The sequence below is a fragment of the Cyanistes caeruleus genome, chromosome 16, assembly GCF_971803275.1.
Source record: "Cyanistes caeruleus chromosome 16, bCyaCae1.hap1.1, whole genome shotgun sequence".
Lineage (NCBI taxonomy): Eukaryota > Metazoa > Chordata > Aves > Passeriformes > Paridae > Cyanistes > Cyanistes caeruleus.
The window spans coordinates 12,954,725-13,005,749 of record NC_141716.1 but is presented as its reverse complement, the minus strand read 5'-3'; the positions used below and the strand labels follow the sequence as shown (position 1 = coordinate 13,005,749).

The 51,025-nt window shown below is 45.4% G+C and overlaps 1 protein-coding gene and 1 long non-coding RNA gene across 3 annotated transcripts; one reads left to right on the top strand and one right to left on the bottom strand.

Annotated features, from left to right (window-relative positions):
• Positions 1 to 26,915: 26,915 nt before the first annotated feature.
• Positions 26,916 to 31,066, bottom strand: LOC111938388 (uncharacterized). 2 transcript variants are annotated; one of them, XR_002868966.2, is made up of 4 exons: positions 30,323 to 31,066; positions 30,134 to 30,242; positions 29,268 to 29,410; positions 26,916 to 27,299 (listed from the first exon to the last, which is right to left on the bottom strand). It is a non-coding gene; the product is annotated as an uncharacterized LOC111938388 (long non-coding RNA). The 2 variants fall into 2 exon arrangements; XR_002868965.2 differs by having other exon boundaries at positions 30,134 to 30,591.
• Positions 31,067 to 36,472: 5,406 nt separating this feature from the next.
• Positions 36,473 to 47,577, top strand: EIF2S2 (eukaryotic translation initiation factor 2 subunit beta). Its single transcript, XM_086853583.1, has 9 exons — positions 36,473 to 36,621; positions 40,751 to 40,934; positions 41,837 to 41,940; positions 42,921 to 43,056; positions 43,361 to 43,461; positions 43,819 to 43,967; positions 44,781 to 44,837; positions 45,249 to 45,334; positions 45,973 to 47,577. The coding sequence occupies exons 1-9, from the start codon at positions 36,607 to 36,609 to the stop codon at positions 46,146 to 46,148; spliced, it is 1,008 nt and encodes a 335-aa protein (XP_086709709.1). The 5' UTR covers positions 36,473 to 36,606; the 3' UTR covers positions 46,149 to 47,577.
• The last annotated feature ends 3,448 nt before the right edge of the window (positions 47,578 to 51,025 follow it).

Genomic DNA, 51,025 nt, shown 5'->3' with positions numbered 1-51,025 from the left:
GTACAAAAGAATCTCTATTTTCTCTATTTTGTGTGATTCCAGCAGTTATAAAAAACACAATACAGCTTAAACACAACAATAATAGGGGAAGCATGCCATGGACAAGGCATGTGGAAATGGAACTGTTAAATGTCATCTTGGGAGGTTTTCCAGGATCAGTGGGAATATCTGGCTTTATTAACTGCCATACAGAAAAAGAATTAGCTTGCTTAGACCCATAAGGATGCAGTTATCCGCTTTTTCCCTCTTCCTTCATCACTGCTTCCTCCAAGTTTGTAAAGCACACTGTGGGTTTCCCTTTATCCATGTAACCTGCTTGCTGTGGTCGATGAGCAATGACAGTTGATGCAAAGCATATTTCCAGATAATTTGTACATTTGCAAGGAACTAATTTTGTCTCAAAACAATTTATTCCAGGGATGTCAACAGCAAGAAGTAGAGTTGTTCCAGTCTTTGTTGGGAATGATGGGGAGCTCAGGATGAGGAGCCGTGGTGGGAAGGCTGTGACTGGAGGAGCTCTGGGTTATGCTGGTGCCACCCCCAGCACCCTCACTCAGAAATTACAGGCAGTTAAAAAAAAAAGGAGAATGTAGAATGTTAAAGAGTGCTGAACATGAGCTAAGCAGAGCACTTAGAATCATGGAATCAGGGAATATCCTGAGCTGGAAGGGATGATCCACAGGGATTATCCAGTCCAAATCCCAGCCCTGCCCAGACCCCCCAACAACCCCACCCTGGGCATCCCTGGCAGCGCTGTCCAAATGCTCCTGGAGCTCTGGCAGCCTTGGGGCCATGCCCGTTCCCTGGGGAGCCTGGGCAGTGCCAGCACCTCTGGGGGAAGCAGAACCTTTCCCTGATATCCAAGCTAAACCCCCTGGAACAGCTCCAGCTGCTGCCTGGGTCCTGTCCCAGAGCAGAGATCAGAGCTGCCCCTTGGGAGGAGCTGCAGCCCCCAAGTGGGATCTGACCTCAGGTTCCTCCAGCTGAACAGACCAAGTGCCATCAGCTGCTCCTCGTGGGTTGCCTCTCAAGGCTCTTCATCCTCCTCCTGTCCCTCCTTTGGACACTCTTTAACAGCTTTAGGTCTTGTTTATATTGTGATGTCCCTAGGACTCGAGGTGGGGCCACCCCAGTGCAGAGCAGAGCGGCACAGTCACCTCCCTCAACCAGGACACTAGAGCAGAGCGGCACAGTCACCTCCCTCAACCAGGACACTCGGAACCAAAGCAAGGATTGTGCTCCTCAAGGTCATGCCCAAGCTTTGTTTTTCACCCTAAATAGTGTTAAGAATAATATGTTACAGTTACTGTTTGTAAACCCCTTATTTACCTTGTACCCCTGTCCCAGGTTTACTTACCTTGTACCCCTGTCGCAAATTGCGGTACCCCATATTTCTTGTTCCTTGTTCAGCCAGGCCCTGCCCCCTCTCCCAAGTTGCTGTACCTGTGTTTCTTGTTCGTGTTCAGCCAGGGCCTGCCCCCACTGCTCCTAGACTCCCACATGGCAAGACTGTACCCCTGCCCCAAGTTGCTGTACCGTGTTCAGTTGGGCCCTGAGGAGGAGGATGACATAAGGACTTTTATGCAAACAAGAGAGACCAGAGACTCATAGGGCGCACCCAGACTGAAAAAAACCCCGAAACAACGAGCCACACAAAAGGGAAGGAATAAAACCAGCACCATCGAACGAGGAAGACCCAGAGGAGTCCCCTGACTTCCCTCCAGAGGCCGACATAACCACGAGGGGACTCAACTAGGATGACACCCTATACTACAAGGCCAAGAGAATGAGTCTTCCTGGGGATTTCTGTGAGGAAGGAAGGCCCAGCTCTGCCCTAGTGACAAAGCTCCATGGATCCTCCTCTTCTGTGGTGTCCAGTGGGAGAAGTGGTGGTGTGTGCAACCCCTCGGGCCCCCACCCCAGAGCTGTCTTGTTTAGTAAAGGCCTTTTTAAAAGGAGAAAAAAAAACAAAACAAAAAAACAAAAAACGAAAAAACAACTTCTTCACCCAATTCCCCAACCTTTTCCCCTTCTACATCCGATTCAAACCCTTTCCGCCCAAACCAATCCCCCTCTACATCTTCAGCCTCCTCTACCATCCCGATACCCTTTTCCTCAACCCCACCACCGTTGGTGCCCCCAGTCCCTTCTAATCTACTTGATACCTCTCCCTTACCTCCAGAGAATCTTAAGGGGAGAGGAAGGTTGTGATTAGGGGTGTCAGGGGCTATATGTAATAGGGGACCCGATGAAACACCAAGAAGAGCCCCTGGTAAACCTTGAGGTAGGTCCCCAGAGTGAGGAATTTGAATTTTTAGCAGACACGGGAGCAGACTGTTCAAGTTTGAACAAGCTCCCAACTGGAATGTTTTTAAGCAACAAAGTTTGTGAAGTGTCAGGAGCTGAGGGAAAACCCTTCATGGCTCCTATGATAAAAAATGTTGAAGTGAAAGGAAATTCTCAGCAGTGCTATGCAGACTTTGTGTACCTACCAGACTTAGAGACTAACTTGCTGGGAAGAGACTTGCAGGTACAACTGGGAGTGGGAGTAATACCAGTGAATGGAAAAATGGTGGTCCATATGATGAAGCTAACAACAGAAGATATAGAAGAGATGAACTCTGAGGTTTGAGCAGAAGAAGGAAAGTTTGGATATTTAGATATTTCCCCAATAAAGATTGAAATCCAGAAGGGAACCCCTCCTATCAGGATCAGGCAGTACCCAATGTCCCTAGAGGGCAAAAAAGGACTGGCCCCAGTTATTGATCACCTGCTGGCAGAAGGCATTTTAGAGCCATGCATGTCCCCCCATAGCACCCTGATTTTAGCTGTTAAAAAGGCAGAAGGGAGATACCGGTTAGTCCAGGACCTGAGGGAAGTAATCTATCCAAACTGCTGGACCCAGTAGCTCGTGGGTGGCCCACCTGCATGCAATCAACAGCTGCTGCTGCCTTTCTAATAGAAGAGGCCCAAAAGCTAACCCTACAGGGTAAGATCAGAGTCCACACGCCACATGATTTAAAAACAATCTTGAGCCGAAAGGCACAGCAGTGGCTGACAAATGCCAGGATATTAAAATATGAGGTCATCCTAATGGATACTAGCAATTTGGAGCTAGTAACCTCCAAGGGCCTGAACCCGGCACAATTTTTGTCAGGGGAGCCTCTGCCCGAATTAGAACATGACTGCTTAGAATTGGTAAATCTCCAAACCAAAGTGAGGGAGGATCTGGGAGATGTACCCCTGCCCTATGGGAAGGTACTATTTACTGATGGCTCCTCCAGGGTGGTGGAGGGGAAAAGATATTCAGGGTATGCAGTGGTCATAGAGGTAGGGGAAGGAAAACTAGAGGTCCTAGAAAAAGAGAGACTACCCCCAGTTGGTCAGCTCAGTGCTGTGAGGTTCATGCTCTAAAGAGGGGTCTGGACTTGCTAGAGAAAGAGAAAGGAACCATCTATACAGATTCAAAGTATGCCTTTGGGATAGTCCATACCTTTGGTAAGATCTGGGAGGAGAGAGGCTACCTGAACTCCAAAGGGAAGAACCTGGCACATGAAGGGCTGATTAAATCAGTATTAGAGTCCTTGACCAAACCCACAGAGATTGCAGTGGTCCACACAAAGGGGCATCAGAAGGGAGACTCCTTAGAAAGCAGAGGGAACCGACTTGCTGACCAAGCAGCTAAAGGAGTGGCCTGAGATCCAAAGGAATCAGTAAAAGTTTTTAAACTGGATGAGGTAGTAACTGAAGAGGACGGAAAGAAGGAAGGAACCAATATTTACCAAGAAAGAGTGGGAACTAATAAAGAAATTAGAACTGTCTCAAGGAGAACAAGGAGAATAGTTAACCTCAGATGGGCGAAAGTTTCTGAACAAGGCCTTAGCCCGGAAAATGTTAAATGAGATACATGAACTGACTCATAGGGGAACCCAAGGGTTGTGTGATCATTTTCTGAGAGAAAATCTATACTTGGGAGCAACATCTAGCAAAGGCCACCTGGTTAGTTAACACCAGAGGTTCCACCAACCGAGCAGGTCCTGCCCAGTCTGAGTCTTTACATGTAGTAGACGGAGACAAAGTCCCAGTGGTACATGTCAGAGGTCTGCTAGGGAAGACAGTTTGGGTCAATTCTACCTCGGGCACAGACGAACCCATTCATGGTGTTGTCTTTGCTCAAGGACCAGGTTGTACATGGTGGATAATGCAGAGAGAGGAACAACACGATGTGTACCTCAGGGAGACCTGATCCTTGGGTAAAAGGTTACTGCCATTGTCTGTACATTAAACCACGCAGACATGAAACAGAAGGAAATGTGTAAGTGTTGAAGGTATGAGCAAGTGAAAGATGGTGTTTTGAGTGAGTAAAATGAGAGAGTGGAGAATCCTGCAGCTCTCCAGCGTTGGGGGGGGTCTGGATTCAGTAGCTTGTTGTGGGGCTTGACAGGGGCATGATGGATATACTGCTTCTATTTTTTGGGTGGAATGGAGGGGAAGTTTCTATGTATGTAAATGTGTGCAGAGTTGGAATGTTAGTTTTGGCAGTGAGTCGACGATACGGGGATAAGGGGTGGAATGTCCTGGGTTGATTATGATGTTAAATTGTATCCCCATTCGTCCACCTAACCCAGACACAGGTTCTGTATTCTTAAAATTCCATCTAAGAGTAAAAGTGAGTGGAAAAGAAGCACCGAGTCTGTTATCAGAGACTGCACTTGCTCCCCCCGCATCGGGAGTTTTGACTACAGCACAGACAGACAACAAGACACAGATCGCCTTGGCTTTCCAACTAGCCGGAGCAGAGAGGTCTTCCTGGACTGTTTTCTTTCCCTTTTTCTGAAACGAATCGAACCTGCTCTGGACTGGGGACTCAGGGGAGCACCGAGAGCTTGCACCCGTGGACTACCGGGAGCCCAGCCCGGGTAGCGGCATTTTCCAGTGCCAGAGGGACTGATAACAGAGTGAACACCCACAGGAAAGAGACCCTCTGAAGTTCGTCATCTCTTCTGAAGGGCGAGAGGTTTTGTAATTTGATATCATTCATTTTTGTGCTGGGTAGTGCTGTGCCTGTGAAATAAACAGGTTTGTTTTTTTTTCCACTTCTCTCAGAGAAATCTCTTCCCGAACCGGTTGGGGGGTGGGGGGGGAAAGGGCCACGTGGATTTGCTTCCCAGGGGGAGCCCCCCTGGAGGTTTTCTCCCAAATTTGCCCTAAACCAGGAGAAAGAGGCAGCCAGAAATAGACTGAGAAAGAATATAAACAAAGACTGCAGAACTCTGCTGAGTTAGTTTAAGTGGGAGTGTTCTTGAAGTTCTTGTGGTTGTTGCTGTTAAATATTTAAATGTTAGCAAAGTTGGTTGAATGAAACCCCCCCCATTAACTTCTCCCACAGAACATTCTCCAAAAAGGCAACTAAATTAAAGAAGAAGGTGGGAGGAGAAGGACCATACCATCTCTCCTGATCCCCATCTCTCCTGATACCCCAAAAAAAACCTAAGAGGCAAGACCGGGTGAGGCTAACAGGGAAGGTGAGCCATGAAGCTCCCTAAAACAAAACTAGCTCATACCGGACTCTTAGGTGGACTGATGTTGGTCCAGCTGGTGAGCCTTGGGATAAGGGGCAGTGGAGAAGCATGTACAAAGTGCTACTATCCCCTATATGATGGAGAGGATCTAGGATCACTGATGAGGGTCCACACAAACATCAATTCCACCTGTTTTGATCATACCCAATTGGAAACCTGCCAGGAGGAGGGAAAGAAAGACATATTGGATTGCTAGAAATACTGCCTCATTTAGGCAATGCCTGCTTGGAGAATGCCCTGTAGGAGAATCCTGGCTCTGCTTTGAACAGGAGGGACTGAATGATGTAATAAAGGAAAAACAATTGAGGATAAAGAAAGGTGATCTGGATGAAACACTGGGTAAGAACCTGTTCATTGACCTGATGGAGAGAATCAGCAGAGAGTTAAACTTAACCAATTGTTGGGTATGTGGGAACACCCAGATGTCAGATATTTGGCCCTGGGAAGGGATCAGCCTGGCACCTTTAGACATTCTAAGGTGGAAATTAACTGAGCAGAAACCCCAGACTGGGAACAGGCGATGAGAACAATGGGATCTGAAAACAAGAATGATTGGGGAAGAATGCATTAAAAGGACAGGAAAAAGATACAAAACCCCTGTGGGAAAAATGGCCTACAAAAGATACCTAACTGTGAAAGACTCGAGTAGTAGGTGGAACCCCCAAGAACCAAACAGGCCACTGGGAGAAAGGAAAGGGGGTGTATTTATCATGAGGGGTACAAACTGCATGAGTGCGCAGAAAAAGGAATAAACCCTTTTTGGGGGTTAAGAGAACTCTCAAAATACTGGGAACATCCTACAGACACACAGGACACTTTCTGGAAGGCCCCTGAGTATGTATTTTGGATTTGTGGGAGCACTGCCTATACCCACCTCCCAGGGGATTGGGCAGGAAGCTGCACGATTGGGATAATAAAGCCTGCTTTTTTTCTCCTACCTAAGAAATCAGGGTCATACTTGGGAGTCCCCTTGTATGATGACTTAAAAAAAGGCAGTCGAAAGAGGAGGCATGTAATGGACCTAGGAAGCAATCAGAAATGGAAGGGGAAGATCTGGACCCCTGAAGAAATAATTAAGACATGGACCGGCCATGTGGGCCCAGGATGGAACCGGGGGGTATCGTACCCCAGTCTATATGTTAAATCGAATCATCCGTCTCCAGGCAGTATTAGAAGTGGTGTCAAACAGAACTGCCCTTGCTTTAGACCACATTAGCACGCAATTGGCACAAACCAGGGCTGTAGTCTATCAGATTCAGCTGGTGGTGGACTACCTATTGGCAGATGAAGGAGGCATTTGTGGAAAGTTTAATTCCTCTGAATGTTGCCTGGAGATAGATGATAAGAGTGAAGTAATCAAAAACATCTCAAAAGAAATACGAAAGGTAGCTTATGTGGGCACCCAGGAATGGACTCCTCTGGTGAACTCAGACTGGTGGAATGACCTTTGGTCCTTCAAGGGAGGGTGGTGGAAAAAGGTAGTCATTATTGCTGTCTGTGCATTTGCAAGTTTCTTGTTCCTACCCTATTTACTCCCCTGTATAATCAAGACAGTGACTACCACAGTACAAGCAAGCATCCAGATCCCTGAAATAAAAGATAAGAAGCAGGCCAGGATCATGTTAATGGAAACTCAAAGTCAGGATCGAGAGCACAAAACTGCCAGGGAAATATATGAGCAATATCGAGAATTAAGAGATAGATATTCCCAAGAGCCAGAAGTTAATGGTTGATGCAGGCTAGAGCCCGATCAAAATATAAGAGGGGGGATATTGTTAAGAATAATATGTTACAGTTGCTGTTTGTAAACCCCTTACTTACCTTGTACCCCTGTCCCAGGTTTACTTACCTTGTACCCCTGTCGCAAATTGCTATACCCCATATTTCTTGTTCCTTGTTCAGCCAGGCCCTGCCCCCTCTCCCAAGTTGCTGTACCTGTGTTTCTTGTTCTGTGTTCAGCCAGGGCCTGCCCCCACTGCTCCTAGACTCCCACATGGCAAGACTGTACCCCTGCCCCAAGTTGCTGTACCGTGTTCAGTTGGGCCCTGAGGAGGAGGATGACATAAGGACTTTTATGCAAACAAGAGAGACCAGAGACTCATGGGGCGCACCCAGACTGAAAAAAACCCCCGAAACAACGAGCCACACAAAAGGGAAGGAATAAAAACAGCACCATCGAACAAGGAAGACCCAGAGGAGTCCCCTGACTTCCCTCCAGAGGCCGACATAACCTCGAGGAGACTCGACTGGGTTGACACCCTAGACTACGAGGCCAAGAGAACGAGTCTTCCTGGGGATTTCTGTGAGGAAGGAAGGCCCAGCTCTGCCCTAGTGACAAAGCTGCATGGATCCTTCTCTTCTGTGGTGTCCAGTGGGAGCGGTGGCGGTGTGCGCAACCCCTCGGGCCCCCACCTCAGAGCTGTCCTGTTTAATAAAGGCCTTTTTAAAAGGAGCTGGTCTCCTGGCCCATTTATCACAATAGCATTTAAATCCTTGTTATTGTGCCCCCATCTTTTCCTCCCTGTGTGTCGCTGGGTTTCAACTTTTCCTCCTGCAGTGGCATTGTCAGGACTCTTTTTTTGCACTTCTTTCCCTCTTCTGCTTGTTTTATTTTATAATAAAATTTTCTGTGGACAAACCCATGCTCTCTTCTTCCTTGCCTCCCCAAGATATTACCAGCCCCTCCCCAAACTCTAGTCCTGGCTATGCTTGCAGAGTCTGCCTGAGATCTGGGACTCATCCCAGCTGGGCTGTCCTGTCACACAGCCGTGTATTCCCATGGGACATGGAATGGACAAATGGAACAGAGGGGATCTGCAGATCTAGCTCTAATAATGAAAATTTGACCATGATGTACCAACACTGGCTCACCATTATTTTAACAGCTCTGGGGCATTCCTGGATGGATCCTGGAGCTGGTTCCTTGTCCAGGACTGCTGATGGATCCTCTTTGCACCCCATGGGAATGCAGCTTGCTAGCGAGGGCATGGCTTGCACTGGGGCCACCCTTGGCTTTTGGCTTGTCCCCCTCCTGAAGAAGCCCCATTCTTGTTGCTTTCTGACACCTCTTGTTGAAAAATCCTCATTTTGGAGTTCCAGTAAATAATTGCTGGCTCCCTGTGGTGTTACAAGCTGCCTTCTGGCTTGCATTTGCATGGAGCATGAGCTCAGAGCAGCTGCTTTGGGATGGAAAACAGAAGAGCAAAGATAAAACAGGTGTTTTGTGACCAGTTCCTCTCTCTGGCCTTGCAGCCAGCAGGGTGGCAGCTGTAGCAGAAGACAGCTGAGATGTTCCATGGTTCAGCTGCTCTGAAGCTCATTCTCTCTGAAGTGTGCTTGGCTCACCCTCAGGCCGCTGTAAGGGGAGCAAGGACTCAAACTGAGCATCTCCTCGGGGGTGATGGAATGATCACAAGTGTCACTTGGTCACACTGACACTGCAAAAGGGCTTTGAGGCCCCTGTCAAAGAGCCTGTGCTGGGTGAGGATGTGCTCCCAGAGCTGAGCGTGCAAGAAGTGTCACAGCCACTGAGGAGATGCTGAGTTAGTCCAAACCATCCCCACAGAGGTTTCCAGCATTGTCTGCCTGCTGGGAGAGCTGGAGAGGCACAGGAACCCCCTGCCTGCACAGGGAGGAACAGGAGGAGGCTTGGGATGAACAGACCTCAAGCTTCAAGCTCTCCATGTCTGAACTGATGTGTAGATGAAGCATTTGCCTGATGCTGATGAAGTAAAACTTACAAAGGATGTTTTTCTAAATGATGAAAGAGCACTTGATTACTGCGAAAGGTGAGAGAAAGAAAGAAATGATACTAAAGAAATATAGAGGTAACTATGATACAGTCTGAGAATGGAAAGGGTGCTTTCAATTTTCAGTGTTATTAAAGGTATTTATGATAAAGGGACTGAAGTATGGAAAAAGCTTAAAAAAGCCATGAGAAAAAAAAGTAAAATATCCAAACCCAACAAAAACCAAACAAGATGAAAACAAATCTGACTGCCAAGAGAAGAATACTCAACCCTAGACCATAAAGTAAAATTGCAGTCCAGACAGAAAGCACCCTAAATACAGAGACAGTCTTACTTGGAAATCATAAATGGAAACAACTGTCAAAATTAAAGTTCAGTAGGATAAAGGACAGTCTAAATCTTAGAAAAATAAAGCTTTCATTCTTAACAGTGCAATCATTGATTAAGCTCAGCTGTACCCATCAGCATTTATAGTTCCAAGGCAATTTTTTACTGTGGTATTTTGAAACTGTTTACCATGCAATTAGGAATGCACACATTTTTCTGCTCAGCTTTTGGAATGGGTATTTTATAGCACATTCTCTCTACTTTCATCAGTCACTGCTTCCTGATGAGCTCCCTCTGAGCTCCCTGGTGCTCAGCCCTGCTGGTGTGCCCCTCACATAACATTAGGAAATCACTGAGCTCACATGCCAGTAACTCAAAACCAGATCAGGACTGCTGTCCACATGAAACCTCGGGTTCCTACAGCAGTGCAAGGGAGGAAAATAACAAGTCTCTTTGCTAGGCTTCTTATTTCCATAATTTTTCCAAATTGTAAAGGCCATGGGGGTTTTCTGTGAGAAAGCCAATGAGAAATCAATACAAATGTTATTTTAAATGCCCTCATTGCACACAAACAACTCCTTTGTGTGCAATGCAAATCCCAGAATTGTGGGTCCTCAACTTTGGTCTCTCAGTGGTGTAGTCAAAAAGAAGCAGCAAATTTAGAGGAATGGAAGACCCTGAAACTCCTTTATAGCAAGCCCTGTGAAAGCAAGAGACTCTTCCGGAATGTTATTTTAATTTTTTTGCTCTCTGTTGACTATGAACATGCCAAAACTAATTTTCAAAGCTGCTTTGAAAAAGCTGCCCCCAGGTCATCTGGGGCTATTTTATTTTGCTTCTATCATAGGGGTGCACAAGAAGAATTTAGAAATTTGGTTAAGGAAAAGACTTACATGACCTGCAGTTGCCTTTGGATGCTTGTACCTGATGCAGGAGAGAGGACTTGAGAGACATCTGGGCAAGCTGCAGCAGATTAACACAGAAATATAATTCTGTCCAGAATACAAGGGTTAAGGCAACTTTAAGAAAATCCAGATTTTTCAAGATTACAGGCCCAAATCCCAATCTAAAATTATTAATCAAAAAAGAGATAATGGGTACTGAAAAAGAGATACTTTGATTTTGTAAAATGAGCTAAACATCTGAGCACTGAGGAAGAATAGTACAAGAAGTATAAAAGCATTTAATAAAAGAAAGCTTTGGTTTGGCTCTTATTTAGTCACTGTTCCTCCTGATTTGTTTTTTGGAGTCAGAGTATTGATGGAGGGAAAAGTACTCATCAGAAAAAGTTACCTAAGGGATTTTATTGAACTGTTAACAGCATTAACCATTAATAGCAATTGCTAATAGCAAAAATTACAAGGGCAATCTATAGAGCTGATGGGAATCTGGTTTTACCCTTTCATAGGTAATGATAAACCCTAATCCTGCAGTAAAGGTTTGCAATATGTCATCCAAGCTGTTGATCAGTCCTCCATAAAGACACCTGGACCTACTCCTGCAGCCTGGAGGGCTCAGGGGGTGTAACTTCCCACCAGGGTTTACTCCCTCATCTCCAAAGAACTGCTGTGTTTCCATCTTCTGCCTCTGTGTGGATTGACTGCAGTCCTGACAGAAGAAAACACCAAATCCTTGGGTTTTAGCATAGGTGTTTCCCCATGTTCAAGAGAATTTTCAGGTTCTTGTGCCCATATCCTTTCTGGGATGAAGGATATACTGCCTGGGGAAATATTCCTGAATAAACAAGATTGATGACTTTTTTTATATCTATCACAGAGAAGCAGAGAAGTAGGATGTAAAAGCAGCTGTGTTCAAACCAGGCCTCCCTGCAGCACCCAAGTTTTCACTGAAGAGGCTCCTAATTGTGTGCAACTTCTGTCAACAGCTCCCTGTCGAAAGGAAGGATGCATGGAGAGTGTTTAATTTGCAGCAGGGATAATCAATTCCCTAAACATGGATCAGGGTGATGCCAAGATGGTTTTTTTTGCCTTTTCTATACCTTTTATATAACTTTTATGTAGCCTTAGTAATCTTAGCATACTTGTAATTCCTTAAGTCTGATTATTTAGCATAGTCCTAGGATTCTCTTAGGCCAGGAGACCAAACATCCTAAAGGCTTAGAGGCTGGAAAATGCTGCACTATCTTGGGAAACCAAAGTCCTGTGCAGAACATATCCTGTAAACCAGAGATTTGGCTCATCCAGGGGGGAATTCCAGGCATGGGGGAATATCACACCATCCATCCAGGCCTCCCTTTGGGGTATCCTTGTTAGATATGCCAATCTGTAAGGTCTGGAAGTTGTGTAGGTGATCTGTCGTGTGTGAGGATTGCAGCGTGTTCCACCTTGGCCAAGGGGTGCATGAAAAAGGATCCTTATTAACTACAGAGGTAAAAACCCCTTATCCCTTAATGTGTCTGGCTCTCAATTTTGTAAGACCAGGAAAATGCATCAAGGGGACCAATGGCTTTTGAGCCATCAGAGTTCCTGTGCCCACGGCATCACAGCACAGTGGAAAGGCAGGAATTGCACTGGGAAGAGGGAGCAAGGCTTGAGCAACAGGTAAAAATGTGAAAACACCACATTATTTTCAACATTTTCAAGGTATTCTAAATCTATAAAATGTCAGTTCTTCAGACTTTCAGGAAGGAGGCAAGTTCCTGCTGATTTAATCCCAAAACGATTTAAAAACTTCAGTTCAGCAGTTAAGTCCTTTAGGCAGAAGCAGATGTGTCATGTGCTGTTAGGTGAGGAGGGAGGTCAAGGCATGACCCAGTGAATCCTGCCAAAGCAGTGCTACTGTTTCCAACCCAGAAGTTGTAAAAACTCAATCAAATGCAGCTCCTGCTGTAGCAAATGGTCAAAATTCCAGGCGAGCTTCAAAAGCAAGAGCAAAAATAGAAAATAAAGGGGACAAAATTATCTAAAGGAGTCCAATGGAAGCAGAGAAATATATTTGTGATTGAAAGCTTCTGTTTGTGGTCTTTTAAATAAGAGCTGGACTGGCTCCAAATTATAACCAGGTGGCATCTAAATCAACTTTAGTATATGGCCTGACCCCAGCAATGTGTCCATGTGTCTTCCCTTAGGGTGTGTAGATGTGGGAACAGCATGGGATGTATTAGAAGATTTGGGGCTGCCAGATCAAAATTGTAAATACAGCTGAAAAAAAAAAGAAAAAAAGTGAGGAAAAAGAATAGCCTTTGTGGCTATCACTCCCCTTGTTCCCTTGGAGGAGGACAAAAAAAGGAGGGTGACTGGATAAAAAGAAAAATGTAAGACTTTGAGGAGCTTTAGATAAATAATGCAGGAAAGGATCTGAAACAGGAGAAACATCACCCCAGTATGGAAATAGCCTTGAGGGATAGAATATAAAACAGGACTTCAGGATGTGTCCTACTTGATCCCTGGGCAGAGATCAGGATGGAAAAAGGGAAGGTGAGCATAGGGCCTCCACCTCGTCAGGTGTGGGTGACACAGGTGCTGGAAAAGCAGGTGAGGGACTGGATCCTGCTGGTGCAGGGACTTCCCAAGGTGTCAGGGCAATAAAGGGATGCTGCTGGGTACTGGTGTGCCCACCAGTGGGGAATGCAGGGCACCTGGATCCCCACCTCCAGCACGTGGGGTCACCACAACCACCATGAATCTGCAACTGCATGCACAGCAAAATCCAAAGGAATTTGACCTACTGAACTACACTGGCTTCAGAAGAGGAATTAAAACAACTTGTGCATAGCCTAACTCCTCTAGCTACTGCCAGAAGAGTAGAAGCAAAGCCTTCAGCCTTTTTGTGGTAAACTGAATTAACACTGGGTTTAGCAAATCAATCCTCATCCTCTCTGGCAGAGAAAGCTGCCATATCCTTGGCCAAAGCAGGGAGCCCACTGAGAGGGGTTCATTAAAGCAGGGACTGGTGGCACAGTGTCACATCCCTGTAGGGAATCAGTTTAGCATATCCTGAAAGCAGATGCCAGGGCTCCTCAGAAAACCTCTTTCTATTTATTAGAGTTTAATTTTAATTTAATAATTTTTATTTAATTTTTATTTATTAACAGTTTAATTTTTCATGTGGGAATTTGCATCAACAAGATTTTTATTAATTATTTTTAGGATTTGGTGCTGTTATGTACCAAATACCTGTTGTAGCTCACCCCTGTGCTGGCAGCCCTGACTGTCACAGGGGCTGGGACAAAGTGGAGTAAACCTAGCAGATGCTTTACTCACACTGCTACTCATGGGTGTTGCTACAAGCTTGTCCTGGCAAACGACAGCAGCAGAGCTTGGGTTCAGCAAGGATTTCACAGTGCCCAGCTCTGGATGCAGGAAAAGTTACCCAGCACTGACAAAGCCTGTGTTTTGTATATGGTTGTGGTATTTCATAGTCACTCAAACACATGATAAAAAATATCAAATAATGATAAAATAAATCAAATCTATATATATATATAATCAATATATAAAATAATATATGAACAAATATATATATAGGTCAAATAAAAATTATCAAATACAAGATAAAAAAATAAATTACCCAAGTGTGAGTTATAGTTATGAAAAAAGAATTCAAAATAAATTGGGAAGAGAGCTGCCTGGTACAGAACAAAATTAAATGCCTGGAAGTAGATTTGGTTGGGAAGGCTGATTTTGCAGGAGCTCTTCTGGAAACACACTCATTTCAGACCAGCCATGGTGTGTGAGCCACATTGGTGAGACCTGAAAAAACCTCTGAACCCCCAGACTGGAATTCTCTGCAGGGAACTGTGGCAGCCTGGTGTGGCTGTGGCTCCTTGTGCCAGCGTGGAAGCTGTGAATGAGGGCAGGATTTGGGGTGCTGTTAGCCAGATCTCCAGCCACACCCATGGGCAAAAGCAGCAATACAGATTAATTAATCTGGATGTACTTTGCATTGACAAATAACCCAATCCCTTCAGAGAAGAATGAAATTCAAGACTATTGCCCTGACCTGTGCAACTCAAATAAAAATCATGGGGGAGTATCTCCTTGAAGGTTATGGCATACCTTAGGGTTATGATATTTTTTTCTCCTTCCACTGGTTCTCAGTTTCTCCTTTTTTGTTGTCTTTTTACCCCCTCAAAAGAAGAAATTTCAAGTACAAACAGAGCGAAAGTCCTGTGCTGGCAAGTAGTAAAGTCCTACCTGTTTGTGGTCACAGTCCAGGTCATTGTCATCTGTCCCTGTCTCAGAATCCCACTTGGGTAACTGATCATTGGAGTTTTTTCTGCTGGCTGCAAAATTAGGAGTTGGGAATATGAAATGAGAGCCTTCACATTTCAAACTGCACAATAAGGTCCCCAAAAGAGCAAATAATCCTGTCAGTCTCAGGAGTCAGCTGAGTAAAAATTAAGGTCATAATTTGAAAGAGGCTGGCTAAACTATTGGAGCCTGTGTAGGTCTTAACTTCAATGCCTTAAATTCAGTTTTCCTTTATGAATTCTCACAGTATGAACTAGAAAGCTATGTTTCCTTATTTCCCCATTCTTCTCAATTTCAAATATGTCTAATTATAGGCACATTTGCTAGATTTAATTTTTTGTTTGTTTGTTTCTGTCCTGTACCTCAGGCAAGAAATTCTCAGCTAAAATCTCAATGAAAGCTGGCAAAAATGTACCCAGTTTATGTATTGTTTCTTACCTAAATGGAACTGTTAAAGATAAACCACAAAAGCCATATGGGGCAGAACCACCACCAGCAGAGCCTCAATGCCTAAAGAGCCCCAGCCCTGCTGAGCCCTTGAGCACCCATGGATGGTTCCTACCCTGCCCATGGTGCCCCTGTGGCATCCTGACACTGCCTAGGAAAGCCGGTGCCTGCCCTGGATCTGTGCTAAAGTGGAATGTGGAAGGGGATTATTTCTACTCCAGGGATTTGAGCCTGCCCTGGCTCTATCCTGAATAAGCCTGTGGGAAGCAGGACCAGAACTGCAGAGCCACAGTGCCAGGACACTCTGGCTAAACCTTAATGAGCAAAGAGCTCCTTAGTCCACTTTTGGATGTTAACTTTTTAGGCTTGTAAAAGGACCACAAATCAGGCAGGGAGCACTGGAAACTTGGAACAGAAATGTCACTTCCATTCACATCCCTTGCATGCCAAGGGGCTGAGGCACTGGAGGTACCAGGCTTGGGAAATGAGGAGTGGAGGTGTGGAGAGCAGCAGGGTTTAGGGGGAGAGAGAAGCCTTTGCAGTTGGGTTTCTTTTTCCCATCTTCGTTTCTAAGGACCCAGAAATTTTCTTTCTTCTCCTTCCGAGGAATTCATTAGATTCTCTAATCTGCTGAGATTTACATTCATTACAGAAAAATGTGTCTGGTCTTTCCTTTTTTCTGTTTCTTCCTTTCTTCCTTTTTTCACCATCCATTTTTTGCTCTCTCATTTTTTTTTCTTTCCTGTAAAGACTTGGATTTCAAAAATCTGCACTTTCCTGTGGCAGTAGAGCTGTGCAGAGGTAATATATCAGTGCATCTAGTTCTAGGCTCTTTGTCTTCTCATGAGGGAGACAGTGGTCTAATGACTGGGGGCATTTCCACTGGGTGATTTACCAGGGTTCAATATTTTTCATCTGCTATTGTTCTGATTCCATAAGGTTTTGCTCTTGATTAATCTGTCCTACAGATAAAGGTGTAAGAAATTGTTCCCTGTGAGGGAAGTGGGGCCCTGGCACAGGGTGCCCAGAGCAGCTGTGGCTCCCCCTGGATCCCTGGAAGTGCCCAAGGCCAGGCTGGACAGGGCTGGGATAATGGAAAGTGTCCCTGCTCATGGCAGGGGTGGCACTGGATGATCTTTAATATCTCTTCCAACCATTCCATGTGCTTCCAGGTGCTATATCCCAGTGAATAAGGATGAACTCTACTGCAGATTTACTCAGTTAATGTTGATGTTTTCATCCCCTCTTGTGTATTTCCTTCACACATTGCAAGAATCAAAATGTGTTTTCCTGCAGCCATACTCATGCCATGCCAACTGCATTAAAACCAAAAAGTCAACTAAGAGTGATATTACATCCTAAAATTTTTAATAAACATGGAGGGAAGGCTGATACATCCTTTGTAGGTAATATCTAATGTATATAATATGTTGATTTTGTTCTTTGTTAAGCTATAAAGGCCACTTTTTTCATTCTTTTGAAATATAAGATTAATAAGTCTTGGTGTGGGCAAACATGTACTTTTAAGAATGAGTGGGCACTGAAGAGGAAACCATTTCCATATAATGTTTGGGGTAATCTCAGGTGGTGCACAGGTCTTAACTTCTTTTATCCCAGTGTGTGCCATTTTTACTACACGCCTCTGTTCTCAATCCTCTGACTTCTGCATCAGAAACAGAAAATAAATTTTTCTCTCCAAATTGCACAGAACTAATTTAGAGGAGTTTCTTTTATGTCTCCCATTTTGCTCTGAATAACCTGACCAAACCTAAGTGCATCCAACAAAGCACAGAACACCCACCTGCTTTTATAGGATTTCTTCTAAAAAAGAAATCCAGACTATACCTTAGTACTACTGCTACTGCAAAATCAGTGAGCCAGGAAATGATACAGATAGTGAGGAGATGCTTTTTCCTTATCTGAAGAAATGGAAAAGTGCATAAGGGTCAGCTGGCACATAACTTGTAAACACATGAAGTGGGCTCTGTGCCCTGGGCCAGGGACTCAGGTGTTATCACCAGGTCTGAGGAGCTTCATGCTGACACCTGGAGAGGGTCAGAATTTCTTTGTCAGCTTCTCAATGTCTGTCCTCTTCTTGGTAAACACAAATATTCCTGTTAGTCTTATGACTCTCTAGCCCTTTTCTGGATGCTCTTCAGTTCTTAACTACAGTTTTATTCTACGTCTATGACTTTCAATCTGTATCACTGAGGTAAGAAAACATCTGTTTGCAGCCTGCTGCCTTTCACTTTGTTGTGTCTTCCCTTATCTTCCTTAAACAAACTAGAACCTGAACCACTGGGGCTGGAAAAGACATCCAAGATCATCAACCCAGCTGTTAACCCAGTACCACTGTTCACCAAGTGCCACATCCATGTGTTCTGAACACCTCCACTGTTTCCCTGGGCAGCTGTTCCAATGCCTTACCACCCTTCCCATTGTCTTCAGCTCGGTGTAAGATGTAACCACAAGTCTGTATTCTATCACCATCCTCCTGAGCTGTTAAAAACAGGTGGGGCAGTGTTCTTTACCTCCTCCATGACTCATCCCTGACAGGTCCCTCTAGGGATATTTTCTGCTAATGAGCCATCAGGCCTCACTGCAGGACTGATAAAATGACATCTTCCCATTGTCAGATGCTCTGCCCAGGGGAAGGAGCCAAGCATTCCTACCTGGATATAATCTGAGGTTTGGAACACCACAGGCAGCCTTGCCTGCTGGATTCCCAGGGGACAAGACCTCCATAACCACCACGGGACCTTCAGAGAAAGATCTGACCCTCCTACAGGATCACTGCTTCAACAGAACCACTTCCATCACTCCAGCAGGACTGCAGCCACTGTTTAATGGGACTGATACCCTGACCAACAGGGTGCTAGGTTGTGTCCTGACTCTGTCAGTTTAAGCCAGTGTTTTCTGCCTTTATTTCAATTTTCCTATTAAATTGTAGTTCTGACTTGGAATCTCCTGCTGGTTTGTTTCCAAACTAGTACACCCATGAAGAAATTTCCCCTAATATCCAATTCAAACTTTCCCTGGCACAACTTAAGGCTGTCACTTTTCCCTGGGAGCACAGCCCGACCCCCCCGGCTGTCCCCTCCTGGCAGGGATTGTGCAGAGCCAGAAGGGCCCCCTGAGCCTCCTTTGCTCCAGGCTGAGCCCCTTTCCAGCTCCCTCAGCCCCTCCTGGGGCTCCAGAACCTTCCCCAGCTCCATTCCCTTCACACATGCTCCAGATATCCAACTTGATTTTCCCCCAGGAACAGGCACAGTCTTGTGTAAATCTGTCATATTTTCACCTGTTCTTTCCTTTAATTTCTTAGTGGAATGAAGGAACAAATTAGCATAGCTGTACCTTTGCAATTTATGTAACATGTGAAAGATATTTCATTGCAAAGAACTACTGGAAACTTGGCTGTTTTCATCTATTTGTCATTTGTTGGTCCAAACATTAACATTTCTTTGAACACAAAGAACATTTTATAGTCAGAAATACTGTTTTTGCAAATGGTTCTGTTTCATCTCAATAAATAAAGCTTTGTTTGGGATTGCACTGAAGTAAACAATGTGGTTGAAATTTCAGAGAAGAAAATGCAATTAAAGGAAGAATGAAAATTGAAGCTATTTAGCTTTGCCTAAACTTGAAAATCAAGTTTCATGTTTGGGACCTTTTTGTCAAATCAGAATTTTTCAAATAGAAACCTTACAGAGACTATTTCATTCTCTTAAAGTATTTCTGGTAGAGGAAGAGATGTCACTGTCTGGAGAACCATTTGATTTTGCAGTCTTTCAGTTACAAAGACATTGAATCTTTTCTCAAACCCAAAAGAGTGATTTGAGCCTACTTTTGATCATAAGGGAATAATTGTCCAGAAACTCAGTAATTTTCTGTAATTTCTTCAGAGAAGACACATAAATTTATAGAGCCTAATGACATATGAGACTGAGGGATGGGTGGATGTTTTTTTGTTGCAGTATTTGTGATCAATTATCCATTCCATTTGCAGACATAAATATTGGGAGGGGATATGTTGCTTCACATTTCTTTCTTTCTTGACAGAGAATTGGAAACATTTAGAGTTTCCTGGGTGTAGCCATCTCAAGGTGTGATTATGAGCTTGTTTTCAGCCTGGAGTGTCAGTGGTTTCATAGTCCTTTGCTTCTCAGAGCCATTGGCAAGGATTTGAGTCAAAATTGATTGGTAAGACAAAACCTCATGAGGGGTAAAGTGATAATCCCCAGAACAGACTTTTGCATTAGTGCACAAATTGCTTGCAGATGGGGTAAACTACATCAAGTATCTACAGGCAGAAGGACAATCTGCCTGTAGATACTTCTGCTCCCCAGACATGCCACCCCTGCTTCTGGTTTCCTCTCACTATATTTAGAGTTTACATAACAGTATTCTTTTTCCATATCCAAGATCTCTCTCCTGAAGTCTTCCTTTTGAAGGTTGCATTTTTGGCAAAGAAAACCAGCACTGTCTGTCCAGGACAGATGTGTCTTCTTATTCCATCTTCTGCCCTCATTTCTGTCCTTTAAAACAATGCCAGGATATTACTGCAACCTGGGATCCTTTTCAGTGTTCTAGATTATCCTAAACACCATTTATATAATTTTAAATTATGTAAAAGCTAAAGGAGGATCAGCAAGATCAGAAGAAAAACTCTGAAGCAAAAAGATAAAAATAAAGGAATAGAAGTCAAAAATAATCAGGAATGTGGGAAATGGCTGAGGAAGATGGCACCTAGCTGCTTGTTGAGGAAGGGATATTTCTCCTAAACTCTGTCTCCTTTTGGGATTGCTGGGTCTGCACAGGCAATCTTCTCCCAGCATTCCCAAGAGATCCCCACAACTGGTCTGAAATGGAAAGGGCTTTCAAAGCCTTTGGGGGTCCCACCAGTCCCCTGCTTGTTTTATGCACATTTTGTCTGCTGATCTTGAAGATAAGCACCTCAAATTTCTCTGGAGGTGCAGTGGGGCTCTGTGAAGTACAAACTATGACTCACTGGAATATTTGAGCAGAATGATACTGCAATTGTTAAGACATTTGGGCTTTCCTCCTAATCAAGCAAAGTACTTGAGATGCAGCAGCCTTGTATTAAAACATATTTATGGCTCAACCAAGCATCAGATGGTAGGAGAGATTGGAAAAGCACTTTTTTGTTTCCCCAATCACTCTGTTGCTCCTTCAGAACATGCTGTTCCCAAAATCCTTGTCCAGACCCTGAAGCTCTGGCCCATCTGACTGCAATGATCCATTGCACTGGACACCTCAGGCACACGACTCAGGAGTTTGATTCCAGCCCGGCTTTTCCTCAAGGCTGCTGTGAATCCAATCCTCACCAACTTGGAAAGCCTCCCAGAGAGAATCAAGAGCAAAGTGTAATTCAGGAATCCCAACCCAACACCTGATCAGTGACCTTTGCAGAACGCAGCTGTTCTTTAATGGATAAATCATTCTGGCAAGGTGACAGACAGGAGACTGTGCCTGCCATGTGGGAATGCAGCTCCTAGGGCAGGAGTCACATTGCTGCTGCTGGCATTTGTTGCACTGCTTTCAGTGCAATCTTGTCACCTCCCTCTGAGGACTGGCTCTCCCTGGAGTATAAATTTAAGCATCCAACTCTGACCAGCAGGATGTCCTGGATATCCCACAGCATGAATCACACAGTCATGGGGATTATCACGTGCATGTTCTCTACCATGATTGTAAGAGTGTCCAGTTCTTTCCCCAGGATTGGGATTAACGAGCAGAGAGACAGCTTTCATGTTCAGATTTAGGATGTTTATTTTTCTTATCTTTATTCCATTCTCACAGACAGTGAGCACTTCTAAACACTAATCTAACAAACTACAAATGGCGACCTAGAGCTCTGTCCACAAGGCCTTTTAAGCATAAACTATCCAATTATCAAATGCCAACTAATTTATTTTTACTTTTAACCCAATAACTAGACACCTGTGTTCCACACTGTGTACTTTTCTATCCAATCCCCCAGTACCACCCAAAACCACGAAGAAGAAGGAAGAAAGGCAGAGACAAGCCAACACCCTAGAACCTCCATCTTGTCTCTCATTCACTACTATAAATTCACTCTAAATTTTTCATCCAGTGGCTTAATAAAATTTTATCTAACTCACACATTCACATTCCCAGTGTCTCTACTTAGTTTTAGAAGCCTTCTCCATGGTCTTAAATTAAGCCCAGTGTTCTCTCAAGTGTCTGATCCTGTCAGCACACATAAAGGGACATTTTCTGTGCCTGGAGCTCCAACACATGATGGTGCTGCCTTTCTTCATCCCTCATTGAAGAGTCTTCAGCTAATCTGCATCACTCCGCACTTACCATTGCCTAAACTTTTGAACACACAATTTATGGATTTTACTGAGTGTGGTCTATCTAGTGAACAGTAGCTCAGCAGATGTAGCAACTTGCACCCATACCCTTAAATTCCACATGTTTGGTTTCTTGGTTAAAGTGTCTTTGTTACACACAAAAAGCACCTTCTGACTCTTCTATATATTGCAATGCGTAAATGATAAAGCAGACAGAAAAAGAAAATGCTGAGGCAGAAGTGGAGAATGCTGTGTTACAGAATCCCAGAACGGGTCAGGCTGAAAGGGATCACAGTGGCTCATCTGGTCCCACCTCCCAGCTCCAGCAGGGCCATCCCAGGGCGCAGGAGTGAGTCCAGACGGTTCTGGAATATCTCCACTGAGGGAGATTCCACAGCCTCTCTGGACAATCTGTTCAGGCCTCGGGCTCTGCACAGCAAAGAATTTCTTCCTCCTGTCTCCAGGTGGAACTTCCTGGGCATCAGGTCCTGCCCGTTGCTCTGGTGCCATTGCTGGGCCCCAGGGAGCAGAGCCTGGGCCCTGCTTGGAGCCCTCCCTGCAGAAAGGGACACCCAGGGCTGAGGGCCCCTCTCAGCTGGGGCTCCAGGCTGAACAGCCCCAGCTCCCTCAGCCTTTCCTCATCAGCAAGGTGCTCCAGGCCCTTTCTTATCTCTGCAGCCTCTGCTGGGCCCTGCTCCCAGAGCTCCCTGGCCCCCTGTCCAGAGGAGCTCAGAACTGGACACAGCACTCCAGATGTGCCTCACAGGGCTGGGCAGAGGGGCTGGATCCTCTCCCTGACCTGCTGGCAGTGCTTTTCCTGGTGCTTTCCAGGATCCTAGTGTCCTTCTTGGGCCTCAGGGCACAATTCCGAGCACTGCTGCCTCATGGTTAGTGGTCAAGGACCGGGAGGATTGTTATTTGCTGGTGTGATCCTTGGCACAGACCATCAGAAGCTGTTACTGCTGTTTGGACTGACCCATTCACAACCAAACCTGCACCAGGCAGAGTTGTGCTGATATGCTCCTGCTGCTGCCAGAAATGCTGCTCTGGAGATAGGCCAGATGCCTGCCTTCTAAACAGCAGCAGTGGCTTCTGAATACAGCCAGTGTACTGGCAGAGAGTAAAGCACCTCCAATTTTCCTCCAACAGCTATATTTTATTTTTTTTTTACTTTTTTTTTTCCCTAAGGACTCAGAGTTGCACATAAGCCTCATTAAAACCACATAACAGAAGTACTAAAGCTGTAGCAAAAAACTGAAAAAGTTGTTTGGTGAGGCCAGAATGACAACAAAGAGTGAAAAATGTAAAAAAAATTACCTCATTACCAGATGATGGATACCAGTTGCTGGGAATTTTCAGATCTTCTGTAAAACAACACTGACCTGCAATTTTTCATAGTGAGGTTTAAAAATAGTTCTTGGTGGCAAGCATGTGGAAACGAGTTACATTTTTCAGGAAACCTGCTATTGGTTTGATTTGTAGAAAGTGTTTGCTTCCTGTCTGTAAGCTGAAATTCCCCAAGGAAGTATATGGCTAGGATTTCTGTTTTCATTTCAGGTTCAAGTTTCTTGCAACAAATGGCTTCAATTATCACTGTAAAAGAGGATTTTTAGTTTCTGATATTAAGAGACTTTGTTTTAGATTTTCTAGGGAGAATCCTTCTGCTGTTACCTGTTCAGAAAGAATATGACTCTTGATCTGGATTTTCTAAATTTCACTGTGTATTACAAGTTACAGCAATTGTCAGAACTTTTTTAATGCCATTTCAGGTAGAGCAGGCAGGTAAACTGTCCCATCCCAGAATTTATGCCTGTGGATCAGACCTGGACAAAACACATGGCTGCAAGCACAGGATGCATCCCCAAAGAGAAAATGGTCAGAATGACTACAGATTTGTTCCTACATCTCTCAGGGCTGGAATTGTCTTCCTATGTACTTACAGAGCCCACGCTGTGAAAAAAGCCATTGACAGGAGGGGATCAGTCTAAGGAATTACCTCATGGATTGCTCCATGTGGATGCCGTCTTAGCATTTCCAAGAGGCTTAGTGGGCATCTGGTGTCCAGCCAGGGCTTGTTTATCTCTGGGGATGGGGAAAGCTCCAGATTGTGCTTAAAAGAGAGATACGTGCACGGGAAAGGCAAGAGTCAGGGACAAAAGAAATCTCCAAGTTACTGGTGAGTGGATGAGCTAAACATGACTTTATGGGCTGGATTTATCTCTGTCCTGGCTTACTGTTCCTTGCTGTTTGCTGTGGTTTGGCTTCATCACTGCTGCAGCAATAATAAAGTCATACATTTGGTTGTGACTCAGTGTCTCTAGTGGACACAATGAATGAAGCAAGGGTTCTTATCGCAAACAGCCGAGGTTTATTTTCAGGAGGCTAAAAAGCCCTTATTTCAGAGTTTTCAACCCTTTTTATAAAGTGTTCTGATACAGGTTAAGCTGATTGGTACGAGGAACAACACCTCCCTTATCCCATTGGTGGGACAAGAGGAAAACACTCTCAGAACATCTGTGTCATTATTTTGAGAACCAAAAACTTATTTACACAACACAACGTCCTTGAGAGAGAGAATTTTCCCAAAAGACTCTCCCTTGGGAAACAGATCAGCCCCTGAGAGCCTAAAACTCTCTCAGGTTCAGAAAATCATGTCCACAACACAGGACAGTCTGTTTCCTCTAGAAAAAGACAGTGGTAACAATAAGCAGTGAATTGGATTTTCTCCCCTCCCAGCAGCAAAGTGAAGGGAGACTTTGGGACAGCAGAATGCTTACTGGAAGGGACTTGAGTCAGTTATTGAAGAAATCTTTCAACAAATGAAGGATTTCCAGCTCTTCCTGTGCAGAAGGGACAGCAGGAACTTCTGTCACCCTTAGACACCTCTTTACAAATGGCTCCCTGGCTGGGCTGTCCTTTACCTTCCACCCAGTGTCCTGAGCTACAGCACAAACCTGTGCTTGCCCTGTCCATGTGAACTGTGGCACCAAGCTCAGAAAATCACTTGAGTCGTGTCCTCAAGGGGTGCCAAAGAGAAGGAGATGCAAACGGCAGGGAAATGCTGACCATCAGGATCCCTGGGCTCTGCAGCCTGTGGTTTGGGAGCAATGTGTAATCCAGAGCAGAACAATAGCCACAAACCCAGTGTCAGCCATGGCAAAGCTGGGCTTTGTTCTGACAGGCAGTGGAATTGAAGTGAGATGGTCCAAGACACTTTTTGTGCAAGGAATCCCCAAATCTGGGTAAAATTTTCAGGGGAAAGAGGCATGTAGAAGGGTTTTACTCCTTTCCTAGTGCTGCTGCAAAGATGTGGTGCTCACAGTCCAGGGAGGAAGTGTTGAAACAGTCATATGCTGGAACTCCTGGAAGTCAGGCTGTCTCCAAAGGGGCTTCTCTGGAGAAAGGGTTTCATTACAGAATGAACAGTCTCCCTCCACTGAGCCAGAATCTGCCCTTTCACCAGGGCAGATTTTCACTCAAAACTCAAAAACTCTTGGGCTAAATCATTTGAGTGTTTCAAGTAAACATCATCTTCCTGCAGGACTTGGGTCCAGTCTTGGCCATGACTGTTGCTTCATCATTTAGGAAGTCAGCAAAAATGAAAGGTGCTCTCAAGGGTGCTGTTAGAGGCCTTCAAACAATGCAAACCTCCCAGCTCTTAAAATATGGTCTTAGAGCATATTTTAGTAACTAAATACTTGTACCTTTTCAAAATATAGATGGGGATGGACAAATCATTGTGGCACTCGTATTCTTACATTAACACCTGACTGAAAATTAAAATCAGTTGTGTGGAGTGGAAAATGCAGCCAGATGAGAGTGTAATGTTTGAGGGCAACAAAGCAGCTGGGTGTGAGGTAATGCTTCATAAATCTCCAGGCACGTTTCAGCTGCTTTGCCCACGACTTCAGATGATTTAGAGATCAAACTATCTGGGGAAGAAATATGGTTTTCACTTCTGCAGCTTGGGCTCCTGACTTTCGGTTTTCTCACTTGTCTCAGTATAAACAAAAGTATTTTTTTGTTTAAAGGCAGATGTTTACTTGTTAGGAATGTCATGGCTCTCTTACCATGAAAGAAATACTTATGGGAAAACATACTATTGTGGGAAATATTTATACAGAATTTACTCTTTGGGGGTCCAGAGTTTTCCAGACAGCTGCACTGGGAAGATGATGGTGCTACTGGCAGATCAGAAGGGGTGCCTGCTTCACTTTTCCACCCGATGCCTGTCTTTTCTGGGCCTGCATCATTATTTTCAAACCCAGTGCTGGGAACCAATTTGTATTTAGTTCTATATTTGCAGTTCAAAGACAAACCCCATTAGATGGATCTCCTCCTCTGCTCCAGTCTCCTCCAGGATGTTAATTGCTACCTTTTTTTCCTCTTTTTCTTTTTCTCCCTTATTTTTTTTTTTTGTGTTTTGTTTTGTTTGTTTGGGATTTTTTTGTTGTTGCTGTTGGGTTTTGAGTTGGTTGGTTTGGGTTTTTTTTTTTTTTTTTGCTTTAGAGTGGTTGTGTTTGTCAGTTGTGTTTGTTTTAACCTGTTTTTCTTGTTTGTTTGTTTGTGACCAATCTGTTGGTTTGTGACCAGAAATCCATTTCTGTTTGGCTTATTGCTGTAACACAGAATATTTTCTCTGCAGCTGTCCATCACCTGCAGAGATTAAAGAGAGAAGCAGCAGCCAGAGCCACACTCTCTTGTCATGGCCCTTGCTGGAAGGGGACATCAGGTCCTGCAGATAAGCAGGGCTGATTCAGGATTGTACACACACTAGACAGCACAGAGGAGGGAAAAGGAACATGGATTCTTGCTCTACAGGGATTCAGGTTTCCTTCGAACATGGAGCTGGGAGACACTTTTGTTTTTTCCATTCTGTAAAAGCTCCAGTCGTGGAGCTGAGTGCCCAGAACCTGCTGCTGGAAGAGTGTGTGAAGGGGAGGGAGAGACACACGAGGCTGCCTTTGGAATCCCTCTCCCAGCTGGATCTATAGTTATTGGGACCAGGCTGTCACAGTCCCAGCTGTAAGAGGTGCCCAGCAGCTGGAGATCCAGCAGATCCAGATGTGCTCACGTGAACACTCTGTGTTCATCCCCAGTGTGTTTGGTCTTGTTTGGTTCTGCCAAAGGTGCTCTTAGCAAAGTAAACATGGCCATGGTTATCCTTATGGAAAAGATTTCTTATGGGAAATCTTGGGCATTGGGATGAGATGAGATTCAAGGTCCCTTCTTACTCATAAGAAAAACAAACAAAGTTCATTCTTTAGAATTTTTAAAACTTTAATTAGGGGATAAAAAAGGACAAATATCCAGCACTGGGGTGTTTTTGGTGATTGGCTAAAAAGCACACCTTTAATCTAAAACAAGATTCTCTATATACTGTTACATTGCTGGGGTTACATGCATGTTCATGAATTTACACATTATTCAAACATTCCTATGAGTTTTTCATATCACTCAGAAACTCTCTTGTTTGGTTTTAATCTCTGACTTGTCTGTATGACGTCATGTAGATTAGGTCAATATATTTTATTTCTTCTTGTGGTTTCATCCTATTTTTTCACATTCCCTGACAATGAGGGATCAATAAATTCTTCTCTGATGCTCTGGTTTCTGTCACTGTTATCAATTGGAGAGGCTAGTCTGCAGATGTGAGAAACAATATAATTGTTTTACACCACTCTCTGAGTTAGTCACATAAAAGAGTTTTAACATTTAATCTAGTCTCTATCTTAACATTTTGCTAAGGCCTATTATATAATACATAATTATAACACTAATATTTATATAAGCTATACAGTACATACATAAACTGAGATTTTACTATATGAAAACCAGTTAAAAGTATAAATTGTACCATATCAAAATAATAATAATGATGATTATTAATGATTAATAACAATCATGCAAAAGCTAACACATGGATGTGAATGCCAATATAATATTGTCATTTATAACACCCAAAGCATTCAATGATCTTTCTTTGCTTTTCTGCACAAGGCTCAGGTTTAAAACTCCCAGACATTTGGATCCTGCAGACTTCTGACTCTCTGGTGACAACAGGTTCTGAAATCACCCTCAGTTCCCAGCATTAGCATTGTGTAAAGCACCAGGTCCAGCAGCTTGCCTGTCTGAGGCAAATCAAATTCTTTTTCTGAATATGGATTTTAATGATAGAAGTGCTTGCATGCTCACGCTATAAACAATTGTTCTGCATTTCTCTTCAAACTGCTCCTAAGAAACAGAAGCTTGGCCCAACCGAGTTTGTAAATTTTTTTAGTACCTTGAAGACAGGATGGCCTGAAGTTAGGATTTCTAAGGCAATTCCATGAAGCTAACAGGCTAAAAATTTTATTGTTTGTAGAGAAAGCCCTGTCTCATATTCATCTAAGACACATTTATCCTGTTTCATTGCATAACTGAATTTTCTGCCTGTTTTACAAAGCTATTTTTCTTAATTTCATCACCTTCGCCTGCGTCTCAGATCCATCTGAATTCTTGAATAATTGAAAAGATTTTTACTTTTTGTTTTAAAAAAAAAAATTGTTTAAAAACTGCCCATTTGTCAGAGTTTGTTCCTAAGGAAGGCTGAGCACTGCACCTTGTGCAGAGGCTGCAAAGCCCCCACACGTGCTCTGGTGATATTCAAGTAAGAAATTAATGGCAATTGGGCACTTAGAATCTTCTCAGAGCATGGGGCAAAGTGTCAGCAGTTCCAAGTGTTTCCTTCTGGCTCCACGTTCCAAAAGGCCACTGCTGTAAAGAGCATTGTGGGGCAGGATTCAGTCCCAGGAACTGCCACAACACAAGTGCAGCCTCACAAAACATCTCTGGCAGATCCTCTCCTGGCTTTGCAGAGGAACCAGCAGCTCAGGGGAGCAGCATTCGATGCTCCCAGGCCAGCTGAGGTGGTGTGTAAAGCCAAAGGTCTGTTTGAGATGGTGTGATGCTGGCTGCAGACACACAGGGACTCTTAAAAGTCTTTTACTCTTCCATGGCTCTGAGCACCAAAGCACTGGAATCCATCAAAATGTGTGACTAATGAAACCTCATTAAACAAATCAGCTCCTTTGTAATTTACTGAATGCTCTCTGTGGATCTGCTATCACCACTGAGGCAAGGCAAAGGCTTTCAAATTTGCTAAATACACCAACTTTAATGGACGGAACAGTTTCCTCTCCCTGTGAAGGAAGGACATTTTCAGCTTGCTTCCATGATATTATAATTTGAAAATAAAATCAAAGAACCAGTTATTATTTTTGATTTTTTGCTTTTTAAATAATTCACAGAATCAAATAAGAACCTTACTGTCAGAATGATGAAAAAAAGTTCATTTTCAGGCCAGCAACTTCAATATATTGGAGGCAACATCAGCATTTCTGTGAGCAAGGCCATGACATGCTCAGAATAACACTTTTCATTTTTCTTTTCACTGTGTGCAACAACCACTGAACCTCCATTTTCCAGCCACAACTGTAAAGAAATGCCATTTAGGAATGTGGGTGAGTTGCATAGTGTCCCTTAACCCAGATGACTGCTCCAGTGTTTGCAGCTCTTTCCTAACTTCTACAATAACGTGCCAATTAGAAAAAGACTGAGCAGAGCTCTTACCAATCTCCCTGATTTTTCTCCTGGAGCTGTGTGTGTGCAGCTTCTGCTGATGCAGTTACCTGGTCTGACCAGTGCATCTGTCCCTGCAGAAGTGTGGGTTCTGCTGGTGGCGAGCCTTGCACATTGAACAAAGTATCCGTGGTCTGTGGGAGATGGAGAATGGCTTAAAATGGGGTTTTAAAAACCACTCAACATTTGTTTTTTCCTTTGTTGCAGATTTATTTTGACTGGGCTTAAGTAAATCACAAATTTAAGTAATAGGAAGACAAGTGTCTTAGTTTTGGGCAAATTTGGAAGCTTCTTCAGTGAAATACCTGCATTCACAGATCCGTGAGAGCTTAGAAGTGAATCTAATTGGTTTTTTTCATCAAAGACTTTATTGGAATTCCAGAACCAAGATTGAAGTCTGCTAACACTTAAACCCTGGTGTTGATTCATATTGCAAATTATCACCAGTTGTGTCAAGCCCCAGTTAAAGGACTGCCACGAGAAAATAACCTAAATCATATGTCCATTTTTCTCCTACTCACAATTTGTGAGTGTTAGAAGGTGGCATTTCCATCAGATTGGGAAAAGGTTTTTTGTGCTCTTGTATCATTCCTCGACATATCTTTGACATTTTTATTCACATGCATCTTTCTGTAATATACACCTGAAACAGGAACAGAGTGTTTCCTGGCCATTCAGTCAGAATTTACTCTCTCTTTAAATGGATGTAATTAAAATGTTTTGTAGACAGAGTGGGCCTGGATCAAAGCTAGAGACAATTTTCTATGGCTGTCCAGGCAGAAAGTTTAGCAAACTGAGCTGTGACAGAGGGGAAGTTGGGCTCTCCACACCTACAGTTTTCAGTGAATTTTGAGTACCTGGTTTGTTCAGTCGATGTTGAAAATGTTTGCAAACACCATTTTCAAATTATGGCATAGAGCTGGACACAGTCAGGAGAAGAACGAAGTCTTGCCTTTCCCTCTTCTCCTGAAATAGCGAGTGGTGTGTTTAAATTTCCCTTCTCCAGGAATGCACAAGAGCTTTCAACCATAAACCTCTCTATTCACCGTTTCTTGCCAATTTGAACGGAGAGCTGACTGCTGTTCCAATATTCTGGAAAAAAACAACTCTGAGCTGTACCACGAGCCGCTGTGCCCTCACGTACCCCCTTTCTACATGAGGTGCAGGAGAAAGGGGAAAACTCCTGGGCTGCCGTGTCCAGGCTGTTTGCGGAGCTCTGCGGCGCTGCCCCGGCGGCCCCGGGAGTGGCAGAGGGAATGGGGAACCCGGGCGGCCCCGGGAATGGGGAGGGAATGGGGAACCCGGGCGGCCCCGGGAATGGGGAACCCGGGCGGCCCCCGGGAGTGGCGGAGGGAATGGGGAACGCGGGCGGCCCCGGGAGTGGCAGAGGGAATGGGGAACCCGGGCGGCCCCGGGAATGGGGAGGGAATGGGGAACCCGGGCGGCCCCGGGAGTGGCAGAGGGAATGGGGAACCCGGGCGGCCCCCGGGAGTGGCGGAGGGAATGGGGAACCCGGGCGGCCCCGGGAGTGGCAGAGGGAATGGGGAACCCGGGCAGCCCCGGGAATGGCGAAGGGAATGGCGGATCCCGGTGTCCCACCCAGCCCCGCTCCCGCCACCTCAGGCCCAGGCTGCTGAGCGCGGGCGCCCTCTGGCGGCGGCGGGCGCGGCCGTCCCTCGGGATCCCCTCACGGATCGGGGACACGCGCGGATCCCTTCAGGTATTTGGGACACGAGCGGATCCCTTCAGGGATTTGGGACACGCGCGGATCTCCTCGGGGATCGGGGACACGCGCGGATCCCCTCGGGGATTTGGGACACGCGCGGATCCCCTCGGGGATCGGGGACACGCGCGGATCCCCTCGGGGATCGGGGACACGCGCGGATCCCTTCAGGGATTTGGGACACGCGCGGATCCCTTCAGGGATTTGGGACACGCGCGGATCCCCTCGGGGATTTGGGACACGCGCGGATCCCTTCAGGGATTTGGGACACGCGCGGATCCCCTCGGGGATTTGGGACACGCGCGGATCCCCTCACGGATCGGGGACACGCGCGGATCCCCTCACGGATCGGGGACACGCGTGGATCCCCTCACGGATCGGGAGCGCTCCGAGCCGTGGCACAAGCCCTCTGGGATGACTGCTGTGCCCATGGCTCTTCCCACTCACAATCCACAGGAATCATAGAATTCCAGAACAGTTTGATTGGGAAGGAACCTTAAAGCCCATCTCATTCCATTCCCTGTAGGGAATTCTCTTATCCCAGGATGCTCCAATCTCCATCCAATCTGGCCTTGGGACGCATCCCCTCCATTTTTCCAGGGATGAGCAGCCACAATTTCTGTGGGCAATCCGTGCCAGAGCCTGACCACTTGTTCCTTCCCAATATCCCGTCTAACCCTGTCCTCTGGCAGAGGGAAGCCATTGCTCCTGTAGCTCCATCCCTTGTCCCAAGTCCCTCTCCAGCCCTCCTGAAGCCTCTTTAGGTACTGGAAGGGGCTCTAAGGTCTCCCTGAACCCTTCTCTCCTCAGGCTGAACATGAGCCATGTATGATTCTGTAACCTCAGTTTAGGTGTGTAATGGCCACTTCAAACAGATGTGACGTCTTCAGGTTTTTGCACTGTGACACAGTCTGGCTTCGGCATCACAGCGAGCCCCAGAATAGGGCTTGGAATTCAGCCAGGCAAATCCATGAGAAATTTGTTTGGAGGGCTGGGTAATACCCAAAACCATACAACCTCCACAAGGATGTTTCCCATGATTGGGATTTCCACTGTGCCATCCCCCTAAATTCAAGGTTTCATTTGACATTTATTCCTCCCAAACTGTGGCTGCTCGTCCCTGTAACTTGGGTAACTGCACAATACTTATGCTGCACTCAGATTCTGAGCTTTAAGGATATGAACTTTAGTTACTGAAGTTAAAATTCTACTTGACCTTCTGTCTCATAGGCCTCTTCCTTATTGTCACAACTGTTGCTCTTCAATAAAATAAGAAAAAAAAAAACAACAAGAAATCTTTCATTCTGTGTGTTTCTACAAGCTCTTTAACCTAGACTGTGCCTTTCTTACCAAAACTCATGTAGGATTTATTCCCGAAAATATCAGATTAGAGATACAAGTTCTACCTGGTCTTGACAAAATATAATTGGTAATAACTAATTAACAACTAATGCACCAGCACTCTTCCATTTCTGGAACGTAATTAATTCACAAGGAAAGCAAGGAAGAAGAAAGAACAGTCCTGCATCCTGAACAGCCTCTTGGCATGGTAAGGGGAAAAATCAATGTAAGGTGATCTTCCAGATGTTGTGGGACTACAACCGGGAGCTTCAAAGAGCGTTTTGGTGTCTGTGTGGAGAAACTCCAGCCCAGCACTCCTGGCAGCTCTTTTTCTCCTGAGGTTTTCCAAGTATCAGGCACAACATTATGTTATGTGTTATGCACTAGGCACCCCAGCTGCAGGGAATCTCGGGATTTTTGATCATCGAGTATCTCAGGGTATTTGTCATCAATAAAACACATTGCCCAAGTATTACTGACAAAGAAAGCAGAGAATCTTATTATTGACAAAGAAAGCAGAGAATGTGTTAACAGATAAGTTATGGGTGAGGCATTAGGGGATTATGTGAGTTGGTCTGGTACTGCCCAGGAATCTGATAGAAGTGTTGTGCCCAGAACTGGGCACTGAGCTTCAGGATTATGGACATTAAGTGAGGAGCAGAAGACAGCAATGGAACAGAGAACAAAAAGCTTGGTGGGGCTGGATTTGTATGTTGTGAAAAAGAAGGCTGTGGGGGCAAGACAAGAAGGGGCACAGTGGTATTCCAAAGGTCTGTAATCACACAGGGAACACTGAGCTGCTGTGTCCTCAGGGACACCACAACAGCCACTGGGTTAAGTCACAGCAAGGAGGGTGAAAAAGTTTTGTTTTCAGGCACCTGAAGAGGCTGTGGAGGGAATCTCTGTCCATGACAGCACAGACACACATAACTGGGGATGATACAAAAACATCATTATCCTGTCTCAGGACAGGAGGTTAGCTGTGGAAAGTGAGGAAGGTGTTGGGGCAGTGCAGGCATAGCCATCAGCAATCCATCTGCTCTGGCTTCATACCAAGGAAAAGCATCCCAGAGTGGACAGTCTCATATGACAAGAATATCAAAGCAAAAGTCTGCAGCAAAAGAAGGAAGAAGAATTTGGTGGGAGACCACCTTCAGTGCTACAGCAACACCAAATGTGTCTGATCAACATATTTTCTCCAGTGACCAGGGGCAGAACTGAAGGAACGGCTGGAGCTGTGCCAGGGAGACTCAGGCTGGATGTCAGGGCAAGGTTCTTCCCCAGAGGTGCTGGCACTGCCCAGGCTCCCCAGGGAATGGGCACGGCCCCGAGGCTGCCAGAGCTCCAGGAGCGTTTGGACAGCGCTGCCAGGGATGCCCAGGGTGGGGTTGTTGGGGGGTCTGGGCAGGGCCAGGGCTGGGCTGGCTGATCCTGGGGGTCCCTCCCAGCTCAGGACATTCTGTATCTCTCTGATTAAAGAAGAGCTGCCTGCAGTACCTGAAAATCCACAGCATCCCTGTGACACAAGAACAAGTGAGAAAGACACAAATGTGAGGCAAATACCCTATTTCAGGTGGTACGGAAGCAAGAACGTAATCTTTTGAAGCTGCGTTTCAGGGGTTTGACAGAAAAGTATTGCAGTCATCTTGGGAAAAGCTAAAACTGGTTCTGTCCTGGTGCCTGCTTTGCCTCCAAAGTGATGGCTTTGCTAAGAGAGCATGGTGGGGGCCCTCACTGCCCACTGAAGCAAGTAAGAAAGGCAGAGGAAAAAAAGATAAAGGATAGACAAGATGTTACTTGTAGGTGATGACAAAATTAAATGATAGTGTGCTTAAGTTTTACACCGCCTAATGGGAAGTTATGGGCCTTCAAGAATCCAAACGGTCTGGAAGTATTAAAATGTAAAACAAACCCTGTGACAATGTTTGGGTTGATGGCTCTGCCTGCTCTAACACTATATCTTGCATGAAACAGATGATCTTTAAATGTCAGAGTTGGTTGGGAGGCAGAAATTTAACACCTCATGGTAAATAGCTGTTTTCATTTGTGCCATATTCTTTTATCAGATAGTATTAGAGAAATGGAATGAGGCAGCTGCTCCTGCCCATGGCAGGGGTTCAGTCTGGATGATTTATAAGGTCCCTACCCACCCAAAACATGCTATGATTTTATGGATGGGATTGGAGGATCTGACATATAAGGAGAAACTGAGAGAGCCTGGTCATTCAACCTGTGAAGACAAGGCTCGGGGGGATCATATCAGTGTGTTCAGAGGTGAATAAGAGACAGAGCCAGACTCTCCTGGGTGACAGAAGAGACAGAAGACACAGGCTGAAATGCAGGAAATTCTGCTTAAACATAGAAAAAATACATTTTATTGTGAAGATGGAACAGGGGGCTCAAAAAAGTTGTGGTGAGATCTCCATCCTGTGAGATACTCAAAACCCAGTAGAAGGTCCTGAGGAACTTTCCCGCTGCCCCTGTATGAGCGAGGAGCTTGGACCAGACACTCTCCAGAGTCCTTCCCTACACCCCAAATCTCCAGTTTGGGGATCACACAGGCTGACCAACCAACCTGTACCTGCACAAGCTTGAAGGTCATCTCTCTTTTCCAGGTGGTACACGACACCTGCCTGGGGGCTTTAAGCTATCTAGGAGGAATTTCTTCATAGAAAGGGTGATTAGGCATAGGAACTGGCTATCTCAGGAAGTGGTGGAGTCACTGTCCCTGGAATTGCATAAATAAAGACTGGATGTGGCACTGAGTGCCATGATCTAGTTTACACTGTGGTGTTGGCTTATAGCTTGGACTCAATGATCTCAGAGGTCTTTACCAGCCTAATTGATTCTGTATTCAAGAGTGAGGACAGGCTTCTTGCCAACAGAATTGTGTTCCAGGAGCCACGATGTCCAAAGGTGTTTTCACATTAAAAAGCAGAAGAATGTACATTCTAATATAGAAAAAAGCCCTTGATGTTCTGACAACGGGGTATTTACAACAGTATGTCCCATTAGAGACATCAAGGGCTTACTTTTAGCATATGGTGGAAATCTCTGTTCAGAGCCAGCTCAGGAAAAGCTCAGCAAGCAAAGGAGAGTTGCATGGGAATGCCAACATCCCAACCCCAAGCTGGTCAGAGAGAACAGTGCCACAACTGGAGGCCTGTCATTAGTGATGTCCCCCAGGGCTCACTCCTGGGCCCACTATTGTTGAACTTGTTCACCAATGACTTGGATGAGGCAGTCAATGCCTCCCCATTGGGGTCACATCCTCAGAGGGATCTCAGCAGGCTGGAGAGATGGACAGAGGAACCTTCTGAAATTCAGCAAGGGCCAGTGCAGGGTCCTGCACCTGGGGAGGAACAGCCCCAAGCACTGCACAGGCTGGGGCCAACCTGCTGGGAAGCAGCTTTGTGAGGACCTGGGGGATCCTGGTGGACAGGAAACTCTCCATGAGCCAGCAGTGTGTCCTTGTGTCCCCTGGGATCCAGGAAAGCACTGGGAATAGCACTGCCAGCAGGTCAGGGAGAGGATCCAGCCCCTCTGCCCAGCCCTGTGAGGCACATCTGGAGTGCTGTGTCCAGTTCTGAGCTCCTCTGGACAGGGGGCCAGGGAGCTCTGGGAGCAGGGCCCAGCAGAGGCTGCAGAGATAAGAAAGGGCCTGGAGCACCTTGCTGATGAGGAAAGGCTGAGGGAGCTGGGGCTGTTCAGCCTGGAGCCCCAGCTGAGAGGGGCCCTCAGCCCTGGGTGTCCCTTTCTGCAGGGAGGGCTCCGAGCAGGGCCCAGGCTCTGCTCCCTGGGGCCCAGCAATGGCACCAGAGCAACGGGCAGGACCTGATGCCCAGGAAGTTCCACCTGGAGACAGGAGGAAGAAATTCTTTGCTGTGCAGAGCCCGAGGCCTGAACAGATTGTCCAGAGAGGCTATGGAATCTCCCTCAGTGGAGATATTCCAGAACCATCTGGACGCAATCCCGATGGCAGTTTAGCTCCGATGGGCGATGGTCCCCTCCAGCCCTCTCGGTCCGTGGGATCCCGGGGCCATGCGAACACGGCACGGGTTCCGCTCCCCGCCCTCAGCGCTGCCCTCAGCGCTCCCGCCGCCGCCCGGCGCGTGCGCAGCGCGGGAGCGCCGCAAGTCGCGCGAGGCGGCGCGGCGGGCGCGCGCAGGCGCGGGGCGGGGCGGGCGCGCGGCGCTGATGCAAGAGCCGAGCACGGACTGACCCCGCGGCACCGAGCGACCCCGGCCCGCGGCCCCCGCCGCAGACATGTCCGGCGACGAGGTGAGGCCCGCCGGCTGTCGCCACTGCCACCCGCGGCAGAGCCGCACCCGGGGGCTGCGCCGCGCCGGGGGCCGCCGCCATGTGGGCGCCGGGCCTGAGGCCTGCGGCGAGCGCGGCCTCCGCCCTGCGCGGGGCCGGGGCCGGGGGCGGGCGGGGGTCTCGCTGGGCCGGGGCTGAGGCAGCGCGGGGGGCACAGGCCAGGCCGGGCCCGCGGGTGTGTGCTGAGGCCGAGAGTGCTGGGAAGGAGCTCCCGGTGTGCAGCCGGCAGGGAGAAGCCGGAGAGGGAGGCAGATGGCACCGCCACCGCTTCTCCATCGTGTTCTGCGGTGTTTGGCGAAACGCAGCGTTTAGGCAGTTACCACTCGCTTTCTGGAGCTTTAATATCTCGGGTTTTAACCTTGAGAGCCGAATAGCAACATCTGAACGAATGATAACTTCACGTTCTCCGGATCTGGTGGTGTTTGTCTAGGCACAGTACCAGGGAAGGTGATACATCCGTGTCTGAGAAATTTTTCAGTTGTTGTAAGTGCCCTGTGTTGGCAGCTTTAGTGGCCTCATTTCTGTTGCTCTCTGGGGAAAAGGAAAGTTTTTCCGGTGTGAGGTGTTCATCAGCCTGGTGTAGCCGTGGGAAGCTGCTCTGGCTGGATCCAGGAGATGGCTGCTTCTGGCCTTGTGTCTTCTCTCTGGTGTTTAAAATACCTGTGTGGCTTGTTTCCTTCAGAGCAAAGTGATCACTCAAGCCTTGGAGACAGGCTTGTTCTACATCATAAAGGAGAACTGGTGTAATTACGACTTATTTTAGTGGTAGCTATGACTGACTTACTCAGCCGCTTTAGCATCTAGAATGAGTACGTTGTATTTTTGTGCCTAAATGTGTCATGGGAGCTGCAGTTCTTATGTCTGGGCTGTTCTCTGCACTCAGGAATGGTTGCATCAGGTGCTGCCTGACTCAGGTGATCGCAGAGCCCTGGAACAGTTCATGGAGTGTCCTGCTTTGAATTTAGTTTGTATTAATAAGACTGGTTTTCTTGCATAGCGGATTAATTTGATATTGAGGTGATTCCTGGGATCTGCAGTGAATTTCCACCTCTGGGCTGCTTTATGTGACAGAGAATAAAGACGATGGTAGATAACACGGTTGAGCTGGCACTGTTCTTCAGGTTCATGTGCAGGTGCCTTGCAGAACTTCTGTGTGTCTAGGTGCTGTGGCCAGAGAGTTTGATATTGATGTTAAGTTGGTAAAATTTTTTAAAAGCCTCTGAAATTGAGAAAGGTGAAGACACAGAAGACAAATTAACACTGGAAACTGGGATAGATGGTAAGAAGCTCATTGTGTTGAGCTGCAGCTTAAAGTTTTCAGAATTGTGTGTGAATGAAATTCATTACTGGGAACATCCCAGACCTGGGGCACAGCAGGGGCAGCACAGGCCCCGTTTTTGGGGGAAATGGTCTGTTAATGTTCAGTTCATTTTTGTTGTAATGTAATGTTCATTTTTGTTAAAAATCCTACAAAGTACATAATCCTGCTGAAGAGCTAAAAGTTCTTTGAATCCTGCAGTTTTGTGAAGCTCCAGGCAATAATATTAGAGAGTGCTGTGCTTTGAGCAGCCAGAAAATTTAAGTGCTGCTTGGTCTTAGCAGTTTTGCCCCTCACCCTAGAGATAATCAGTGTAAGGACACCTGAACTGACTTGATCAGGGCGGGGGTGATGTCTGCTTCTTAGGCATGCCTGTGTTTCTTCAGACTAAGGAAATGGGATTTATTTGTGACCTCTGGTGGAATCTCTGCCATTTGCCACTGTCACAGCAGTTCTGAGGATCATTGGCTTCAGTCTTGAGTTGCATTTGGTCTCTGAAATTTTGTCTCTGTTTCCCCCCTCTGTTTGTTCACTTGCTAATTTTCTTTAAGTTGGGATTTTGACTGTGTAGGCACTTGAAGTAAGGAGCAGGTATATGGAGATGGATGTGAGAAGGAACCATGTGGTCTACAAAGGAGAAAACCTCCTATGGGAATTTGGCTCTGAGAGCAGGAACAGGATGAGAATTTGTAATTTTTTTCACACAGGAAAAGCATCTAGATTTGTTACGTTGGTGCTGAGGGTTGCAGTTCCTTCAGTAGAAAACCAGCAACTTTGTAGATTGTCAGCACTAAATGGTATCATAAAGTTCAGACTAAACCAATGTGCTGAGCAGAGAAAGGGAATAAAGAAAGTTTAGAAACACCTGTCTCAGAAAGCCAGAACATGACTGGCTGGGTTATCAGGCTGGTTCATTTATGTCATGACTTGTTAAAGCAAATGTGACCTAAGGCTCTTGCTGAGTGCTTGTTGAAGCCCTTGGTGAACAAAATATTTCAGGCTTAGGCCTCCTCCTCAGGTTGTGGAGTGTGACATGTTCTGAGTAGGTGTTGGGTGTGCAGAAGCCTGGCTTGCCCTGCCTGCCTGGGATGGCCCTGCTCAAGGCCACCTAAAAACCAGTCTCCTGCATCCAGGAGTTGTCTTGGTGTGTTTAGTTCAGTGTAGTTAGGCTGCAGACATGCTGTCTCTGTAGACACAAGAGGTCCTTTGTAGTTGTTCAGGTGTATTTTCCCTCACAAAAAGTGATTTGGGGTGGGTGGGCTAGTTCCTTCTTAGAAACTGTTACATCTGGGCAAGGCATGATCTTAGGTTTATTTCACATGAGACAATAAAAACCTCCTCAGAGTCTTGCAGAGCATCTTTGTGGAAATGAGTCAGCCACTTGTGCTTGATCCTGAGGCTGTGCACTGTGCCCATGCAGGCAGCTCTCCTGCTGTCCCAGCAGACTGGGGACATCCAGGAGGAAGCAGACATGGAACCAGTTGGACATGCTGTGATTTCTGTGCATTACAGCAGCATGATTCACACCACTATCTAAGGAAGCAGCAGAGGAAAGCCCTCTGGCAGAACTCCTTTGAAGATCATTCCAGCACAGCGTGTGCAACTAAAGACCCACTTCAGCAGTTGTAAAGCCTCAGTGGCCCCATGTATGTGCAGGTTTTGGGGATGTCGTACCTCAGACACACATCTGAGCAGTTTGATGCCTTCAGTAGAGCCTGTATGAAACATGTATGTTTCAGAAAATGGGAGGAATTATCACAACAGCATGTGTAGGAGAATGAGAAGTGCAAGGAAAAATTGTGCTGTGGGGAGAGGAAAACCATCAGATTTCAGGGAGTGGCTGGGCAAGAAGCTGGAGAACTGCTCCTTGGTGGAGTGCTGGTTCTTTCCTGAGTGAGGGCATTCATGATGGTAAAGTACAGCTCTGGGAGAACATTCTTCCATTACTGGACAAGAAACCTTGGAGAAAGTGTCTAAAATTGTTGTATTTAATATTTAGTATGGCGTGACAGTCCAGGCAGATGTGTGCAACAAACTGACCAACAGCTGGGATGTCAGCTTGTGTCTGAAGTGAAACAAAAGGCTTCAACGTGTTGGAAAAAATCCCTCAGGTCTGCAGATGATGAATAGGTTAAAAGTGAGTCTGGGGTTAGTGCCTTCTTCACAGCCAGACAAGGTGAATTAAGCTGCTTTGCTGGCTAAAGAGCTCATTAACAGCTTTTAATCACTTGGTGTCTGAGGTCCAGTTTCTCAGTCTGGGGAGGGAGGATGAGACATTTGCCATTTCAGTGTTCAGAGCTGATGCAGGTCTTGCTGTATCACCAGCCCCTTCTAGGTTTCCTCCTCGTCCAGAGTGTTCTTGTCAAGAGAATTGTTGGCAAATCTTGCCTTGAATAAATCTGGGAATTAATGTGTCTCACAAGTGGAAGTGATATGTCATCAGACCATGCGTTTTGGTGGGGTTAAATTTTCTTCTGTGTTGAATGGTGCTTTATTGCTGCAGAATTGGAGTCCATAATGGTCATAAAATAGAGGTGGTAGTCAGCCTGTCAGAGAGTCACAGCTTTAAAATATTTTCAGTTAATTTCAGCTAATAAATAGGTGACAGGAAACTTGGACTACAGGAAAAGCAGCAGATGTTGTGAACTCTGTCGGTTTTCCCTTGTAATTGACACAGTTGAGGTTGAAGCCGAGGAGCAGTTTGGGAAAATTGTTACAAATAATAAATGGGGGATGATTATTGAGCTGCTAAGGAGCTCTTGACTTTTACAGATGATTTTCGATCCTACTATGAGCAAGAAGAAGAAGAAAAAGAAGAAGCCCTTCATGCTGGATGAGGAAGGAGGAGGAGACATACAAACGGAAGAGACTCAGCAATCAGAAACAAAGGAAGTTGAACCAGAGCCAACAGAAGACAAAGATGTTGAAGCAGATGAAGAAGACAGCAGGAAGAAAGGTAAAGTGAATCCATGTAGATAAACTCACAAAGGTACTGTTTTGAGACTACAAGCCCAGTTTCAAGAATTTGGCATCCCAGAGTATAATGCCAGAGCCTTGGTTTGTTCGGAGATTTGTGATTAATCTCTGGTGCCTGTTTGGAGGGCACATTGCCTTCCTGCTTGGAATCACGTTCACAGACATCACCAAGCTCCCAAGGGCTTATATAATTTCCAGTTTTCTAACTCAAACAGTTCTTTGTGTGAGGCACTGAAAAGAGACTCTCTAAAATAGTGTGAAGCTTTAAATCTTCCATGTGCAGTTGTTGCAGTAATTCCACAGTTGTGTCTCTTTTTCATTTGAACAATTAAACAATAGTGTGAATAACAGAAACATGGTTAAAGGAGTTTGTAGTTTTTGGACAGTTCTGAACGTGGCAACCAGGGTGTTCTTTGGAATCTTGTAGGAAGTGAGTGTGTGATTGTGTATAAAACCTTGCTTTTTAAATTGAGGCCAATGTCATTTCAAGATTACCTAATTCATAGAGTGCCATTAACTTAAATCCAGTTTGTTGATAAAATTGGCTCCTGCTGCAGACCAAAGAAACTGGACCTTCCTCCTGCATTTCTCATTTTTCATCCAAGCACTCTAATGACAAAAGTGACTAATTTATCTTGTACACCAGAAAGAAAAATTAAACATTTAAAGTATCAAAAGACAGAAGATGCAGAAACTGAAACAGTATTTGGGAGCAGAGGGGGATGATCTCTTCAAACCTGAAGGATATCCACAGGGGTTACAGATCATTGCTCATATCTTACTGTAACATTTTAAAGATTTGAATGCAAATTAGAAACCTTAATGTCTGAACTGTTTCTTCATTTACACTTCTTTAGGCAATCCTTTGTTTTTGTTTTTTAGATACAACAGATGACTTGGATGATTTAAACTTCTTCAATCAAAAGAAAAAGAAGAAGAAAACAAAAAAGATATTTGATATAGATGAAGCAGAAGAAGGTGTAAAGGTTTGTTTACATAATTTGACTATGTGTGAAAACTCTCTTGCTTCCATTTTCTTGAGACTGGCAGAGCAGGAGTTGTCTCAAGTCTGTCACTGTGTCTTGGTGCAGTTCATAAATAAACTTTAAATGTCTTTCATTTTTTTTTGATGAACATGTTGCTCCTGCCTGGACTTTTTGTCCAGAAGTGGAAAAACCTGCCTGCTCTGCACAAAGATGTGCAAATAATTGAGCAGTCTGTGGGAAGAGCTGATTAACCTCAAGGTTAATTGTCTTTTGGGGTTAGAGAGGTAACTGGATGTCAGAAGTCACACACAGAACAGTCCTCTAAAGGCCAGCACTTCAAATAAAATGCACATATCTGCCAAGAAATCTGTTTTCACTCTAGTGTTTTCTTTAGAAAGGATTGGCCACTGTGCTGTGTTCCAGAAGGTGTACAAGATATTTTTACTCTTCTCAAGTTTTATTCCAAGTAGTGTTTTTGTATCACATGTCAGTGTAACTGGCAAGCCCAGAGAGCAAGAGGATAGAGAAATGTTACATTACACATAAACCTCCTCTTCAGATTTTGCCTTTTGGGGAAGAAGACATTCTTCTGATCTGCCTCAGAAGACAAAATGCTTTCTCTGTGTTCTTTCAGGGTGCAGAATTGTGATAACAGATTAGAGTAGCATAGCTTTGCTTTCCCTTACTGCTGCCATGTGGGGTGTTTTGTTCCCTCCTGTCCTCAGATGGCTGCTGCCTTTAAGTGCAGCCTGACCTTGTTCCTGGCTAGCCACAAGTTAAGCCAGGAAGTGCCCTGCTCATGGCAGTAGTGCAGGATATAGGGCTCTCTTGAATATGCTGGAATTCCATTCTTATCTGTTGGGTTTCAGGGCAGTGGTGGATGTCACCAGTATTCAGCTCTAAGCTGGTGTTACTTCTGGTGCTGTGCAATGGAGGGCTGTGGTTAACACTGGATAAACCACATTCTTACTTCTTTGCAGGAATTGAAAATTGAAGGAGATGTGCCAGAGACAGTAGAACCTGAAGATGACCTTGATATCATGCTGGGCAATAAAAAGAAGAAAAAGAAGAATGTGAAGTTTCCAGATGAAGATGAGATAATGGAAAAGGACGAAGGTAGAAGTATAGCCTAGCTCAGTCAGATGTCAAAAGTGAAATGCAGTCCATTGTGAAAGTGAAATAACCCCTTGTATGTGAATAAGTTCTGTTCAAATGCCTTTTTTGTTACAAAATTGATCAGAAAAATGTTGTGTAAAAGCACTGTATAAATTTGCCATGAGTGCTCGTCTCCCTTGTTGACAAACAGAGAAGACTCGAGTCCACATCTTAGTGGAACTTTCTTCTGTGTACCTTTTAGAAATCATGTAAGCATGAGGTTCAAGAATGTTTCTTAATGAATCCCAAAAAACTTTTTCTACAGCATTCGAGGATGAAGATAGCAAAAAAGATGATGGGATTTCCTTTAGCCTTCAGTCAGGACCTGCGTGGGCAGGCTCAGAAAGGGACTACACATATGATGAGGTAATGTTCCAGAGACTTTTAAAACACATTTTTCATGTTCATCTGCATCAGTAGAGCCTTATGCTCCTATTTCTGACTTCAGAGTGAAGGACTTGTAAAGCTAACAATGTGTGTCTTCTATCAGAGTAATTTTCAGGTGGGGCAGTATTGGTTATAGTTCAAACACCTCTGCCATGGGCAGAGCAAACCCTTGGGGAAGTAGTGTTGGGAGTTTGCATTTATCAGAAAGTTTTAAGTGTGTTCTTAGGCAAAGGTAGTCTGATATTCACTGTGAATGCTATTTCAGGTGGCTTTTGGAAGTGAGGGACTGTGAGAAATGGAAAATGCTGATGTGAGTGTGAATCCCTTCTTTTGCAGTTGCTCAATAGAGTTTTTAACATCATGCGGGAAAAGAACCCGGACATGGTGGCTGGAGAGAAGCGGAAATTTGTCATGAAGCCCCCGCAGGTTGTGAGAGTAGGGACCAAGAAAACATCTTTTGTCAACTTTACAGATATCTGCAAATTGTAAGTTTCCTCTTTGGATTTCCCAGGAATAGCAGATGGATGCACTGCTCTGTGCTCCTGTGTTGAAGGCAGAGTTTTCTGGCGAGTGACTGTGGCAAACCAGGAGTGGAAGCTATTTCAGTCAGAGAGCTCGTTACATTTCTCTGTGAGAAGATATTTCTGAGCATGATTTATTGAGAAAATTTCTAATTTTATACTTAAATTATGAAAATGGTGCATGGGCTGAAACTTGGTGAGTTCATTGGCTTCTATCAAGTTGGGTCACCAGTGACGTTTATGTGCAAGCCTTGAGGAGAAGGGTGGGAAAAGTTCTTTTGAATTTGAGCTGACTACAAATACTGTCCTCTCAGGAAATGATACGGACTCCAGTAGTGCTTTCCCACTGTTTTCTGCACTGATACCTACATCTTAATTATGTCTTGTGAAGGCAGCTCTGATCTTTGTGAGCACTTCTGGGAATGCAGATCAGACGGGTATCAGATGTATGCCAGAAAACAGGCCTGCTGAAACCCTGCTGAGGGTGCACTAAGGGGAGTTTTTAATGGTAGTTACTAATGTTTTTTCAGGGAGTGAGACAGTAAGAATGAAAAATCATTAATAGAAAACTTCTTTTCAGTAGTTGTTGTAATTTTGAGTTGGAGATAGTGGGAGGTTTTTTGTGTGGACTGTTTTTTATGTGCTCTTTAGTGCAGACCCCTGGTACTGCTCCCTTTGAAACTTTCTAACTTAAATTGGATTTACCCTGCCAGTCCTGTATAAATACCAAATTTCTCTGAAGGGGGAAGGTTAAACATTTCCTTACTTTATTTTTAGATTACATCGTCAGCCAAAACATCTCCTGGCATTTTTGTTGGCAGAATTGGGTACAAGGTAAGGCTGTTGGGCTGTGGGCATGCTTAGGGTTGATGTTGGTCAAATTGAACATTTTGGGGGGTATAGATGTGCTGGAACATGAGGCTTTTGTTCCCTGCACTTCAGTGCTGTGCTGGGTGATTGAGGAGAGAACATTTTAGTGAGGAGGTACAGAGGGGAAACTCCAAGTCCAAGGGAATGGTCTTGTTCACTCCCCTGAGACAGGCAGGTGAAGATCATGCCTGGGCAAAACTTCCTGTAGGAAATAGCATTAAGTACCTCAGAATTTTGCATTTATTTTTTTCCCCTACAACACAATTGTGGCTGTGCTCCTCTTGAAAAACACATCCATACCTTGTTTCATGTTCTTGATTTGTTTTAATGCTTCACACCTGCAAATCAAATAATTTATTTTCTCTTTTCAATCAGTGGTTCAATAGATGGTAACAACCAACTGGTAATCAAAGGAAGATTCCAGCAAAAACAGATAGAAAATGTCTTGAGAAGATATATCAGTAAGTAGAACTCCCTTTCCCACTGCAGATTTCTCTCAGGCCCCTTGTGATGCCCAGGGGCCCAGGTGTGTGCCCACTGTGGAGGAGGCTGAGGAGCCACTTTAACTTCACTTTATCATGGAATAATGCAAATTCAGGTGGTTCTGCTGTGGTTACACCACGGGCTGTACTCTGCCAAGGAAAACAGAGCATTTGAGAACTACTTGTTTTCATCTGAATTTGGTATCTTGGCTTTGATGAGGACCGTGGAAAACAGCAGTAATTGTTAATTTTGCAGTCTGTTGTAGCCATGGATTGACAGATGCAGTGTTTGTGTGCCACAGCTGGTCAGAGGACTCAGATTATGTGTCACAAAGCTCCTGCTCTAGTGCTGTGTCAGTAGCAGAGCTGCTGACACCTGGCAGTGCTGCCTCAGCAGAGGAGCTCAGGGAACAGCAGTGGGAAGTCATTACTGGTTATTAATTTAAAACAGCATTAATGCTCGATGTAGCACCCAAAACCTCCTCCTCGTTAACCAGGGGTGATTTTTAGGTTTTCATAATCAGCCCCTCTGAGCTGGTGGGTGTGTTTGCACAGCTTTTCCAGAGAGCTGTGCAGCAGCAGCTGCTGCTGGGTTAACTGGGCCTTGCTTCCCACAGAGGAGTACGTCACCTGCCACACGTGCCGCTCCCCCGACACCATCCTGCAGAAGGACACCCGGTTATACTTCCTGCAGTGCGAGACCTGCCACTCCCGCTGCTCCGTGGCCAGCATCAAAACAGGCTTCCAGGCTGTCACAGGCAAGAGAGCACAGCTCCGTGCCAAAGCTAACTAGGTTTGCTAATCAACACTGGAGGAGTTGGCAAAGTGTTCTGGGGAGATGGGACTGGACAGGTTTGCAATCGGAGTGGATTTACCATTGTATTAAAGCAAGGTTGTAAAAACGACAAATTTGGCTTTTGATTGATTGGTCTGTGAAATCCTTGCAAGATGCAGATCCTCAAGCTGTTCACATACATTTGCTCATTGAATATATTTTACCAACTGTAAAGGAGCGTGGTGGGAAAGGAGGTGCTTTTTAATCCGTTCAGACTTCTGTAAAACACAAGATAAATTAAAGATACTATAACAGTGAGTGTCTTGGATTTGGATTTTTCCTTCAGTTTCCTCTTCAAACACTGGTGGGAATGGTTGGTGTGTTGTTCTGCAGATCATGTCACTAAGCTATGTCCAAGACCCAGAATGAAGTTTTAAGATAAAGGCTATTTTGCTTTTATATAACAGGCTTATTTTAGTTATGCTGTCATGAAACAGAGAAACCAGTCAGGGTCCCAGTGCTGACAGGCCAGCATGAGCCCTGCTCCTGCTTGTACAGCCATGGGTGCCTTGTGCACAGACAGGGGGGTCAGGGCATGCTGGTGCTGCTTAATTAGGCAAAAATAGCTCTGAGAGAGTTCAGCCACCAGATTAGTGCTGAATCTTAACACAGAATCAATAAACTGTACTGTAAGTTTTCATAGTGTCATAGTACTAAATTTTGCAATTTCTAATAGAGAAACGTTTATATTTCTAAGTCCTGCACTCTTCATCACTTTAAAAAGAATCTAAATGCAGCAAAAAACAAAAAACTAGTAGGTCTCAATGCCATTGTATGGTGGCTGCAACACAGTCTTCTATAAGTCTTGAATTTGCAGGAGACACTGCCAAGTAATTTGGGTTCCAAATTAACATTTTGCTTCAGGATCTTCCCGTGCCCTTCCTCTGCTGGCAGTGTCAGTGACCTCGGGGGACACCTGCTGCTGTCCTCGCTGGGTTTTGTGTAGAAGTTGTTCCAGCTGGGGAGAGCAGAGATGCAGATGGGGAGTGAAGGTCCCCCCTGGGTTGCAGAAGTGGGGACAGTTGTCACTCGATTGCCAGAATATCCCAGGGGGAGGGAAGGGTGCAGCAGCTCAGGGCCCCGGGCAGCCACCCCTGCGGGTCAGGGGAGCAGCCTCCTCCCCAGGGGAGCTGGTCCTTCTGAAGGCAATACAGCAAACACCACAACTTGAAGGGTTTCTACTAAGTTTTAACCTTTGTATGTTAACACAGAGCACAGTATTGCTGGGGAGTCACTCACTTGCTATTTGAAAACTTTGACAGTGCTGTAAGGTGAAAAATCAAGGTTTTATGGTTGGTTTCTTAAAAGCATTTTGAATTTCAAGTGAGCTATAACAATGTTGGATGTATCTTAAAGTGAATAAAGCCAGGATCAGTGCCTCTTGTAACATTATTGTTGTATTCTTGTTTCTTCCTCTAGCAAAGAATCTCCTGTTGGGAGTAAAACCTTGGAGAAGTGCGAGTTGCCTTTTTGTTTTGGTGACTTGTTGGTGGGATGCCCTGAAATAGCTGAAGAGCAATGATACTTTGTGATTAAATGCTCATTTTTCCCTGGGTCAGATACCTTTAACATAAAAGATACAGTGTGGTCTTGAGCTGGTGCTGTATTTCAGTGCTTTCACTTGATTTAGTGAAATTGGATCAAAAAGATCCAAGTTAATAAAGGAATAAATCATTATTCCAATCTCTCAGCTGTGAGCCCTGGCTTGCAGGAATTTGTTAGGTGTATTTTGTAGATGTGCTTTGAGTCTGTGCATGAAACCCTGAAGGCTTTTAATGACTGATATGTGAGTGCAGCATCTTGAGCTGTAGGCTCAGATCCTGCTGTGGAATCACCTCACTAATGCAGGAAAAGGCTGTCTAGGAGCAGATAGCAGTTGGGGTTTATTTTTTTTTTTTTTAGGAAAAACTTCCAGAGTACATTGAGATAATGTTGTGTGAACACAAATGCCTCATGCTGCTGCTGAGGCTGATGTGAGTTTGAAGTGCAGTTGTGTTCAAAGGCAAAAAAGATTTTACTTGAGCTGGCTGTGGGAAAGCAGCTTGGGGATGGAGTTCTCAACAGAGGAGGGGGTAGCTGAGGTTGCCCTGGGCCTGTGTGCAGATACCCTTTTGGAGACAGAGCTGGTTTTGTCTGTTTTTTCCTCTCTGAGCTGAAAATTGGCTGTGTGGATATGTGGGAGCCAGATCTTAGGTACTGAAAGTCCCTGTGTGACTGACAGCTGGGCTGCTCCTCTCCATGGCTTTTGCCATGCCCAGTTCTCCACCTGATCCAGTAATCTGAGCAGTGCAGGGCTGCTCCTTCCCAGCAGTGAAGGTGAAACATCTTCCAGCCCAGAACATTCAAGAGATCATCTGAGACATGTCCCTGGAGGTGCTGGGAGAACACACAATTGCTGTTGTGGTCAGTCAGCCTGAGATTTACTGATGCCTTGGAAGAATAATCTCTTTACCTCCTCTTCTGCCAGGGTGTGCTTTTATCTCCACTGTCAGGTGCTTGCAGTTCAGAGGGTTGGGGACCTTGCTCATGTCCCTGAAGTAACTGGGGAAATGGGAACATCTCATTCCCTAATTGAGCACAAATCCTGTGGGATCAGCTGCCCTGGGGCTCACGTGCTTCAATGTTCTGCTGAAGCCACTGGTGGCTACCATGAAAATCTGTGAGAATAAACTCCATTGCTGGGAGCTTCTGGCCAGAGCAAGAATTTAATCATTTTTTGTAGCCACAGTTGGTATAAAGGAGGAGCATTTATGAAATGGCTCCATGGAGAGCTGGGAGTTTCTGGTTGTTCCTGGGGCTGCCACGTTGTGCAGTGTGTCCTCCAGGCATGGCCACATCCCGAGATCCCTGCTTTGGGCCAGCTCTGGGGCAGCTTTTCAGGGAGCCTGGGGCACCTGGGGTTGTCAGCAGGGAGAGGAAAAGAGAAGGTTTTCAAAGCTGTTGCTACAGGGTTTGTCATGAACTGCAGGGGGTGTTGAACTTTAATTGGGTGAAAGGACCTGTGGTGGTGGCTGGAGGGGAGGTACAGGAATAGAAACAGCAGGAAGTTCCTTAAAATCAAGAAAGTGGGAAGTTGAGTGTGATGCTGACAGCTGAGAATCACTAGAATTTATCTGTTCATCTTATAAATAACATTTCTCCAGCTTTCTGCTCTGCCCCTGTGCTCAGTTTTCCCCTAGAGGTTTATTCCAGATTACTGGAATAGCATCCAAGAAGGTGAGAGGCCAGGCCTTGAGAAGGATTGAACACAGACATTGAACAGCAATCAGTAGCTGCACAAGAATATTTAGCAGTTCAGATTCAGTCTGTATGGAGAGCAAACTGCAAAGCTTCTCCAGCTGCTAAAAGAATTGCTGGATTTTCTTTCTGAGTTGTTCCTGCTGTGGTGAAGGTCAGTTGCCAGAGTAGCAGAGGACCCAGGTCACAGGGGGATCAGGACAAGCCTGTCCTGGTGAAAACCTTTCCTGGTTTTTGCAGCAGTGCCAGCGAGGCCACAGCTGGAGTCTACAGAGGGCAGGATTCCCTCAGTGTCTGTGGGAGCAGCCAGGGTTAGGCTGGACCTGCCTGGCTCTGCCCCTCATTCTGCTCTCTGCATTTGCAGGGACAGTTGGCAGTTCAGGCTTGCTCTGGTTCCAGGGGTTTGTCCACCTTGGGAAACTCAAGTGGCTCCAGTTTGGGTTAACAGCTGGAAGGATTTTGGGTGAACAGTCAAATCCTATGGCAGATAAAGGAGCACAATTCTGTGTGTCCTTTCCCTCCAATGCAGCGAGCTGAGGGAGCAGAAAGGTTGCTCTGAATAGTTGCTGAAATGATCTTGGGACAGGAGGAGGAAAAATGCTTTTGGGAAGATGTTACGTGGCAATATCTTCCTCCTAAAGTGAATCATCCTTTTCTCCTAAAGAGAAACAAGTTCAGGGGCTGGTGCTGATCCTCACATATCTCACCTGGACAAGCCTTTGCTTTGAAGGGACCTCACCTGGCTTCAGTCCCTGGGTTACAAAGTTTGGTGTTTGCAGTTCTCTCATTATTTTAGCTTTTTTTAGTCATTATTTTAGGTCTTTCATTATTTTAGCTATTTCAGTGATGAAGACAGGGCAGTGCCATCAGAGGTCATTCAGCCAGTCTTTAGTTGTTGGAAAAAGCCTGAAGACTGATTTTCCTGTAGGTGTTTCTCCAGATGTGGATACAGATGAGCTCTAAATACACTCTCACAGAGGTATCACAGCATAACCCTGTACACTCTTAAATATCCTTGATACAGAATGGCTGTCAGTCTGTCCTGAGCCCAAGGGAGCAGTTCCTTATACAGAAAGAGAAATTCCAGCTGGCCCTGGAAATGTGTTGCTGCCCAACAGACCCAAGGAATTGGGTTTTCCTCACCAGAAGAAAAATACTTTCTCACTTCCCTCTGCTCTAGTCTGTGAGCACAGGCTCATTCCTTGCTGCCTGAGCTTGCTGTTCATCCTTTTTCCTTTTTGCACATTGCAAACACCTGCATAATTCTGAAATAAAGCAGTCACCACTTTACCTCTGTGCTGGGAAGCTTTTTTCTGCCCAGTACCCACCAGAAATGTGTGGTACCTCCATCCCTCCCTCTTCAGCTCATTCCATGTCCCACAGTGGACTCCCAGAAGTTCTGCTTTTTCTAACAGAAGCAGCTTTTTTAATTCTACATTCTGTAGTGAAGCAAATCACTTCTAAAATCCCTTGTTTATTCCCCCAGCCCTGCTTTGGGTAATTATCCTGTAAGTTTGGTGTATTTCCTTCTCCAGTGTGAGAGCACTGCACTGTGGGACTGATGGCAAAGCAGTTTGTGCCCTGATTGTCACCAGTGT

Excerpts from the sequence above, each read along its gene's own strand:
- EIF2S2 (XM_086853583.1), top strand. Across the intron at positions 41,941-42,920 it reads AAGCAGAAGAAGGTGTAAAG|GAATTGAAAATTGAAGGAGA; the intron begins GTTTGTTTACAT and ends ACTTCTTTGCAG. Across the intron at positions 43,057-43,360 it reads GATAATGGAAAAGGACGAAG|CATTCGAGGATGAAGATAGC; the intron begins GTAGAAGTATAG and ends CTTTTTCTACAG.